At 46.4% G+C, this 71,102-nt stretch overlaps 1 protein-coding gene across 1 annotated transcript; it reads left to right on the top strand.

The window, feature by feature from the left end:
- The first annotated feature begins 12,209 nt into the window (after positions 1-12,209).
- Positions 12,210-56,816, top strand: GPR50 (G protein-coupled receptor 50). The gene is made up of 2 exons (XM_058032557.1): positions 12,210-12,384; positions 52,454-56,816. Exons 1-2 carry the CDS (start codon positions 12,210-12,212, stop codon positions 53,320-53,322), a joined length of 1,044 nt encoding a protein of 347 aa, XP_057888540.1. The 3' UTR covers positions 53,323-56,816.
- The last annotated feature ends 14,286 nt before the right edge of the window (positions 56,817-71,102 follow it).

Raw genomic sequence — 71,102 nt, 5'->3', positions numbered from 1 at the left:
ATATGGTGTGTAATGCGTTTATGAATTGGGTCTTTAATAATTTACATTACCAGTTTAATACTTTGAATACAAATTATCTTGCCCATATGCTGTGCTGACAAACATAAAAATGGAGTAATCAAAGCTGTAATAGCACTACAGCAAAAAGACATAAAATGCCACTAGAAGGCTTAGGATAAATTATTGCATGCACACACCAGCTCTATGGCTCCCTGGTGCCAAAGGATGCATTGCAATTTCTTCCTCAGACTTTGCATTTGGGCTTGAGGACTGATGCAGTACCAGGAGTTCTGCTCAGAATTCTGCAAGACGGGCAGCATTTAACAAAGGAGAGGGAAGAAAAAAAGGCTCAGACTTGTTTGATAAACATGGCAATTTAAATTCTGCTCTGGCATTCCATGGGCTGCCAAGAAAATATAGCCCTCTTATTTGTAGGGAGCCCCTTTCTCCCTCCAGCAGGGTTATTTGCATGTATTATAAACTGCAGTGCTGGCTTGCCATCTTCAGGCAGCTGCCACACACTGCACAGCATCCCTGTGCATCCCTGTCCATCCATGTGCTGCTTGGAGGGGCTGGGTGCAGCCTGGGCCCACGAGGGATGCCCAAGGGAAGAGGCACCAGGGGACCCAGGCAAAGGGCAGCATCAGTGAAACACAGCTTTCACATCATCCCACTTGAATGTGCTCCCCTCTAATGCCTGAGCTCTGAGGGGTTGGAGGAGGTGGAGAGGATGAAACAAGCGCTGGTGCTGCCTCTTGGCCCCTCCTGGGCTGCAGTTTGGGTACAAGGGAGCAGCTTGGGAGGCCCTGGGAGCTCACAGATGCTGCACTTAGGGTTTGTTTTTAGCAGTCTTTTGGTGCACGTGTGTGTGTGTGCTGGGCACAGGGTTCTGCAGCAAAAGGAGCAGGTTTGCAAAACAGAGATGCGAGTTGTGCTCACAGGGAGCAGCTGCATCTGTAAATGTCAGCAGAGCTTGTGTTGTACCTTGTGGCAGAGCCTCTGCTTTGAAATAAATACCAGCCTATTCAGTGGTGCCACATCTCCAACACATCCCAGCTACAGGCAGTCTTTCACAGAAAGAGCCATTTAAGGCTCCCATTTGCATACACTGAATTTCTCAGCTATCAGGGTTACTCCATGCTGTAATCCATTCTGGGCTTCTAATACGATCAGTGAAAAATGAGGCTTCTTCCCAAATAAATCATCACCAGTGAAGGAAATGGTGGCTTTTCCACAAGGCCTGAGGCTCCTGCAGCAGCAATGTCTTTTTCCAAAAGGCAGAGAACTCTGGGCAGGCTCATTCTGTGCTGCATGAGCTCACTGCCACTCTCCCCAAGATCTAAGCCCTTTGCATATGAATGAGTTTTTCCTGTCTTTGCCTCTCCCAGGATCTGCTGCTGTCTGTCTCCCTGGAATGTGGTGCCAGCAGCTCGGGAATAGTGCGCTCACAGACTGGGGCTGCCCCTCTTTGTCTCAGCCTTTATTCCATGCACTGGTGCACCTCCCTCTCACTGCTAAGGGAAGAGGAGTGAATGCCAGTGTTTGGCACCCTGGAAAGGTGGGTGCTCAGGGCTGCAAGAAGGCAGAGAGAGAAGAGGGCACCCTCCCCCTGCCTAGCTTGCCAGTTCCTGTGTTCCACCTTGCTCTGCTCCTTGTCTTCCTCCAAAGCCTGATTTGGCCTGTGAGCAGGGGGTTTTGGAGGAGCCCCACTGCATCCCCTGCCCCTGGGGAGCAACCACATGATAGAGCAGGCCTGTTACTGCAGCCAAAAAGCCTCAGTGCAAAGAGGCAACCACAGCTTTTCCTGCCAAAGCAGAGGGACCTGTGTGAGTCAGGATGGGGAGAAACAGGTGGGCATCCAGCCCCCACTGAAAGAACTTTTCCCATTGCCAGATCTTCTGCAGAATTAGGCCCTCACTGATCCTTTTGATCCACAAATAAATTGGATGGATCAAGACCACAATGAGAAATATCCCCATTCTCATCCAGAAGGGATTTTCAGCATAAAAAGGCTTTATGTGACTCATAAACTTTAACATTTATTTCTGCACGCGAGGTAAATATTTCCCCCTCTGAACGTCTAAGCAATGCAATTTTGTTTGAAGCCTCTATCTAAGTCTGAAGGTGACAATAATTCACATGTTTTCCCTTCCTGTATTTCCCCAAGCAGTGGCACGAGCCTAAATAGAGCAAACTCAGCTTTGGCTGTTTGTCACCTGTCAGCTCTGTCCCTCAAATGTGCTCAGACAAGCTTTGTCCTGGAGTTTACATCTGGGCACCTTCTGACCTCTAGCTGCTGGTAAATGGCCCCATGTTCTCCTGCTTAGAGGAAGAAATACAGCATACCTGCATGCTGCCACTGCCAGGGCAGGCAGGAGAGAGAGTCATAACTTAATCTAACTCCAGATAAATCACGATTTCACAGCAATCTGCCTGCCACAGGCAGTTGGGAGTCCCATCTCCTTGGCACTGTAGCAACACTTGTCATCCAATGTCCCAAAGAGACCCACTCATGGCCAGAGATCACAGATGACTGGGAAGATGCCTGGAGTTGTAAACACCATCAATCTGGAGAAATCAAACACTCCTGGGAGCTGGTGTCAGGTCGGGATGTTCGAAGTCAGCGCTTGTCTCTGCAGAGCACAGCATGTGCACACGGGCTGAATGGATCCATACCTCACACCTCCCCAGGTCTGGAGCTCCAGCAGATCCAGGGAGACAAAGTGCTGTCTGTCTTCTTCCCTGGGAGGGCTTGGGTCCCCAGATTTTGGAGGCTGCAGCCCCCCATGCAGCTCACAGAAGGGGACCAAGGTAGGAGTGAGCTGCTGTGGGGCACTGGGGGTGGCTTTGGGGCTGTGTACAGCTGCTGTGGGGCAGAGGGGGTGGAGGTGGCTTTGGGGCTGGCCTTGGGGCTGTGTGCAGCTGCTGTGGGGCAGAGGTGCTTTGGGGCTGGCCTTGGGGCTGTGTGCAGCTGCTGGGGGGCAGAGGTGCTTGGGGTGGCTTTGGGGCTGCCATGTGGCTGTGTACAGCTGCTGTGGGGCAGAGGGGGTGGAGGTGGCTTTGGGGCTGGCCTTGGGGCTGTGTGCAGCTGCTGGGGGGCAGAGGTGCTTGGGGTGGCTTTGGGGCTGCCATGTGGCTGTGTGCAGCTGCTGGGGGCAGCCCCATGCCTGCCAGGTGCCCTTTGCCACCCGCTCCTGCCAGAGAGGGAGGCTGGTTTGGGAGAGGTGTTAAAGTTTTGTTTTCAGTTCCCCACTTACAGGCAGAGCCCCCCATTGTGGGCAGAGAGCCCCTTGTCCCACGGCAGCTTTTGGAGAAGCTCCCCATCTCATCACAGGCAGTGTGTGTGCAGCACAGGTACCTCACTTGATTTTTATCCTTTTTGGTATCCCTTTGGTGCCTTTCCTGGCTTTGGTGGAGCCACTTTGATGTACAGCTGGTGTCACATGAAATCTGAAGCGGGTGCTCTCCTTCTGCCCTGCTCCCACCCAGGACTCCCCTGCTCCCCCTGCAGCTCCCAGTGTCCCCCTGGGTCTCTGCCTGTCCTCAAGGACATCTTCATGTCCAAGCCTAAATTCAATGCTAACATGCACAGGCTGTTTCTGTATCTGTCTGCCCTTTTTTTCCTTTTCCCTTTATTTTAAAGGAAACTGAATCCAAGGCTGCCATGTAATGATGACATTATTGTTAGCAGTTATTTCTATTTCCATAGTTCCAAGAGGTAGAGAACAGAGTCCCACTGGGTTAAATGCAGCACATGTTATAACAAAAAGACAGTCTGAGTGCCAAACAACTTGCAATCTTCTTTTTAACGCAAGGAATGTAAAATTAAGATTACTATAGCAACATCGTGCCCACGATGAACACAGATAGGATTTGTTGGTCTTTATAAATATATATGAGTGTGTGTATGTGTATATATATGTAATGTACACATACAAATCCTAAATATCTCTGGCAACCTTTTCTGTAGCTGAATTTATATTTAATTTCAAGCTCTCTGTATTACAGATCTAATTTGCATCCAGCTTTCTTTTTTCATAACTTCGGCAGCCCTGCCTTTTCCTTCAGGCTCTTATGTGCACACTGCATGGCAGGCTGGAGTGCCCACTGCCTGGGGAGAGTGCTTACTCCCTTCCTGGGAGCAGGGACAAACTGACTGGGGGAGCTAATCCATCTACTGGGGGTTCGTTTTAACTGTGTACAACCCTGTTAAACCTTGTAACTGACTTAACATCTCCAAATTTGCTTTCTTCAATCAGATTTTAGGAAAGTGGGGTGAACCTGAGACATGCACATCCTTCCTTTTTCTTCCCATTTCTCTTCTCTGAAGTTATTCCTTCAACTTTTAATGAATTTCCTATGAGGTATGAACTGAAGCTCTCATTTCTTCCCCATGACTGAATAAAACCTGGGCCTGGTTTTATTAAGAAATGCCTGTGGGAAGGGCAGAGCACAACCAGGAGTGAGGAGCTGAGGGAAAGGCAGCAGGAGGATGGATGCTCCTACAACTCAATGCCACTTAAATTCTCTAAGAAAGCAGCAGAAATTCAAGCACTGTTTTCACCTTGTTGCAGAGGTAAGTGGAGTTACTGATAAAGAAGAGCTTTAACATCACCAGATCTGAAGAGAACTGTCTGCTAATGAGCCTGCAATTGGGGAGGAGGGGAAAACCAGGCACCAAACTGTGCTAAGGAGAGCTGGAGGATACCACTCTCTGCCACAGACACATTGGAGGGATACCCTTCTCTTTGGAGGAGCAGGAGGAACTTGCAGCTCACTTGTAGCAGCTTTAAGGCTGTGGAGTTGAACGTGCACAGTTGGAGGGTTGGTGGATCCACTGTTTTGAGACCAGACTGTAATGGAGATCTGAGAACCAAAACTGAAAACGTCTGCTGGCAGGTCTGGATGGAGAAGCTGGAAAGCAGCCTGGAGTTGCCAGCTGCAGATTTCTGGTGCCTATGACTTAGCAGAATTAAATACAAGGAAATAAATCACAGGCAGCTCTGCCTGCAGGGTGTAGAAGGAAAGCAAAGGGGCTGGGGTGAGGAGGGTGAGCAACCCCAGTGGGTCTGTGGGGACGGCAGGAGTGGAAAGGTGAAGAATGGATCTGCAGGGCACAGAGAGGCCCACTTTCAAAGCCCACCTGGGCAAAACCAATAGCTTTCCTTCTGGCAGAACTGCTCTGTCAGCAGGAATCAATGCCCTCCTGCAGAGCCTGCAAAGGCACTGACAGGTGTAAGTGTGCAGGGCTGATGCCCAGGGGAGGTTTCTGGGTGCAGTTATTGCAGAGATGGGTGGGACAGACCAAACACGAGGGGCTCTTCACACGTGCATTGGGCGTTGGTGTGCACATTACAGTGGCAGGCTGAAGATCAAACCAGACAATGGGGAGTGGCTTGGAGACCAATGTAAGTTCATGAGCAGTGATGTATTATAGGGCAGAGCAAAGTGATTTTTGTAAGATGGGCACTCAGCTGTTTGCTGCAGGAAAGTTGTTCCTTTGCTTCAATGTCCCTGACCCTGAGCCAACCTGTAGGCAGAAGAGACATTGCCACCTCCTTGCCCAAAGGAAGGAGCAAAGGCAGGCTCCAGGGGTCCAGCAGGGCAGTGAAACAGGCCCAGAAGGAGTCAGCAAGGTCTGTAGGGCTGAATAAACCATCTTCAAGACCATTGGTTAAAATCCACACACACTTTCTCACCCTGTTCTCTGGAATGGGCACCCATCAGGACAAGAGTCTGTTTATGCTGGAAGTTAACCCTGGTCTCCCTCAGGTAAGAGCAGCTGCTGTGGGCAGTGTGAGCACCAGTGCTGTGCACGGGGTAAAGGCTTGTGTGCAGCCTCAGCCCAGAGACCTGGTGCTTGCCTCTTGGAAATGCTGCAGAGCTGTGCAGGTGTGCTGGATGGTCCGGTGGAATCAGAGCTTTTAGTGGGAATACAGCAAGAGAAGAGAGTAATTTCCCACCTATGGGCTGCACATTGCTGATCCGTACCAAAGTGATAGCCTGAGGAAAGGGAATCTCTTCACTGCAGAAAAAGCTTTGGTTGTGCAGTCAGCTGGCTGCAGCCCTCTGTGAGTTCCCAGCACACTGGCACTGTGGGAGGCTGCATTGTGCAGGGGCAGGTAGGTACCACATCCCCCTTGGCTCCACAGCACTGCTGTGCCAGCCACCACCACCTCTCTGCTTTTTATTGCTCGTGACCCTCCTGTTCCCATCAGGTGTTTTTAGCAGGCCTGCCACCAAGGCTGTAATCGGTTCTCATGTGCTCCTATTTATGCTCTCACCCAGCAATTTGCACAGGGCTGTCGAGCTCTCTGCTGGTAATTGACAGGGGAAGGCAATCTGCTTCATGAGAGGAAACATCTCCACGGCTGCTGGATCTGAGCAGGCCATTTCCCATAATGAGGGTGAGGTAAAACAGGATCTCACTAACAGCCGTGGATGTAGCTGAGCCCTCATTACTGCAGGCACGGAGGTGCTGCTTGGGACATAATTAAGCGCTCAAAAGTGTGGCACTGTCCTTCCTACACTGCTGCCCCATAGCAAGATGCTTAGTGGCAAGTGCTCCTGAAGTTTGCTCAAGTCACGCTCCAGGCTGCAGGAGGGGCTGCTCCAGCAAAGGGAAAGCTCCTTGTCTTCTTTCTTAAGGCAGCTCATGAAGAGGAATTTCAGCCTTAGCATTGGAAAGCAATGCCAGTGTCAATGGCTTGTGCAATCCCCAGCTGGAGCAGCAGCTTGGACGTGGTGTGGGCAGAATGTTTGCAGGTGGGTGTGCATCCAAACACAAATGGGGGCTGGGGAGGCAGGGAATGTGAAGGGGAGAGTCCCCAGAGCATCTCAGCAGGGATGCAGGGCTGGGTTCGAGGCACTGATGATGCTGCAGGAAGAAGCCTGAGTTTCTGAGTTTCTTCACACATATTTATTTGCCAGCAGAGACTGTACAAATCCCATGCATAATTCAGCCACTGCCATACAAATCATCCCACCAGCAAAAGCCTTTTCTGAAAGCACGATTTGATTGCAACAAACTTTGACCTAAATGTGCTGCAGCCCCGTATGACAGGTTTTAAACTTTTGCCGTCACTTCCTTCCGAGAGGCAGAGTGAATCTAGGTCAGCCCCCCTTGTTTGTTTGTAATGAGGGTAATTCTGATTTCATTCATGTTGCATCCTCGAGTTTGAGATGGGGGGAAAAATGGGATATTCGAAAAGGCAAGTCAGCCTCAAAGTCATTCTTAAATCTCATTGTGGAGCAAAGGAAGTGGCTTGATGTTGCATCGTAAGGCAACATTGATGGTGCCATTTACTATTCAGGGTGCAAAAGGCAGACAGGGTTTTCCTTCTTTCCCTTTTTATTTCGATTGCAGCGCTAAGCTGGGTGAATGAGCGGGCCTGTGTCGGGTTTCTGGCGGTGATCAGCAGCCAGGGCTGCTCTGGCCAGCGGGCTGTGTGCGCTGCTCGCTGCTGCTGCCGGGGACAAAGCGGGAGGCGGCTGAACACGAGGCTCCGTTTGTCTGGAGCTCCTGGGCAAGCTCCACAGCATAAACAGAGCCGCTGGTTTGCTGATCTGCTCCAGGATGGCAGCTCAGGGCAGGCTGCTGCATTCATCTGTTTGCTGCTGAAGCAGCCAGCGCTGCTTCTCCCAGGACTGGGATTCCCTTAGCCGTGCACAGAACAGCTGTGCTGCCTCTCTGTGCCACAGAGAAGTTTGGGAGAGAGAAACAGCTCCTGAATATGTTTGGCTAAAGAATTGCAGGTGGGGAATAGTGATTGCCCCTGCACAATAGTGATTCTGCCTCCTGGCCACGAGCTGGATTTAAGGGCAGAATTGAGATAAGGGGTAGGGGGTGGAAAGTGTTTGCCCTTATTTTTATGCTAATAGTCATGATGCATGACATAAAATGACTTATTTTAGCCGTGTTTGTGGGCTCAGCGAGTCTTAGACTGCACTGAGGAATGAACCTCCACTGTCTGGGAGGTCTAGATCAGAATCTTAAGCAAATAAACCAGACTACTGGAAAGACGTGCTGATGCTCTCCACTGCATCCTTGTGGCATTCAACACCTGCGGGCTGCTGCTATCAATATGGGAGGCAGCAGAGACCTCTACACTCTCACCCAGTCTGTTCAGGGGTGGAGGAAACCTGCTCTGCCCATCACCAGGAGCAGCCTAAAGAGTGCAGGGGCTGAAGAGTGTGGAAATAGTCCATGTGGCAAAGGATTTATCAGCCTTATTTCTGCTTCTGCTTAGTGTGTCTCCCAAAGGCCATTGCTTGAGTCAAAATGCCCATGTGTTGAGAAACTACAACTTTCATTGCCTGCTGTTTTTGTTAGAAATAAATACAGGTACTTGGCTAGGCTGGTGTGGTGGGAGAAGAGGGTTCAGCTTCATTCAGCATCTTTGCCCTGCGTGTGTGGGTCCGGGGAACAGAGCAGGTGTTTGGTGGGACACGGGCAAGGGAGACAACTGAGTGTTACTGCTTGGGGAGCCCAGTGTCAGGAGTGACTATAAAACTGCCCTTGCAGCTCACTGGGAGTTATTTTCAGTGAGGAAACCACTAACCTGCCCCATGGTCCTGGTGGTCCCTGGGGTCCTGGTACTGCTTTTGCAAGGAGGGAGTTCCACATCAAAGATGGCTTGCCTGCACCCTGTCTGCAACTGAGACAGGCAGTGTGGAAATTGAGACTCTGATTTTGTATCTCTCTCTTTTCTTTTCATGTCTTCTCCCTCCTTTGAAGTGGGACACCAAGATACCTTTGAATGAGCTCATGTTGGAATTCTGAAATTTCCAATCTGAAATTTCCTGATTCAGTGCTAACCTACCTGTTCCAGCCTGTGCTCAGGGGGCCACTAATCATCATGAGGTGTTCCCCAGTTCTGGCTAAAGGGAATGGGTATGTCACTGTCACTAAGCATGCTTAGTCAAAACAGCAAGAAAAATTGGCCTTAAATATGCCAAATTCAGTATAGTAGTATTTGTAGAGAACAGCTATTATCTTTGTATATTTGACAAAAGTTAATTGTCTCTGTGACAACCAGGGTAGTAGTCAGCCTGTCCCTGTAAAGGAGGGGAAAAAAATTCTTCATTTATAAGCGATTCATTAAGTAGCATTAAAGCTGTCTCTGAAGACAAAATAATCTTTTTAAAGAGGACTCAAGGTAGCGAGAAGGAAGATTAATGCCTCAGCTATTTTTCAATTATGTAAGCTTCCATTTATTGCAGTATACCTGGATTAACTCTTACTAAGCTGTGTGCCCTGGTAGGCAGGGGTGTGAAGTGGGGGTGTTTTGTGCCACTGGACATGCTCAGTGAGGGATGAGAGATGCTCTGCACAGGGCTGCTGTGATGGGCATGGCAGGAGGGTGCCAGGCACTGCCCCTCCCTGCCTCCCTGTCAGCAAAGCTCTGACAATTTTGCACAAGGAGTGTGCATTTATGGTGCTGGAATATTTTGCACTGATTACATTCTACGTGGTCTTCCTGTCTGCATGCATGTACCTACTCTCCCTGGTGTAGTTCAGGCACTGAAAGGTTCTGGTTTCTGGTCCTAATTCAGGTGTCTTCTCCTGTGATCATGTTCATGATCCTTTCAAATGAGCCTAAATTCTTCTAACACACTGGGGATCCTCTTATTTCAGCGTGATTTATGTCAGCAGTTCTGGTAAAGTGTAATTAAAAGGGTCTCATTGATACCTCTACCTTAATTTTTTTCCCTTGCCACTGCTTGCCTTGTCTTAATTGAAGCAGTGAAGAGTCCATTTAGCAGCAAGGTGGGAGGAAACAGCCTGAAGATCATTCATCTAAATCACTCCAGTGATGAAAACAGTTGCTCACTACATCTATCATAATTTCTTCTAAGTTTCTTATGGAAGATTAGTTGCTGCAGCTATGCAGATGCACACATGCCTGGTGGAGCTCTGCAGACCTGCCTGTCTAGGGCAGTCACCCCAGGCTGTGGAAAAAAAGCTGCTTTTTGCAGGTATAAATTACACACCAAAAAAAGTGTCCAGATTAAAAGCCCTTTAAATGTTTTTCCAGTTGCATTTGTTTAATGAAATGTTACACCCCCTTTGCCTTGCACTGCTCTGTGAACAGGTTTTTTTAAGTCTGAGGCCAAAATCTTTTTTGGGTAGCTTTGGTGCTCTTGCCAAGACACGTTTATGTAAAGTTCAGGTCCTTTGAAGTCACATCCTTGTTCTCCACAGCTGAAATACTCCTGAGAGCATCTTATACATGGTGCAAAACTGTCAGAGAAGAATGAAGGTGAAAGAGACTGAAAGGATGTGTCCATGAGACTTCACCTTACTCCTGTCTGCAAGTAAGACAGGAGAACAGAGCAGCTGAAAGTCCATGAACAAAATTATTTGATTTACACGGAGAAAATATTTTCAAAACTATGCAGAATTCAGTGCAGAATGTCAAAAGGAAGCCAAAAGAAGCTACATATCAAGGCAAAATGCTGTCTTTAACAACTCAAGGATTTTGATAGCTCTGACCCTGGGCCACCAGGCCAGGGCAGACCCTGTTTGCTGCTGGTCTCTGCTGGCAGGGAATGAGCCACCAAAGGCTTTGCTTTTTGCTCTGTTATTGACTCACTCGACCGGGCAGCAATAAAACCCCCACGGTGGGTTGTGACACAACCTTAATGTTTGCTTGGACACTTTGACCTGCACACAGAGGGGAGGCTTTGGGCAGGAGCAGGAGGTGGTGCTGGACAGCCTGAGCATGGTCCTGCCCTCTGTCCTGCCCATGGCTGGTGCTGAGCACCTCTGCTGTGAACACAGGCTGAGAGAGCGGGGCTGGGCTGTTCAACCTGGACAAGAGAAAGTTTCAGGGACACCTTATAGCACCTTCCAGTCCCTAAAGGGGCTACAAGAGAGCTGGAAGAAGGACTTTAGACAAGGGCAGGGAATGTCTTTAAACTGACAGAGGGCGGGTTTAGATTAGATATAGGAAAGAAATTTTTGACTGTTGGGGATGATGAGGCACAGGTTACCCAGAGCAGCTGTGAATGCCCCATCACTTGAAATGTTCCAGGCCAAGCTGGATGGAGCTCTGAGCATCCTGGTGCTCCTGAAGGTGCCCCTGCCCAGGGCATGGGGAATTGGAACTGAATGATTTGAAGGTCCTTTCCAACTCAAACCATTCCAATAGTATCCCTATTTTCTCTTTTCTGATTTTGTTTTCTAAACAAAGCTGAGAGCTCATGTGGTTGCGGTATTGTAGCCACAGCCTGACCACAATGGTTTGGTGTCCTCTTGCTCATGGTGGTGTGGAATAAAGCACAGAAAGTGCCTGGAAGCCCCAGCTATGGGGCTGGACTGTGGGAACTGGGAATTCTGGCTATGGGAGCTGGGCATCCCGATTGAGAGAGCTGGATATCCCGGCTAAGGGAGCTGGGTATCCCGGCTGAGAAGCCGCTGAGTGAGGGGGCTGCTGAGTTTAAATTACTGCTGGGGATTCTGCAGTGCACACGTTACAATCGGTTAAAAGTACTAAACCGAAAATGAATGGTCTTATTCTGGCGTAATTGGTTGAAAAATTCCCTGTGGGGATGGGTTTGCCCGAGGGGTGGCTGGCTGGGAGCGGAGCCGCGGGGCGATGGGAAGCAAAGGCACCGAGAAAGGCTTCAGCGACTCGAGGTGCGAAACTTCGCCGCGTAATCTCTCCCTGCCGGCACCTGTGCCCGAGGGCGGAGACGGGCGAGCGTCCCGGCGGCAGCGGAGGAGGGCGGGGTGCGGGCCCGGCGGGGCTGCGGGTCCGGCGGGGTGCGGGTCCCGCGGGGAGGCCGGGCGGGGCTGTGGTCCCGGCGGGGTGCGGGTCCCGGCGGCAGCGGAGGAGGGCGGGGTGCGGGTCCCGGGGGGGCTGCGGGTCCGGCGGGGCTGTGGGCCCGGCGGGGTGCGCGTCCCGGGGGGGCTGCGGGCCCGGCGGCTCCGAGCGGGGACCCCCGCCCGCCCCCGCGCCGCGCCGCCCGCCGCCGCCGCGCGGTGGCGCCATCGGCCCGGAGAGCGCCTCAGTGCCCCCGGCGCGCACCGGGCACCCCCGCCCGGCCCCCCCGCTCCGCCCCGGGCAGGGCGGCGGCACCGCCGGGGAGGGGGCGGCGGGCTCGCCCCGGGACGGGCCGGGCCGGGCCGGGCCCGGGGGTGAGAGCTGCCGTCGGGGCGGGAGGAGGAGGAGGAGGGGCCCCGGCGGCGGTGGGCAGAGGCGCGCATGGAGCGGCCGGGAAGCAACGGCAGCTGCCCAGGCTGCCGGCTGGAGGGGGGCCCGGCGGCGGGAGCCGCCACCGGCCTGGCGGCCGTGCTTATCTTCACCATCGTGGTGGACGTGCTGGGCAACGCGCTGGTCATCCTGTCTGTGCTGCGGAACAAGAAGCTCCGCAACGCCGGTGAGCGCGAGGCGGGCGCGGGGCGGGCGCGAGGGGCGGGCGGAGCGGAGCGGCCCCAGCGGAGCGGAGCGGAGCGGCCCCGCTCCTCACCTCACCTCACCGCTCCTCACCTCACCGCTCCTCACCGCACCGCACCGCACCGCGCCCCGGGCTCCGCCGGCCCGGCCCCGCACGGCCCCGCTGCTGGCGGGACAGGAGCCCGCGGGCGGCGGCGAGAGCAGAACGGCACCGGGGCGGTGAGGGCACCTCCGCTGGGGAGCCCCGGGCCGGTCTGCCCCGGCCGAGGGCTCCGAGCTGCCGCTGAGCCGCAGCAGTGCCCGCCCGTCGCTTCCCTCCGGTGGCCGGGCTGCCGCGGGGCTCCCGGCTCGCTCTCTGCCCGTCCCGTCCCGCTGCTGCTGCTGTCCTCCGACTTGTCGAAACTTTTGTCCCCCAGAGGCAGCTGCAGACGGAGGAGCCAGCTCAGGTAAAACCCACGTCCCTTCAGCGAGCCACGCTGGGAGAAGCGGGGCAGAGGTGCAGGTGAGGACGACTCCGAGAGCCGCGTCAGGTGCTGAGCAGGAGAGCTCGGGTTTTTAGACAAGTCCATTACAACGTTGAACACTTGCTTTGTGTTCCAGCCTTTCAGTGTTTTAGTATTTTTATTACAAACCTGCTGTGCTGAAAGCACAGTGAAGAATTTACGTCTTTTTTCCACGGGTAACTTGGAAGTCTGCCTTGTAGCCTTATGTATTGACTTCCCTAGTGAATTCATCTAGGAAAATTGTTAAACTGATACTATTCAGTATTTTCAAGAAGGCTGTATTATTTGAGAATGTAAATTACTTTCTTTCAAAGTCTTGTTATTTTAGCAAAGAAATACTGGATATCTGTATTAACAGAGAACTTATCCTGGATATAAGTTGCTCTGTAAGGAGTTTGAAGTAGTCTGTGTAGTGCTGCTTATATTGAACCATAGAGTATGTTTTACTGAGAACTATATCACTGTCTGCTTTTATAGAGAGAGACATAAAATGACCTTCAGTTTTATAGCTTGTAAAGTGGCTTTAATGAAATATCTGTGGTGTTTACGATGTGCAAGTTGCAAGTATTTTGAGATGCTGATGTCTCACTGTCCCTCTCAGTCTCCTGTAAATAAGCAGTAACTCAGCAAGGTTCAGTAAAAGTACCGGATAGATAAGGCTGAGAGGACAATTTCACTCCAGTGCCTCTAGCATTTGATTGATTTATTAATGAAAGAAAGCACAGAAATGGCCATTGGCTTGGGCAGGCACTGAATGCAGTGACCCTGAATAGTGAGTTGCTTTTTAACTGGTACATAAAATGCTGCCCATAGCTACACAGACAGGCTGTGCTGGGTTTATGAGAAACTGCAGTATAGCTGGAAAAGCTCTTCTCTTCAGCTTTGCTTTTGTGGGTGCTGCAAGCCAGTAATCGGTGGTTCTGGGGAAGAAAAGCACCCTGCCCTTCTCCCAAGATAACTAGCTGTTTATGTTATCTGGCTGCCAGCAGATTTGAAGCTATTAACAGCTTTTATTACCTTTCGATTCGTTTATCACTTGAATGCATTTCATGTTTTGAGACTTCCTCCACTGTGAGTGGAGTTAAAGCTCCCGTGAAAGTGAAAAAGAACAGCTTTGTGTTGAAGTGATCACGGAGATATTTTCCAGATCTTAGTCCTTGTCAGTAGCCTGTTGTCTGCTCTCTGTACGAGCTGTCGGCGTGTAGGAATAAAGTCAACACAAGTGCAAACAGTGCTAACCTTCCTGATCTGAGGGGACGTGGCTCTTGTTGCAGACAGAACGTGAGTGTGACTAGTGGGGAATTCAGTGTGACAGACTTTGAAGCTGTGGCAAGTCCCAAGACCCATCCTGTTTTGTTCACCTGAGCACTGCTCCTGCTTCTGTCACAGCCTAAACTGGGAATTCCTGTGCTAAATCGCAGAGGGGTTCAGCAGCAGGGGGCTGAGGTGGTCAGGCCAGTGGTGGTGGTGATTCAGTAAAGTAAAATGTCTAACCTGCATCTGAGTGTTGTCATCTTGTGTTGCTAAAAAGATCATATGTGCTTAGGGTATCCAGGCAGTCCTGCATATCTCTGTGTTGGGATGTAAGCAGTCTGCCAGCCTCCCTGGATGCAGGACAAAAAGTCAGGGATCTCAGCTCAGTTCATGCTCCTCCTGACATGTGAGCAGCCACGTGAATGAGAGGGGCTCATCTGGAGCCCAGCAGCCAGATTGAGGTCCTTTGGACAAAGAGTTTATCTGCTCATGTGCAAATACAGCCTAAGCCAGTTCAATAAATGGAAAGGGCACCTGTGATGGCTGTGTCAGCTCCTGCCAAATCCTGGAAGGACCAAGTCTTCCGTTTCTGGAGCAAGCTCACGCAAGGTCACCCAGCTGGAGCTAAAACTGTATTGTCAGGATAAGCTGGGTTCAGGCTGGGATGTGTAACTGGCGCTGCTTCAGGAGCTGTGGTGGGTGTCACTCTTGTGAGGTGGGGTTTTTGGTCTGTTACGCTGGATGCTTTTGAAGAACTTGTCCCTTGTCACTTCAGCACTGCCCACAGCTGCAATGGCACATAGCCACAGGAGTGTGACTGTTGGGCAGCACCTCACATCAGCATTTGCCTGGAACTGAACAAAGAGAAGGAGGTGAGTGGTGCCTGTGGGCAGAAGAATCTGGGATTCACTGAAACCCCCGGGTGTGCTCTGTGGTAGACAACTCACATCCACAGCTGGCTGTTCAGCCAGTCATGCTGGACAATGTCTGGTGTTGGGCTTTCCTACATCCAGGGTTACCTGGACACTTGGAGATATTTGTGTGGTCAGAGAGGTTCAAAAAAAGCTCCAGGCTTTGGTCTGTATGTCCACAGTGCAGGGCAGTGACATGATTGAGGGTGAAGGGTGTGAGGCGTAACCCTGCTCCTCTCACAGGAAAGATGTCTCTATGTTTCTATGGGAGGGGCAAAGTTTTTTGGCAGCTGAAAACTTTGACAAACCTGATCATCCTTCTATTGCTCTGGACACTGGGGGAGTTGGGAAGAGCAGAGAAATCACCCTGCTTCTCTTTCCATCTGGGAAGGTGTAAGGTAAGTTGGTGTGCCCAGTGTTGTTACTGGGAGGTGCCCAGAGTGCTGAGCACAGATTGGGACCCAAGTAACAAACAATGGTAGTGAGCTGTGTACAGTGGGGCACGTGCGGGATCAGGACCTGCCGAGGGCTGCTGGCATGGCTGAGTTTACAGCTTTCCATTCTGCCTCTGGCCAGCTTTACAAGTGTGAAAATCAGCTCTAAAACCAGCCAATATTTTTCAATGAGCTAGCCTGCTCCCTAGGCAGAGGCTCTGGCAATACCCTCCTCTAGTTCTTCTGAACTTGCTGCAAACTCAGGCACAAAGCCCAAACGTGCATTCCCCGGAAACCCATGTCTCCCAGCAGTGCTGCCTGGAGCTTTGTGTGCAGAGAGCAATTTCTGCTGCCTCACAGGCCCTTTTTGCTCTTGGGAATGTCATTTCTAGGGATCCAAACCCTCTCTAGGGGCAGGCAGAGCAGGTACAACTCTAATGAGGTCACTGGCTTTTATTCCTTTGGATATACACTATACAGGGCTGTTTGCATAGCGAGGGGATTTTGTTCTTGAACTGTCACCCCAGCCAAAGTCAGGCGTCACATACAAGTCTGGATGTATTATGTCAACAGTTACCTTTGTCAGCCAAATGCAAACTCTCAGAAGAAATCCTAGATCTGTTTGACAAGCCCTGCAGCCAGAAAACTGTGTTGACTAACAGGAGTTGTGTTTCCATCCCTGAGCACGGGCAGGGTGACCAGCCTGCACTGCCCGGGTCAGCCGTTTGCCCTCTGGAAACGCTGGCACTGGGCTAAGTTTTTGTTTGCTTGAGCAGGACTTTTTATTTATTATCCCAAGACCTCTGGAACTTCCTGGCTGGCCTGGGACAGGCTTCTGGTTTGTTTTTTTTTTTGAAGTCAATGTTAGGAATTTGGGTGAGCTCCTTCATAGGCTCTGAGTCCAGGTTTTCTCGTTACAGATGTGAGGATGGTTGGCAGATGGTGCTGGGGATCTTCCCAACTTGCTTCTCAGAGAATTTTGTTATAGCTGAGATTTCAGTCATCCTTATTTGCAAAGATAAAACGTAATACTTGTACTTTCTGTATCATCTATATCAGGATACTTTCACTGTACTTTTTTAGCATCAAGCCTAATGTATTGATAGATTGTTGCTGTTTTCCTGATAGAACTATTGCCTCTGTTTTTTTTAATATCCTTTAGCTTTCTTTATAAAATGTGTTGAATTGTATAAAATTGGCTCTAATTTTATAGTAGATTTAAATTTTTTACTTTTTTTTTTTTAATTTGGCTCTTGTCTTAATTTCTATTTTAAACCAAATATTTTCTAAAAAATATACTGTTGCTTTTCTTGGTGGGAAAGAGGGCTCTACTAAGGCATCTTTAAACATCCTCCAATAAGCATTGTCACACTTACTTATATTTAGATGTTTTCTCTCAGTTATTTTTGTGTCTGGTTCTTTCTAGTTTTGTGAAACTGACCTTTAGGAGATGTTGTTTTGGACCATGTTCTGTTTCCTTACCTCAAATGTAGTTGGGAACTGTGATTGGTTTTCTTCCAGCTACTGCAGGATTTCCTTGTCCTAGAAAGCTATCTATTATATGTAGGTGTTGAGATTTATTTTTTTTTAATTTTTTTTAGCACCACAAACCCTCCAGCATCTGCCATAAGCCTGAAATTCCATCTCTTCTTGCTGTACACTGTGGGTAGATGCTTCAGGAGCTGCTCATCTGTTGCACTGATTCACTTGTCTACAGCAAACTCCTACCAGTGCTGCTGGTGCCCCCAGCCCATGGCCCTGAAGTGAGGGGGGCCCTGCTGCAGGTGGCTGGGCTTTCTGGGGGCTCTGCTGAGGGGAGCAGCCTGTGTGCTGGTTAACCTGTCAGAAGGTTGCTGGCACCCCCTCTGCTGTGGAAGGGTGGCACCCAGCGCCCCTTGCCCTTCAGCAGGGATGGCACCTGTGGCATCGGAGGGGTGAGCTGCTGGCAGATGTCTCTGCTCCAGAGGGGGGCTGTCCATGCCAGGGGTTGTTCTTGGCTTTGTTGCTGTTGCACCAAGAGCTCGGTGGTGAGTTTGCCATCTCGAGCTGACTCCCCCTGTGCCCCAGCCATGGGAGTGGTACCTGCAGCACTGGGGCTGCAGAGGAGCCTGGCTGGGGCTGGGGCTCAGCACAGCGAGGGCCTGGGCTGCAGGGCTGCTGCAGAGAAGTGTTGAGAGGGGGTATGGTGGGCTCTGGGAGCAAGAGGGCAGGGGGGGATGGATCCGTCCCTCTGCTGCAGCCCTCTGCTCTGCAGTGGGTGCTGGAGTGGGGCTGCTGGCTGTGGCGGGGAGGTGGGAGAAGCAGGAGTGACAGTGGGATGAAACCTGTGGGAAAATCAATTAGGATTGAGGTGAAGTGTGAACTTTGAGTGTAATAGGTGTAATAAAGTGGAGAACAGTGTTGACCTGTCTTTTCCTGGAAGATGTCTTGCACAGTGAGACACAGAGACAGGGCATTTGTTTGGGCTGTGTTGGAGCCACAGGCACAGCCCCATGGCCAGACTGATTTGGAGAGGTCTCTGATGGCATCACCTTCACCTGCTCCTGCATTGGTGAGCGTTCAGGCTGCGTTCCCATCCAGGCCCTGGCACATCCCTCCTTCCAGCAGTGCTGCTCTGGGCTCCTCCTGGGCCGTGTCCAGAGTGCCAAGGAGGGGGCTCAGCCCCTGCCCTGTCTTGCTCCAAGTGGCATTTGTGGTCCTGTGCTGTGCTGCTCCCATGCTGTGCTCCCAGGGCTCCAGAGGAAGCAGCAGCTCACTCAGCCATGAGCAGCTCCTAAGTTGCTTTGTAGCACAGTAGCTTCAGAAATATTTCTAAATTGGTCCTTCATGTAGCTCCTTTGGGGTTCCCAAGGGGATTCCATCCCATCAACTCTGTGAGGTCAAAGCTTCCAATATTTGGGTTTGGTTTTTTTTTTTTTTTCTTTTCTATTTTTTTTTCCAGGGAAAAAAGTCTTTATGTAGATGTGAGTATTTTTAGGAATGCTGGATCTCAGGAGCCCCTTTGTGAAACTCTGTGTAACTCCCAGCAGAAATTTTTGGTCCTCCCACTCCAAACTCAGGGTTGGAGCAGGACTTGAACACAGCACTGTAAATCATGGATGTGTGGCTGGGGAGTGGAGCTGAAGCACTGTTAGTCATTCAGTAAGTCAGCAGTGCTCAGCATGCACTTCAGGTGTACCAGTGGTTTGGGAGCCAGATGGTATGTGGTCAAGTGATAAATACATGATTCGAGAGGAATTGTCATGGTTTGATGCTGGCCCAGTGCCAGGCACCCACGAGAGTCTTTTGCTCACCCTCCCCTGCTACAGCTGGGCAGTGGAGAGGGGGAAAAATAATTGACAAACATTTCGTGAGTGAGATAAGGACCAGGAAAAACACTTAAAGGACAAAACAGGCTCAATTTATGGTTGCAAAATGAATTTATTACTGACAAGATCAGAGGAGGATAATGAGAAGTAAAACAAACCCCTAAAACACTGCTTCCCCCAGCCCCTGGCTCCTTCTGACTGACAGGGCAGGGAGACAGGGCATGGGGGTTTGTTCAGCTCATCATTGAGATTTTCTGCTGCTGCTCAGGGAGAGGAGCCCTTCCCCTGTGAGACTGTGGGGTCACTCCCACGGGAGACAGTTCTCCTTGAACTTCTCCAGAGTGGGTCCACTTTCATGAGCAGCAGCCACGCCACACCTGCTGCAACATGAACTCCCCTACGGGCAGCAGCCCTCCCAAAACTGCTGTGATGTGGCTCTCTCTTCCCATGGGGTGCAGCCCTCCAAGGACAGACTGCTCCAGCCTGGAAGAAGGGTCCCTCTTTCTCCATCAGGTCTTCCACTGGATCACAGCCTCCTCCAGGCACCCACCTGCTCTGGTGTGGGCACCTTCCCCTATGGGCTGTGGGTGGGTCTCTGCATCCCCTGTGGATCCCCACAGGCTGTGGGTGGGTCTCTGCATCCCCCTGGATCCCCACAGGCTGTGGGGGAGTCTCTGCATCCCCCTGGATCCCCAGGGGCTGTGGGTGGGTCTCTGCATCCCCCTGGGATCCCCACAGGCTGTGGGTGGGTCTCTGCATCCTCCCTGGGATCCCCACAGGCTGTGGGTGGGTCTCTGCATCCCCCTGGATCCCCAGTGGCTGTGGGTGGGTCTCTGCGTCCCCCTGGATCCCCAGGGGCTGTGGGTGGGTCTCTGCATCCCCCTGGATCCCCAGGGGCTGTGGGTGGATCTATGCACCCCCCTGGATCCCCACAGGCTGTGGGTGGGTCTCTGCACCCCCTTGGATCCCCACAGGCTGTGGGTGGGTCTCTGCATCCCCCTGGATCCCCACAGGGTGTGGGTGGGTCTCTGCATCCCCCTGGATCCCCACAGGCTGTGGGTGGGTCTCTGCATCCCCCTGGGATCCCCACAGGCTGTGGGTGGGTCTCTGCACCCCCCTGGATCCCCACAGGCTGTGGGGGAGTCTCTGCATCCCCTGTGGATCCCCACAGGCTGTGGGGGAGTCTCTGCATCCCCCTGGATCCCCACAGGCTGTGGGTGGGTCTCTGCATCCGTCTCTGCATCCCCCTGGGATCCCCACAGGCTGTGGGGGAGTCTCTGCATCCCCTGTGGATCCCCACAGGCTGTGGGTGGGTCTCTGCATCCCCCTGGATCCCCACAGGCTGTGGGTGGGTCTCTGCATCCCCCTGGATCCCCACAGGCTGTGGGGGAGTCTCTGCATCCCCCTGGATCCTCACAGGCCGTGGGTGGGTCTCTGCATCCCCCTGGATCCCCACAGGCTGTGGGTGGGTCTCTGCATCCCCCTGGATCCCCACAGGGTGTGGGTGGATCTGTGCATCCCCTTTGAATCCCCACAGGCTGTGGGTGGGTCTCTGCATCCCCCTGGATCCCCACAGGGTGTGGGTGGGTCTCTGCATCCCCCTGGATCCCCACAGGCTGCAGGGGCTCAGCTGCTTCACACTGGTCTCAGCATGGCTGCAGAGCAATCTCATGCCTGGAGCGCCTCCTCCCCCTCCTTCTCCACTGACCTTGGTGTCTCCATCTTGTTTTCCCTCACATGTTCTCACCTCCTCCTCTGACTAGAAGCAAAACCTGTGACTTTGTTTTGATTTCATTCTTAAATGTGTCATCACAGAGGCATTACCAGCCTCTCTCACTGGCTCAGTTTTGGCCAGCAGCCTGTCCATCTTCGGAGCCGTCAGAGCTTGGCTCTGCTGGACATGGTGGAAGCTTCCAGGAGCTTTTCACAGGAGCCATCTTTGTGACTCCCCTGCTACCAAAAACCAGGCTGAGCAAAACCAATGCACCATGAATCAGGTTTCCACTAGAAACAGTAATTCTGGCATTTCTGAACTGAAGATTATTTGTCTTTGCAGTGTTTGACAAAAGTTCTGTTACACATGGGAAACAGGTTGAAATTAGTTGAAACAAAACTCCTGTTATTAGGCAGATCTGTGCAGGTTTGTGTCTTGTATCGTGTCAAATAACACCCTGCCTCCCCAGCTGGCCACCCTATGGACAAGAGATCAACCCGTGTTCAGCACACTGCTGAGCTCCTGTTCTCCCTTTCTTAATCCCTCCTAGCCCTGTGCCCTTCCCTGTCTCTACCAAAGGCTCTTCTTTTCTTTTCAGCCCCAAAGAGCATTGCTGCCCAAGGACTTGATGTTCCTAAAAAATCTCAAGAGCCAAGTACTGGCGTAGATAATGGTAAATAATTAATTACCTTGCAGACAGTCCTTCAATATGAGCTGGAACATCTTTCAGGAAAAGGGAAGGTGGGCATATGTGCTCAAAGTAACTGTTCCCTGTGATTAATTAAAAGGCTTAGAAGGACAACTGTCATGTCATGCCCTATAAATAAAATGGAAATTAATTCAGAGATGGGTTATGTATACTTTTATCTTTTTTTTTTTTTCATTTTGTTTGCATTTTGTTGTTTGCCTTTTGTTTACTTTTGTCTCTCTGTGCAGGATGTTTAATTCCTTCCAAGTCTGTCCCACAGCAGAGAGCAGGGGTGGAGGAGGACAGGGCAGTCCTTAGGAGAAGGCTGTGCCACAATCCCAGGACAGTCTTGTCTGATGGTACTGCTTTTTCTGGTACTGAGCAGGCTCACAGCCTGCAGTTCCCATGGGCTTTATGAGCTGTAACTTAAATGCAGTTTAACATATTTCATCTTACTCTTAGCCTGTTGTGTGGCCTTCAGATCTCAGCTGAGAGTTTTATTTCTGCAGGTACTGCAGTAGAAAATAGATCAAATTGAATCTGAATGGGATGGGTGAAATCCACAGCAGCGTGGCATTTGGATGCATTGGGAAATGGAGCCCTGGCTGTGCTGGCCAGGGAATGCTGCCTGACAGCCAGGTGGGAGGGAGCAGCATGAGCCAGGATGGGGCACAGGGCTCCTCTGGTGGCCTCAGCTCTGCCCTACTCGTGAGGAGATTCAGAAGGAGCAATTTAGGAAAGGGAGAGATGTTCTCCAGGTGGTCCAGGATTTTCCAGTGACTTGTGCAGAGTTACTAACTTTCTGTCCTGTGTCCCTAAGGGGAGGAGATGCTGTTCCTTTAGGTGACCACTGCAGCTTAGGCTGTCCCTGGACTTGCATACAAACATGGCATAGGAGGGTTTGTGGAGTGAACAGCACATAGAAGGTAAGAGAGAGTAGAAGTCTGGAGTCCTGGTGCCTGGGTATGGATTTGGGCTCTGCCTTTAGGGTAGAACTATGGGAGACTGGGAGATGCTGATCTCTGCCCAGGGGTGGTTCTTCTGCACGCACCCAATCCACCTGCTTCTCCTGCTTTCATCTGCTGGCCAGTCAATGGCAAGAGCCATCCAGATCTCACTGGGTCAGTTCTTTGGCCCTCGGTCCCACCTGCAGGTTGCTGAAATAGCCCTGCCCAGTCCTTTTTAGTGGCTTGCATTGGCAGCACTCAGCTTTGGGGCTTCATGGGCCAATGGAGGGTCCCTGGCTCATAGGGGAGCAGGGTCAGGATCAGCAGGAAGGATCCAGGCTTGATGGGAGCTGTGTTTTTAAGGCACGCTGATGGAGCAGGGAGTGTGTGAGGCTCCTGCTGGTGTCCCTGAGGGAGCAGTGAGACAGGGATGGCAGCATGGTGGCACTTCCCTTGTGCTGCTGTCAGTTTTTCTTGGCTGGTTTCTAGGAAAATGGATTATACCACATTCAAAATATTCACTACTGGATTTAATAATATTTCAAAAATAACTTAAATGTATTTCTTTCAGAAGTGGTATTCCATGGAAATCCTTTCTGTTTATCTGCTGGGATTGCCAAACACGTACTCCAAGGCCAGCATCTACACAAGTAATTGCTTTTTTAAACAGAATGGGAGAACAATAGCCTGTGTCATTAGCTGGCCCCGAGCTGTCTGAGGACAAGGGCTGTGCATTGTGTCATTCCCTACCTGCAGCTTTTCCCTGAAGCTGTCTGGGTCATATCTCTGTGTTGGCTCTGCCAGAGGTGCCTCAGGGAGCAGAGCCAGGGCTGAATGGCTGGGCAGTCTCCCTCTACCACTGCACCTTTTCCAGCTGAGTTTGTTCTTCAGCCTCAGTACCTCTAGAGACAATTCTTCAGTCTCTACATGTCAACGTCCTCCCTCCTCATCTTTGAGGTGCTCTGGAACTTTCTGAAGTGTTTCACTTGTGGAGTGCTGGGAAGGTGGTGATCTCTCAACACTGGCCTGATGGCTTCTTTGCAGAGCTGACATGAGCCAGCCCAAATAACAGCAAACTTCTGTGACTGATTGCCCAGCCAGGTGAAGTTTCCCAGCCTTACAGCACCCCAGGACACGCCTGTGGCTTCTCTGTGTGTTAAGGGAGGAGGTGAGAGCTTAAACTCAGAGTTTGGCCAGTGGTGCTATGAAGATGTGGGCGTGAAGTGCATTAGCTTTCCCTCAAGGGTAGCAAACACCCTTTCCAATTCCTGGTACAGAGATTGAAAGCAAGTCATGACAACACAGAATATTCCTGGAAGAGGTTTCCAGTAGCATTTGGAGTAGTCTGGAGTTGCCAAGGTTAGTATTCCTGCTGTTATCTCAAGCTCCTCTCTCACCTCCACTCTTCTGACTCCGGTGGAAGGCAGATTGTGCTCACACTGGCAGTATCTGTTAATATCTGACTGAAAATATCTGTCTCTACTCAGTGTGGCACCATTAGCTTATTTACAAATGGTCAGTATGATCTCAGCACCTCAATAAAGAGCAGTAGCAAAGATCATGGAATTCACAGATTGGTTTAGATTGAAAGGGATGTTTAAGGGTCATCTGGTCCAGGCCTCCTTCATGGAGCAAGGACATCTTCAACCAGATCAGGTCACTCAGAGCTCTGTCCAACCTGGCCTTGAATGTTGCAGGAATGGGGCACCTACCACCTCTCTGGGCAGCCCCTACCAGTGGCTCACTATCCTCATTATAAAAAGCTTTTTCCTAATATTTAATCCAAATCTACCTTCTTTTAATTTAAACCCATTATCACTTGGTCCTAGTGCAACAACCCTTGGTAAAATGTCTGTCCCTATCTCTCTTACAGACCTCTTTAGGTACAAGGAAATGCTGTAAAGTCTCTCTGGAGCCTTCTCCGGACTGAACACCCCCAAGAATTTGAATGAACATCCAACCTTTCCTTCATAGGAGAGGTGTTCCAAAATGAGGATGAGTTGAAGAGTTAGGCATCCTCTGCTTTCCACCACTAGTTCTGCCTGTTTTCTTTCTGGCCTTTCCAAAAATATTGGCAGCATCTCTGGAGTTTTCAGTGCTCTGCTTTGCAGGGAGAAATTAAGCTAGAATGAAGTATACTGGTGCCTTTATGCAGAAGTACATGTTGTCAAGGCAGAGATTATATCTTGGTTATTTCAAGGGAAGACTAGAAATGAAAAGAAAATATTTTTCTGCTGTACCTAAGATGTGAGCATTAAGTCAGTGGTGAGCTCTACCATTATGGCTCGTGTCTTAAACAGTCTTTCTACTAACCAAAAGTGATTAGTCAAAATTAATTGGACTGAGTGGAAAGCTTGCTGACAAAACACTTCAAGAGTAGGTGGAGCTGACAGGCACCAAAACGGTCAGACATGACAATGTGGATTGCAAACTCTGCCTCTGCCGTGCTCATCGTGGGAGTTTCTGTAGGGAAGAGAGAAGTGTGGTGTGAGGATTGCAGAAAAACTCAGGTGTGATGGGAGAAGGAGGGGCACGTGGATGGGAACAGGAGGGATACTTGTGGTGGGAGGCTGTGGGTGAATCCCTGCCTTGGCAGAGGCAGTCCTGTCTGCTGAGAGTTAATGCCATGGCCAGCAGTCAGAGCAAGGAGCAGCAGCAGCAGAGCTCTGCTGGCTCTGGCCAGGCACAGGTTTGCAGCTCCTGCACAGGATCCACCTGCACTCCTTGCTGAGATACATTTGGGCCCAGAGCAGACCAGCAAACCCAGCCTGCTGGAAGGTGCCTGACCTCAGGTCGCTCCTCACCCAGGTTAGGAGCATTGAGCATCTCAGCACATGTACTGGCCTTCAGGCCCTTCAGGGATAGAATTAGACAATGCTTTGTTTTGGAAGGGATTTCAAAGGTCATCTCATTCCAACCCCACTGGCACTGCTGTTACCCTCTTAGGAAAACAGAGAATTTGTAAGACAATGCACTCTTGTTCCTGACAGATGCTGATGAGCCAGTTCCTAATGACCCAAGACCTTGCTGGGGACTCAAGGGGGCCCTGTTTTCAGAACAGCTGCAGTGAACAAAACATTCCCTGCCTGCTCTGGGCTCTCATGGAAAGGTGAGGCAATGCTGTCTGCCTGCACCTTGCTCTAAGTCCTTCTAAAAAGCAAGTGAGCACAGAGAAGCCAGGAATTAACTTGAGGGAAAACCTAGGTGAGAAAACCAGGGTTTCCCATGCAAGGCAATGAGGAAATAAAACTGACTTGCCTAATTAAGACAATAGACTAATTAGCTAATGAGAGAAGTCTTTCCAGTGTGGATGTACCATTCGAAGCCATTAATTAAAAGTCTTGCAAAATCCCAGACTAGGCAAAGCCTTTGATAATAGAGAAGAGGAAGAAGTAGTTAGCACTGTGTCCCTTAGCACACACAAAGCCTTCTCCATGGAGTCTTTAAAATAATAAATTTGCTTTGGAATAAATTATACAGATATGGAAACAGAGGAGTGGGGAAGCAACAAACAGGGCTTACAAGGAGCTAGACTCTTTCAGTCTTGCTGTGGCAGCAGCTGTTCTTCCTTACTGGTATTTTGACTCCAGTTCTCTCATTTGTTATTTCCTTTTTGAGACAAATTTTTCCCAGGAGAGGTTGGATTTCTCCTGATTGATCGTTGCATTACAAAACCAGTTGCTGCTGCTGGGCTGTTTCCATTGCTTTGGCAGACCAGTCTTTTACAGTTTCCTCTTACCTTTAAAAGTGATTCTTTTAATTATTTCTAACAAATCTGTAAAGATACCAGTTTTTCCTCCCATGTGGAATGAAGACAAATGATCAAACTCTGACACCTTTTTCGTGGAATATGATCCTAGTTTGTAATCAACTCTTCTATTTTTCTCTTCCCTGTTTTTAAATGAGTTTCAGTTCCTGGTAGTCAACAAAACTGTCCATGGCCTGGCCTGCAAGAGAACTCGAGAGGGACTTTTAGAGGGGGGCTGTAGGGACAGGAGAAGGCAGAAGGGCTTCGTGCTGACAGAAGGCTGGTTTGGATGAGATACTAAGACAAAATTCTTCAGTATGAGGATGTAGGGGGATAGAATATAAGAAAATAAAGATAGTGTAGAAAGTAATCTCACCCCTAAGGAGTTGCAGCTGGGCCAATTATCAAAGATTAGGAGCAGGCCTGACTTTAACAGGCCACAGCTGTACCCAATGAGAAGAAGAGTGCTATAAAAGAGTGGGGTGGCTGGGTGAGAAGGGACCTGGAGTCAGTGGCTGCTTTGTGAAGAGGAATGAGTCAGTGCTCTGAGGAGCTGCCCATGAGAAACACCAAGAAGGTATGGAACTTTTGTGATAGGAGACAACAGTATGGGACCCCTGTGATAAGATGGCAATGAGGATGGTGAGACACTGGCACAGGTTGCCCAGAGAAGCTGTGGATGCCCCATCCCTGGAACTGTTCAAGGCCAGTTTGGACTTGGCTTGGAGCAAATGGGTCTAGTGGAAGATGTCCCTGCCTGGGGAGTTGTTGTGTCAAGCCCTTGGCCACAAGTTTTCCTTACCTGGGCTAAAATTGTCCCCAAACTGGAATGGGAGGATACAGCATGTCAATGAAGAGGAAGTGCTGAGCAGCCCTCTGTTGAGTTTAACTTTCTGCCATGGACATGTAAGACAATTCATTCTAAAATAGAAAGCTGAACAGTTATTCTGCACTGTGTTATTCTAGAAAAGCATTTCTTTTTTTAAAGAACAGACAGAGAAGCCAATTCCTGCTAAGCATTCATTTTGTATTTGTCCTTTCACTCACCCTTGCTTCTCTAATTCTGCTGAGACTGATCTCTCACCAGGAAATGAGGAAGGCTGGGGAAAGGTGCTGTGTGGGGGGCATCTAAATGCACTTGGTTGCTGACTGCAGGTGGATGAGGATGCCAGCACAGATGAGCATGTGGCAGTGGCTTGCACCTCTTCAGAAACCAGTGGCCCTTTTTGTTCTGAGGGATCTGTTTTAACACCTGGACTTTCTTGAAAGCAGGGTTCTCAGTGTGTGCTGAATCCTTTTTAAAGTAACTGGGTTGGATTTGAATTAGGAGCCCTCTAAATACTGTGAGGAGCTGGTGATACAGCTATATTTGTAGTGGCATCCTGGCTGCAATGCCATAGCTCCGAGCTGCCACACCAGCAGGGACTGCAGGGCTTGGGAACAAAGGCATTGGGCACAGTGGGTGTTGTGTCTCTGTAGGGTGATGAGTGTCTGTCCTGTTCTCCCACTGTGCTGAGAGGTCCTTGGGGGCAGGAGAGAGGGGAAAACAGAGTGGAACCAGGAGAGAGAATGACTCTAGTCATCCTAGAGCTCAAAGTAGAATTGGAAAATCTCCAGGATCACTGAGTCCTACCATTGACCTAACACTGCCAGGTCCATCATTAATCCTGTCCCTAAGTGTCACATCTACACATTTTTTGAACATTTCCACCAGCCTCCTTATCCTTCTTTGGACACAAATCACTTGAACATTACTTGAACAGCTCTGCTCTAATAGGAAGATAGATATTTTGCAATCATGCTAAAACAAGACTCTATACAAGTCTTCTGATTCTGGACCTTTTGGCCTGGCTGGTGCTGACTTTAAAGGTGAGGTCTCTGCTGAAGTGGCCCAGGAATAGAACAGGGGAAGCTGTTGTGGAAGTTCCCTGCAGTGTTGGTAAAAGGACAGTCTGAGCTGAAGTGTCCTTCAGTGGCAGAAGAGATGAAAGTAGCTTTGGCTTGTGTACAGCCCCTTTCATATGCCTCTGCCTGTGATCTCTGTGCCTGTGTGCTTGTCAAAAACAGTGTTCAGTTTCCATTTGTGGAGGGTGTGAGTGGTTAGAAAGCTCTTGTCCTGGCTTTCTGGGCAGCTGTGAACAAACCCCGGTGCTGTTGATATCCCTTCCACAAAACTGGGCCTGGTAATGTTTATCTTTCACCCTTGTGAAAGGGAGACAGAAGATGGGATTTCTTTAGCATGGTGGTGAGCTGTGGACTGTAAAAAGAGCCTCCTTTCCAGGGACTGCTGCCAGACCAATACACTTCAGACAGACTATGTGCTGCTTTCTCTGTCCTAGACAAGGAGATTTTTAGTGCTGTGGTACCTGAAAGATGCTAAGGTGTGTTTGTGTCCATCTGTCCTGGTTTCAGCTGGGATGGGGTTAATTGGAGCCCAGTGCTGAGCATTGGATTTAGGATGAGAATAGTGTTGATAACACACTGATGTTTCAGTTGCTGCTAAGTGTTAGTGTTTACACTACCTCAATGACTTTTCAGCTTCTCATGCAGCCCTGCCAGCAAAGGGGGCATAAGGAGCCAGAAGGGGCATGGCCAGGGCAGCTGACCACAGGGATATTCCAGACTGTGTGCTGTCATGCTCAGCCTATACATTATGGGCAGAGCTGCCCAGGGGCTGCTGCTCAGGGACTGGCTGGGCATCAGTTGTCAGGTGGTGAGCAATTGCATTGTGTATCATTTGTTTTGCATATTCTAATTCTATTATTTTTATTACTTCCCTTCCATTTCTGTGCTATGCAACTGTCTTTTTCTCAACACACAAATTCTATCTTCCCTCCCATTCACTCTCCCATTCCACTGGAAGGACATGAGTGAGCAGCTCTGTGGTGTTTAATTACTTGCTGAGGTAAAGCATGACACTGTCCCATCATCTGGTTTACTTTATTTCTGTCAGAAGTGCCCAGTTTTCACTTTAGGAGCTGCATCAGGGACAATGCTTCTTCCTTGTGAGAAGTGCTGGTGGTGGGATGTGAGACCTGTGGAGCTGTATTTTCCCCTCACATTGTATTAGTTTCTTTGTCTCATTCTTTCTCCCTTCATCTAAAATTAATTTAGCTTTTAAGTGCATTTCCAAGCTGTGGAAAGCTACTGACATTCAGAAGCTTTCAATCTTCACCACCAAGAGCACAATTCTTCTGCATTTTCTATCAAAAAGTGTATTATAACTCATCAGTCCAGTAACACCTAAGTTTGCAAAGGTTTATGGGTTGTTTAAATATGTTAAGTCTATGAATCCAAAAAGTAGGTATCTGCTAACGCATCAGATCTGTTCCTTATGCCTCTTGTACTTCCCTGCCTTCCTCACAATCCTGCTGTAGTAATTTTTTCAGGGACGAACAGTGTCTGCCTGTAATTGTGTTGTGAGCATCTTGAGAAGTAAGAAGCCAGATAAAATTCAAAGCAGGACAAGGCAATCTTCCTACAGATTTTGAAAGTGCTGCAAGATTGTGCATTAAAGAGATTAAGCACCTCTGCTTTTGCCCTTTCCCTTCTGCCTGGGTGGTGAATGACCTGCATTAAAACAGTTTAGCAGAGCAACAAAACACAGCTAGTTTTAAGCACAAAAAGGCAGAAATAGAGCAAAAAGAGTCCAAAATTAATTTGTGAAGCAGCTTGTTGCCTTCTGACTTAAGATCTGTGTTGTGAATCATTGTTGAGAAAGAGAAGCCAGTGTCCATGTGAGTGGATTTACATTGGGTTTAAAAGGAAACGGTGAGACTGAGTCTGGTGTTTAGGTTTGCCTGCCATGAGTCTTCATCTCAGTTTCCCTCTCCTGTGACACTCCCATGGAAGTAGGCCAAGAGAGTTTCACTCTGGAAAGCAATGTAAAGCCAATGAGCTGAGTTTCACAGCATGGAAAATATTTGCTCTCTTCTGCCAGTCTTCTTCCTCCCTAATCTCTGAATATCTCCATGCACAATCTCATCTGTAATTACAGCTGCACTGGAACCTGAGAGTATGACACCTATAAGTTACTTACTTTATATTTATTTATTCATATAACTTTTATTGTCTTTTATCTGTGTTGAAAACCAGATTTTTATTTTCAATTGTTCAAAGTCAAGTGTTTAAAAAACACACAAACCCAATCCTGTTGGCCCAGGCACTCATACAAGTGTATGAGTACAAGTGTATCATGTGCCTTGTCATCTTACCAAAAGCTGCGACTTCTAAAAAAAGTAAATTGTTTTATCAGTGATTCTGGCAGCTCAGGCAGGGGTTTGTATGAACAGATGCTTTAAAGGCTAAAGGGACCAAACAAGGGTGCATGTTTCAGTGTTGTTCTGAGACAATGGAGATATGGCCAGCCAAGCTGTTTGAGCTAAACATCGGACTTTGTGCATACTAATTGATAGCCTGATGTTTTCTTGAAATGTGCTGGTTAACAAAAATAATGACTGCATCACTAGGATACAATACATCAGAGAATCATAGAGTTATCTAGTTGGAAAGACCTCCAAGATTCAGCCATTAACCCAGCACTGCCATGTTCATCACTAAACCATGTCCTAAATGCCACATCTACACGTCTTTTAAATCCCTGACAGGATAATGACTTTACTGTGTCCCTGGGCAGTGTGTTCCAAAGGTTAGCCACCCTTTTGGTGAAGAAATTTTTCATGATATTCAATGCAAACCTACCCTGGAGAACTTGAGGCCATTTCCTCTTGTCCCTTGCTACTCACCTGGGAGAAGAGCCTGACTCCTACCTGGGTACAACCTCTTTTCAGGCACTTGTGCAGAGTGATAAGGTCCCTCCTGAGCCTCTTTTTCTCTGGGATGAACATCCCCAGCTCCCTCAGCTGCTCCTCATCAGCCTTGTGCTCCAGACCCTTCCCCAGCTCCATTGTCCTTCTCTGGACACACTGCAGCCCCTCAATGCCCTTCTTGTGAGGGGCCCAAAACTGAGCTCAGCATTCCAGGTGTGCCCTCAGCAGTGCCCCATCATTGCAGCTTATGGCTTTATCTAATTCATGTTTGATTTAGATTCTAATTTTTCACATCATTCAGAAAAAAAAGGTTTTAAACAAGCAGTGCCTCTCAACATACATGTAATTTAATCTTCTGCTCTGAGTAAAGGAGTATAACAGGGAGCAGGTGTTGCTTCTCCCAGCTTTATACATACTTGACTGTGATGCTTCTTTTAGAAATGTTTCCTTCTCCAAAGAGCCAAGTAAACACTGTCATCTTGATAACGATGACCGGTTAAGAAAAGGCAACATGGAAATTTCAGGAGAGGGAACAGCATATGACCCTTATAAAGTGCTGTAAGCACTGTGGAGAGCAAACAACTGTACTTGGTTCCTGGCAATATCTTTAAAAATTAAAATATGAGGTAGCCCAAGAGGAGCTGGTTGTAGAGCTCTGTACACCATCAGTGGTGTAGTCTGGTTTTTTCTCCAACACCTTCAAGCCAGAACTTTGGAAGAATTTCATTAACAAAACTATATTTTAATTTCACAGTGGTTAAAAAGGTATCATTTCTTGACAAAAGTGTATCTGGCAAATTTTAAATACTCTTTTCTCTTCTTCCATGGCCAATTTTGATTAAGACCTGCTTTGCAACAATGCCAGTAAAGCCAAAGCTTTTTTACTTCAGAACATGGAGAAAGGTTCAGCAGATTTATTGGCAAGGCTGGATGTATTTTATTAACACCACGATGGGGAAGTCTGATTCTGATTTATTTGCAGAAATTTCACAGTTTGGCAGTGCTGTCTGGCAGACTTTCTCTTGATCGTTAATTATCTGAATATTAGGATTGGCCTGAGTAGAAAGTTTTGTTTGAATGGGAACTTCAGTGTGTGCTGAATCCTTTTTAGAACCTGTGAACATTTTTGAGAACCTAAGGCACAAAGGTAAATGTTAGAGAGTTTAGAAGGAACCAGTAGCTCCTGATCACAATGCAGTTCTAATTCACATATCTGTTAGAAATAGAACTTTTCCAAAAGCTTCTGTCTAAATTTAAATGGACTGTTTATAGCAACCAGCCAGTAATACAATATACTGAGCAAAATGTGCTGAGCATGTGGAGCAAACAGGATTATTAAGGCATGAATAAATCATTGGTTCAAATCAACTTGCACTAACGATGGTGCCCATTTAAAGAAAATGTACCTTGCAATTCAAAGTGTTTCAGAATTTATAATAATAATTAACAGTCTTAATCACCAGGAGGCAATGTTTCTTTCCCTTGGTGGCAGAGGAAACCTTACTAATGTAGGGCTTCTCCTTCTCTAGTTATAAGACTCTAATTTCCCCATGAAAATCATATCAGACATGTGCCATTGTATGGGATTATTCCCCTCTGCCAAATGGGGAAAGAGAGAGAAAGATGACAAATTTGGCCTTGTATATTGTTTTAGGGAGTGAATGTCTTTGACTCTTAATTTCTGTACTATGGGGAATTGTCATGTCCAGATTTGGGTTTTGGTGTTTAAAATTGGAACAAAAAGTCAAAATTCACTGAGGACTGGAGGTCGATTGCAGCTTGTCAAAACACTCTTATTAGTGCTGAAAAATGTAAATGTGCATATAAGGTAAAATGGAACTTTTCCATGAGGCAGCTCCTTCTGGCAGTGGTGGTGCAGGGCATGGCACCAGATGACCCTCAGGTCTGCTTTGATGTGGCTGTTCTCAGGCTCGGAGCATTCCTCAACCCTTTGGTCTCCATGAGGTATGAGAGAACGCTGCCTTAACAGACCTCTGTGCATTAACTCCATGTGGCAAATACTGACCTTATTTACCTGGCTTTCTGAAAACTTCCTGCTTCTAGTGGCGCTCAGAAAGTCCAAGGCATTTTTTTTAGAGAGACCTGAAAATGCAGGGTACTGAAGCAAAAGGAAAACAGTCAAAATGTAAGCTTTCTACAGCTCCATGTATTGCAACCCCTTGCATTAGTAAACCTTTTATTTATTATATCAAACATAGCTCTGTGAATTCATACACTTCAGATGTATACAAGTATATTCCCAATGAACAGGAAGAATTTTAAGTTACTTTATGAGTGGGTACTTTCTGCGGTTTTTATTTTTTTTTTATGGTGCTTGATGCTCTTTATCCTCCTAAAACTTGAAACCAGGACAGTTAATGCTGTGGGATGGGATGAGAGGGAGTTTGAAGAATGGAAAAGCACCAGAAACAGTTTCTTATAAGGTTACCTATAATCCTCTGCTAAATCCATCCTTCAGAAGCTTCTTGAAAGGGATGGTGCCACAGAAGCAGTGTGAGTGTTCCAGTACACCAGGATCAGCCCTGTTGGGAATGTCCCTTCCCATAAAGAGAAAGGAGGGAATTTACCCTTGAGACTTGTCTGTAGTGGGAAGGGAAGTACCAGGAGGGTTTGTTTTCCTACCACATGAGGTTTCCCACTGCACTCATTTTCCTATATTCTGCTGAAAAATAGAAGAAAAGCACCAAGGGAGTGGGGTAGAAATGAGAAAGAGAGGAATGGTAAGGATTCCCTTGTCTGTGGGATGTGGATTTATGAGTCTCATAAAATGCTTTTCTGCTTTTCCTAGTGAGAAATAATCATGCAATTCTGTTATCTTTAAGAGCATGATGATTTATGCTTTTAGAATGAGTGTTCTTTCCAGTTTTCCACATCTTTTCAGTGCTTCAACAATGTCTTGGGGAGATTTCTTTTTCCCAAGAAAGGGTGGACCAGATGATCCTTGGGGCCCCTTTCCAGCCTGGTTTTCTATGATTCTATGAAAAAGTATGTTTGATTTTTCATTATTTTTTCCATATGTAGTTGTGTGGTGTTCTCCATTAAGGGCTCTGTGATTGTGTCTCTGGGAAATGTGTTTAGATAGATAATCATTCACATGACTTTGCCAGAGTCAAAATCTGTGTAATTATCTAAACAACTGCATACCCTGCAGAGTTGGGTTGAAATTCATGGCTTCCAACCTGGGCTTTATGAACTATCTAGTTTTGTCTTTGATATTATGTGAGTAATTCACATTATGTCATTCAAGTTTGCAAAATACATCTCCAGAGTATTGGTTCTGGGATCATTAGTAATGAACATTAATCATAATTAAAGGAATGTCATTATTTGAACTTTTGAATTTTTGTCCTTTCAATGTTTATATGACTGTTGCAGCAGCTGCAAATATTGTTGTAAACATCTGACCACATCCATGGAAAGAAATCTGTAAATGATCAGAAGACTACTAAAGTTAGGGCTTTCTTTTCCTGGACTTTAAATGGTGTCAGCAGCATAGTTACCTTCCCAATGTGTTTTCCCTTTTCTTCCTAATACAGAGAGGAACCAGCTTTGCCTTCCTTTACAACCCCTGTCCATGGATAACAATCCAAATTAATCCTGATACCATCTTTCTACACCATTTGCACATTGCAGGAGAATGTGTAAGTGAGGGAGGGTAAATATTTAGAGCAGGTACTGTCACAGCGTGCAGCCAGTGGGTGTGGGCTGGGGACACGTCACCCCAGAACGTGTTGTGGGATGCACTGTGGTGAGGTAAGGCACAAAGCATCTTTCTCATCATGTGCCCAAAGAGGCTGGACCCAGCACATCCAGGAAACAGCAAGGTTGGGTTTGTTTCCAGAGGGCTTGTTCCCATGCAGTCTCCAGCACGCTCACCCTGGCTCGGGCTGCGTGCACTGGACAGAGCATTTCAATTTCCAGCTCTGCCTGTAGGGAAATGAAGGAGCATTCTAAGACCTACTGCTTCTCCTTGCAGAGGTCACACTAGTTCAGTGAGAACTGGGTTTGTCTTCCCATGACACAGCAGTCTGAGGGGAAAAAATATGTGAATCCTGGCTTAAATGGATAATGTGAAATGCAGATGTGTCATTATGCCTTGCCCTGCTGTCTGCAGGGGCAGGGCTGAGCCTTGTGCTTCTGCTGACAGGGGTCTTGCATGGTTCCCAAAGTGTCAAAAGTTGAAGACAACTGTACTTTTTGGGTCTCTAGAGAGAGTGTGCAGTGCCCACACCCCAACTTCCCCAGCATTCCATCCATCCTGGTCCCCTTCCTCCCTCTCAGCTGCCTCCTGGGCTTTGTCTGCCTTCAGCCCAATCCTGTATGAAAACAACAGAGGGAGTTGGCAGTGGCTGTCATTTTCCTTCTGCTGTCACATCCACCCCAGAAAGAATCTGAGGGTGGCTTATGGGTTTAAAGTGAACTAGCAGCAGTTTTGAGCACTGTCCTGCACGTTCTGCTCTTATTCCTGATTTTTCTCTACCCATTGAATGCTGCCTCTTGTCAGAGAGGGAGCTGTCCTGCTGGCTGCAGCAAGCAGGCACTACAGAAGGAGGGGACACTGCCCATGAGCTCCCACTGCTTTCAAGGGTGATGCCAAGCCTTGCAGTCACATCTCTGAGTCTGGCAGGAGGGTGGGAATTCCACTGAGTTGTATTGATGTAGGCAAACAGTGCAACCTATGTGTTTTCATCAGCCTTTTTCTCACTTAAAACCCTTTTAATTGAACCCTTTTTTAAATTCTTGAGCATGTTTCCTCCTGCCCTACTTCATGTCCCAAGTTAAAAATTGCCATTAAAGGTTTTACAGGTAATTGTATCTTTATTGCATCCTGCAGGCAGAGCTCAAAGGTTGAGAGGAATGATGTGCCAAGCTTGGCTTTCCCTGAGGGGATTTCCTTTGTGATGGAGCATTCTGGCTCCAGCAGATTCTTCAGCCAACTTTTCTTTGTCAGCCTTCATTTTAGAATGTGACCAGGTAATACTAGAAGAAAATATGGTCTTTAATTCTTACTCTTAGGTTTTTCCCTGTTGGCTTTCAAACCAATGATGTTTCTGAAATGCTGAGATGCAGATTTGTTTCCATGTTTCCTTCCAGGGAGTGAGCAATGGCAGCCCTGCAGGTCCTCAAATGAGGGATAATGTTTTACAGAAGAAACCTTTGTTGGTGAAAAATTATGTAATCAATTTCCTAGATTCTTTTTTGCAGAAAACATTTTTTGTGTTGAGAGGAAGAACAAAATAGTGGTTTTGACATCTTCAGAAATTAAGGTTTTCATGTAAAACTTTCTTGAAAAAAGCCCCAACCCAACACTTTAGTTTTATAATGATAATAAAAGAACTTGAAGTCACAGTGAAATATTCTGCTCCCAAATTTCTTCTTGTTTGATGCACTGGAAATTAAATTTTCTGAGGTAATGAAGAACAAATTGTGTTGAAGCAGGAGCCAAACACTCTTGTTCCAAACAGAAGGTTATTTGTACAACCTGTGTGCTGGAGTGTGCCAGGAAGTGTGTGAGGAAAGAGCAGTGGCACTCCAGATGCCACACTTTACCAATCCTTCCATTTTTAGGTTTTTCTGAATTGCAAAGTTTATCTTGTGTTTTGGATGGAAAATACAGATCCAGATCCAACAAGCAGTCTGTCTTCAGTGACTTGATAAATTGTTCTTAATTTTCTGGAATAGGTTAATTTCATTTAGGTAAGGAAAGGCAAAAAAGCAGGCTTTTCAGGGCACTGCCAAAAAGGAGATTAAGTCAGCATCAAATCCATTAGTCAACCAATTTATCTGTGTTGGCTAATACCATTTCAGCCTCTTTGTCTGTCTTTTTTTTTCTCCTTAGGTGATAGTTTAGGTAACTTTTCACTGCTGTATTGCAGCATTGCCTGGTGGTTGCTCTGCATAAAACTAGGTTTACTGCCCTCTTAAAATTTTTTAAAGCAGATTTTGTTCAGTTTTATTTTTTTATGGCAACTTTTTCTTCTTCTGTGAATGTACCAGTTCTTTGAAAACTAATTTCTGGGACTGTGCAATCCTAATCATTGTGTAGACTGCTGCAGAACATGCCTGTAGTAGAAGTTGCCTCTATTAATTGTGCACTTTTATGTGCCCATCATTATTCAGTGCCAGCTCTGGGTTTCCTTTCAGGATACCTGTTCCAGGCTCCATGGTGTGCTTGCTTGGGGTTGTCTTGGCAGCTTTTGTTTTCCTCATTTGAGTTTCCTGTGACAGAGGATTGGAGATTCCTCATAGACAGAGGTTCTGGTGTCAGTTGAAGTCCAACCAGTGATGGAGACTTTTTTCACCTTTGGAATATTTCTAACATGTCCATCTTTTGAGGATTCTTTTCTAATTCCCTGGTATTAAATTTTTCAAATTCTTCCAAGAAACATGTATGCCAGCTATTATCCCTGCCTTTGCTGGTGTTGCTGAAGCAATTAGGGATTTAGGGGAAAATACTGGTTTAGAGGAGATTTCTGCTAATAACTTCTTCCCAAAATGAGTTTTCATCTTCTAACCTGATACACTGAAGGTGAGTTAGTTTCACTTGAAGTCAGCATCATCCTCTCAGCAGGAAATGTTCCTCTGGTGCCATGGTGGGGGAATGACCCCATGGAGTTGTGGGAAGAGCGTTGCCTATGGAATTTAGAGTTGCATGTGCTGCATTCAGCATTTCTCATATAAGCTCCTCCCAGTGTGGGGGATTGTGGGGAGCTCCAGGACTGGTGAACAGGGATGTGCTTCTGCCAGTTATCTCCCATTTCTTTGTTTGTTGTTGCTGTCACAGCCCCTGACCCGCTGTACAAAGTGCTCAGTGAGGGAGGACTCCCCAGAGCCAGGAGGTGAGCGTGCTGGAAATGTTTCAATTTCTGTTCTGCCTTCCAGTCAATGACATCCTCGTGCTCACAGACAGCAGTGAATCCACTGGAGGCAAATCTTTGCTGGCAGAGCAGGAAGCTGGAACATGCAGAGGCAGCGGTTTGCTCGCACTGTGTGGCGATTAACTGGAAAAGTCCTTGCTTGGACAAGGATGTGTCTCTCATTTGTCCTTATATTCAGTTCTTCAGTATAAGACTAGCTCTTACTAATTAAATGCAGAATTACACAGTGCAGTCACCTTCTGTCCTCTGAAGAAATAGAGAACAAAACATGTCAGCACTGCACTCTCCTGCTGTGGGGTAATCTGGAACTGGCTCTTGGTTATGTACTTAATTTGTTTGGTTTGTCAGTGTTTATTAGGAGCCTGATTAAAGCAAAATCATCCCATCCCCTCTGGAAATCAGCATCCTTCTAGCAAAATGTACAGCTTGGCTTGCAGGATACTTTTTAGTCCCAAGTATTTCTCTGTGGTTTCTGTGGTACCTCTACAAAATCAACTCCAGGTGTGACTTAATACAGTCCTGTTCCCCCAGCAATCCCAGCTGCTTTCATGGTGTAGTCACTAGTGCCTGGTGGCATAGAGAATTTGGGAGTGCTGAAAGGTGGTGACAGGAGTGGCCTTGACCTCTCTGGGAAGAAGGAAATGTGTGGTTTGTTCTACAGGCCATCAGCATCCTCCATGTTGAATGGAATATTGTAACACCAAGTGAACAGCAGTAAAATTCAGTCTGGTAAGATTTATTACTTTAATATTGGAGGGCTTAAGCTGATACCAGATTAACATATTCATAGGGTTTTAGGAACTGCTTGGGTATTAGCTGCTTCCTTTTAAACTGAAAACTTTGCAAGGGTGTTGCATCTCCTCTGCGCTAATGACTCAGTCTGTCTTTGTAAGAGGTTGAATTTCTTTACATGATGTTTTGAGACTAAATATGAAAGAGGGGAAATGGCCCTTAATTTTAACAAGTTCCCATTTGGTTTAACAGCTGCTGTGAGATCTCTCTTGTCTTTTTGGCTGTGTTTGCCACTTAGGCAGTGTGTTTCTGGTTGTCAGAGTCATACAGAGTTCTAATGAAGTGCAACACTTTTTTCTTTTCCCTACAGCTGTTATTTGTCATTTGATATAACTCTGCCTTGTGAGAGTTTTATTCCTGAATAGATGATAAAAGGACAGCTAGTATCAGAAGGCAGTGCTGGCATAAGAGTTCCTGCTTTGTTGCTAACATAGAAGAAGCCATTGCTCTCCTTTTAAAGGATGTGTTATGTGGCTGAATTAGGGAAAGCCTTTCAACTCCTGAGGGAGCCAAAGCCAGCCTCTTCCCCTGTTCTCCCCACCGCTGCTGTCCTGTCCTAATTAGCAGTTAAACTCCACGCCCTGTGCTCCCAGTGCCAAGACACTGACTTCTGGCAGTCATGGGAGGTTTGTTTTTCACTGCAGTGCAGTAAACACTCTGTGTTTGTGCTCTGTGCTCCCAGATGAGGGCTGTGAGATCTGCTGAGTCAGCAGACACGGCCCACGCTCCTTGGGGCTCATCCTCCTCTGCCCCAGAGGGGGGAGATGTGACAGTAGGGCTGGGTGATGTGATGGCCTGGGCACGGTGTGGCCCTGGGGAGGCTCTTGGCTGGTCCAGAATGGAGAGTTTGCTGCAAGAGCTGGGCTCTGCTATTTTGTGTAAATCTGTTATTGAAGCTGCAGATCCTGGTTCTCCTAGCTCTGATGTTACAGATAACCCCCTGATTCCTTAGAGTACGCACAGAGCTCAGCTGAGCTATTTCAGTGTTGGACATTTCGTGTGACTGTTGTACCTTCTGCTGGGCTGAAGGTGACTCCCATACTCTCAAGATGTTTCTTGAGCTCCCTAAATGCATGTGCAACCAACATGGTGTGCTCCCATGCCTGCCAGGGAAATACACACCATATCCTTGCATGCTGCCAGCTCTGCTTGGGAAGCAGAGACTGTTTGCTGGACTCCACTCGTTCGTGTGCAAAGCTCTCCTCCATTGCCAGCAACGTGCCAAGCAAATTTTTGGATGGAATTTCTGTGAAGCTCTTTGGAATGCACACTAACCTTGCCTTATGTCTCCCTGTCGTCTCTGTGTGCTTTTGGGGTTCCCTTTGGAGGAGGAGGTGGGAAACATGCTCTGAGTTTCCATTCCCTACCTGGATATGTCTGTGTTACACTGCTGCTGAGGACTAGAACCCCTCATCCTTTCTAACCCTGCCAAATCAACCCCCACTTTAAAAAGTATCTTTAATGATGTGTGATAGTCCCACTGCCCTGAAGATTTAATGTTGAATGTATGACATCGGTATTTGTTACAAATACTTCTCCCTAGAAGACTCTGTATTAAGCCCACGCCTCATTTAATCCTTAAAACTTCTCTTACTTCGGAGTTAGTTCATAAACAAAATTACTGTATTGGGGACAGATAACAACATGGGGTTTCAGCAATTAAATGAAAAGTAGCAGGGAATCCTAAGGAGAGGAAATGGAGGGTCATAAATGGCTCTGAAGAGACTTGAAGGCAGGAATTAATATCTATGCTTAATGAATGACAGCCCTTCAAAAAATGCTGTTACATAAAGCAATATAAAGAGGACTTTTCAGAAATTGCACAGACTGATAGATGGTTTTTCTTTTAGAAATTTTACAAACTTGACCATTTCTCTTGTCTTTGGAGAGGGTGGCAAATGAAAGCATGACCTCTAAAACTGATAGAAATTCCAACACTTCAGGAGCAAAAGGCAGTGTGAAAAGCTATAGCTTTTTCCTCTATTTTGCCCCTGTGAGAGGAGAAATCTCACACTGACTGAAGGTGCTGAGTTATTTTTTTGTTTCTGAGTTTACTCAACAAGCACATGCCTAAAGCATTTTTTATGGTAGCAAGTAGGGTGGAAGGTGTAGCTTGGATTTGAATAATGGCAATGTAGTTATAGAAACCATAGAATCATAGATTCATTAAGATTGGGAAAGAACTCTAAGGTCATCAAGTCTAACCATTAGCCCAGCACTGCCATGTTCTCCACTGAGCTATATCCCCCCAGTGCCACATCCTCACACTTTTGGAACACTTGAAGGGATGGTGATTCCACCATTTACCTAGGCAGCCTGTCCCAAGTGAAGAAAGGCTCCTCCTTTTAGCAGTTTTTAAGAACTGTGGCTGAGGGGGATGTTCAGTTGACCTCCCAGGGTCCCTCCAGCTCTGTTGTTGCTGATGGATTTTATAGTCACACCCTTGGCTGCACAAACATGGAGGTGGAGAGCAGAGTCTCCTTTACCAACCTCCAACTAGCTTGAAAGGTCACTCAGGGTTAGCATTAAAGGGCTGCATCCTCCTGGCTTCCTAGTGGGAATCGTGAGGCTCAAGTGAACACATTACCACTTTGAAGTATGGAGGTGTGGATGTGGATGCTAAGTAGTTTCAGAGAGAAGAAATGTCTGTGATTCATTTCTTGCTGAGAAATTTCATTAGGGAGAAAAAGTGAAAGGAGGGGAAAATTTTTAAGGGGACTGAAAGCGTAATCAATTGATGGTGGTTATACAACTCTAAAAGTAGGCCTACCCTTATCACTACAGATTAGAGAGTAGGACTCAGGGGTATTCCAGGATTAGGCAATTTACTAAATACGTCAGAGTTTCTTTGCCTTATGTGGATGGTCTTTTTTACAGCACCTTTTATTCTTTGTGGAGCTTTTTTTTTTCTTTTTTGCTGAGGGCAAAACATAGTTTGTTAGAGCAGAATCCAGCAGTGCTCTTCTACTGGAAGCTGTTGATAGCAAAGTGTCTGCCAGCCTCTTCAAGTATCATCCACAGGTGTGAGATCTGCCCTTGAATGTGTGTATTGCTGCCTCTAAGTCTGACTCCTTACTGCCTTCAGTAATTTAGGTGTCACTGTCCCATGGAGTCTTATTTGCCTTCAAGCCACTCGGACATTATCCACCACTAGACTCCCGTTGAGATCGGTGTTGGAGCACACCCACTTGAGCCACTGTTCGCACAGGCTCATGCTGGAACTCATTTACTCTGGACTTTACTGCAAAAACATCTTCTCTCCTTTTATAGACCCACACATGGCACCTCAGTGTTTTGTAAGTCATGAGGAAAAGAACAGTAGCAGATGACATCCAGCAATACATTTGGGACTCCCTAGTCCAAGTTTCTCATATCATTGATCGTTTCTTCTTGTTCATCCTGTACCCAGGCTTGACATGAGCTCTGTAAACCCTGTGGAATATCTGGAGTGAAACTTTTGCTGATGTTCTGGGAAACAATGTTTTTGGACTCCTTTCTGGGAAAATGAGGGCATGAGAGTTTTTTTATTTTCCAGTATCATTATATTCTTACTGAACCAACTTTAACTGTTTGCATTGGACTTTTGCCTGTGTAATTGTATCAGAGTCCCTAAAGTGTTTCCAGGTGAAAGTAACTCTCCATTTCCTGTGGGATTAGTAAATAGTTATGACTGATCCAGGAGGTCCAGAACAGATTTTCTTTTACTTTCTTTTCTCCTACTTGCATTCACTGTGTCTCTCACAGTTCACACAGTCTTGATGAAGCCATGACATCTTGGGATTCTTTCTTTGCCTGTCCATTTTGTCAGGCCTCTTCTAGCAGATTGTGAAAGCTGGATGAGCAGTTCTTCAGGTATCTCAGCCCTTTCCATTGTCCCTGGTCATGCTGCTTTCCTGTCCCTCATGGCATCATTTCTCTTCCATCCTCACCTCCACTGCTTGTGTGTACTGTGGCTGTACCTGCTTCATGCCAGCTTCAGCGTGAGGCCACAGGAGAAAAAATGGGCTCTAGGGAATTCTATGATCTAAATCTAGCCCAGGGGGTATTGTTGGTTTTTTTTGTTTGTTTGTTTGTTTTTTAAATATGTTAAGGTCTTCTGAAGAAAGCCAATCATTTGGGGCACAGCACTGTGTGGCATACCAGGACTGTGCTGTAGCCTACAACTGTGCTATCACCTTGGAGATAATTTGGATCCAAATTATGTTTCTTTTTCCTAAGTCTTGTGGCAAATGCTGTGCAGAAGCACAGGTGATCATTACCCTGCTACTGCCCTAACACCCAAGCCTTCATTCAGGAAACCTAGAATTGGTTCAGAATGTGTTAAACACTAAATGATCTTCATTTTTGTGTGGTGACTGTTTCTTTAGTAACTTCATTATTTCCATATGCAATTCAAAAGATTTATAGGGGGGAAAAAACCACCTCCCATTCTCCCCAGCTAAGAAGGAAGAGCTGGGACTGGAGAGAGAATCATCCCTGCTATGTCAAGACAAGTTATTAATTGTGGCATCTGCTCCTTTGCAGTGCATGTCCATGGTTGTAGTGACTGGTGCTGGCACTAAGGTTTAGTCAACAAACTGCTGGTGAGGCACAAGGAGGAGAAGCAGCAACTCCCAGGCTCAGCTGTGGTGGTTCAGCAGGGCTCTCCAGGGCAGTCAGGCAAGGTTTTTATCACTAAAATGAGCTCTGTGTTCATATCTGACTGTATGCTCTGCCTGACAGCTGCCTAGGAGTTGGTTGCTTGCACACAGCTCCTTTCTGGGAGCACACTTTGACCAACACCAATAGCAAAAGAGCATTATTAAGTCTACTAAGCCTGAGTTGGCAGATTTTTTTTCTAGAATAGTAACAGATGGCAAATGCTGGTGGTACAGCTGCTAGGACTGGGAGAGGATGGATGTTGGTTTGTCATTTCAGTGGATGCTGGCAATAATTCATATTTGTGTTTATACAGGGTCTTTCCTCTTTGAGAGCACTTTACAAACCAGGTGATAAATAATGGCCTGGAGTTAACGTGGGCTGGTAGAGCTCATCCCTGAGCCCGTGTGGCCAGTGTGGGAGGGTAAACATAAGGGCAGTGGCTTGTGCTTCCTGCACAGCCTGGATGTGGATGGGGCAGCTGCTCTACATAACAGAGTGCCACTCAGCAGGGGTTTCAGGCAGAAAAGGAGGGCAAACAGCTGGAATTCAGGGGGTGACACTGGTACCCAGGGTGCCAGCTGCTACTGTGGGTACCTGGACTGACCTCTGGCTGTGTGGAGTTTTGTGTAGACTCTTCCCAGAGACACCTGTGTCCCACAAGAAGCTGCCTTAGGGTTAGGTGGCCACCAGCCTGCTGTCCTTGCAGAGTCAGACACGCTCTGCAGATCACCTGGCACTGACAGAGGTGCTCAGGCTCCCTCTCCCTCCGTGCAAGTTGGAACATGGCCCCAAGGCCCTCTTGGCTCTGACACTTGCTCTCCATCAGCCTTGCTGGGATATGCTGGGAAGGCAGGCAGGATTTCCAGGCCCGTCTTTAGTCCAGGCATTTGGAATTGGTAGGAGAAGGAATCAGGATTTTGTGTGGATTGGCTCACTGTCTCACAGTGTTACTGCAGGTGATGAGTTTGGTGGATATAACAGTGAAAGGACAGAAATCTGGGGCTCATAAGCAGAAAGGGCACTTTTTAGCACTTCTTTTGTATTTATTAGGAGCTGGATCAAGACCACCACTTACTCCTTCTCCATTACTAGCAGATTCAGTTGCCATAATTGCATTCAGGAAAAATATCCCACTAGCAAGAGCTAAGTATAAAAATCCGTAAGAATTACAGCACTCTGGTTTTCCCTAATGCGAAGGGTCAGAACTTACAGGAAAACACAGGAAGAAATCATTAAAAGACACTTAAATAAACATTAAATGGTATTTTAGAAATTTGAAAAATGTTGAAGGTAGGTAAAATGTCATCTTTATATTGTTTTTCCTTTCTTTATATTCTATTCAGATCACATTTTCAGGAGGGAGTGCCTGAGGTGAGCAGGATGTGTGAGGATTAATGGGTAACAACATTTGGAAACTTGCCAAATACAGTTTCCCTAGGATGGTGTAAAAACTTCCTTTTATTTATAAAGTATTTGAAATTCTGAAGATGGGGAAGTTGCTCTGCATTGGTACCAAAAGAGGGTTGACCACTTTTTAGGTGTTCAGAAGAAGATAGAATTTAATAATTTTTATTCATATGAGAGTGAATGTGCTACCATTTGTGTAGCAGCAAAAGAAAAATCCTCCCCTTTACATTCCTTCCAGTGCAATGGTAAGTGATATAAGGAAGGATATGAAATCATGTTAACAGGGTATTCTCTAATTTCTAGCTCATTTCCACAGACTTCTGAGCTCAGCTAAGGCTGTGAATCTGGCTGATCTTAGCCAAATGAAACTTATGAATCTCTGGGATGTGAACACTGCCAACTGTTGCCCTTTTCTGCATTCAGTTAGAGTGGCTGAAGGCATGGCTCAAATATGGTTTTGGCAGCAAGACAATTAGAAAGTCATGACTTAAAAGTTTAAAATCCAGTAAATCCAGTCCTTCACCTGGCAATGTAAACAATTCTTGAGCCACCAGCCATGATAATATATGGTGCATAACAAATGTAATTGAAGCCCTACAGGGCTGGTCCTTTCTTCTCCAGTAAATCTCTGAGGTTTTTCTCCTCCTTTCTCAGAGGTCCAGAGGGAAGGGCAGCTTTCAGATCTGGAGGGATGTACTGATGAGAGGGCTCGTGGAGTCAGGGATGCCAAAGCTATGCCAAAGTGCCTGGTCACAGCAAGGCAGAGGAGGAGAGTTTGCTTTGTGGACTGCCTTGGCCTTGCTCTGTGCATCTGCAGGGCTGGCACAAGGCAGGAGCAGCTCTAAGTGCCCCCAGTTTTCCCACAGGGAATGATGCCAGCAAACCAGCTAATAGTTGGTAGCCCATTACATACTGCTGTTTTCTGGCTTTGTGGTTGTGCTGAGGGATCTCAAAGGACTGTTTTCAGGAGTGAAATTATTCTGGAGTTTAATGCATTTTTAGGACTTTTGTAATGTCCTTAAATTGGATATTTCCACATTGTCTAATCTTATATGCTAAGAATGCTGTGGGTTGGCAATACCTCCTGCCCTTTTTGTTATTATCCTGTGTATCATTTTGTGCAGCACAGTCAGGATTTGAGAGCAGCTGACAGCCCAACTGCACTGTCTGTTTAACTGCAGGAAACCACACTTTATCCCTGTCTGAATGCTAATGGAGTAATGATAGCAGATAATTAATTGAATGCCTTTCCCTTTCTTTTGTTTATTCCTCTCTTTGAACATACTCCCTCAATACACAAATAAAATCCTCAATTAAAATTTATGGATTAATGAATTGAACAACAAATCTTTTTTTTTTTTTTTTCTGTTTGCCTGGATCTCAGTGAGAATTTTGCTGATTTTCACTTGTGCTCCCCTGTCAAACATTTTCAGTTGTCATAATGGGTAAGTACACACTGGGCTGTCATGTGGGTACATCAGTGTATCAGTGCTTATCAGAATGGTGGAAAGAGATGACAACAGTCTGGGATTCCTCCCGTGTCATTGTGTGTAGTGTGGAAGCCAGGAGCTTGTAAGGATCAGTGCAATGGTCCCACTCCCCTACAGAAGGATTGTTCTTAATGCACTTTGATGGGGTAAATATTGTGTACCCAGGAATGACCCTTCAGAGTTTGTGGTGTAAGAAATGCTTCTCAGAGTGAGGGCTGCAGGCTCAGCATCCCCCAACACCACAGCATCCACTTAATTACAGCAGTGCATGATCAGTATGATTGCACATGCTCAGTGGTATCTTTATGTCATAAAAGAAGAAAATTGATCTGGAAGTGTTTCCTATGAACTGCCACTTAGCAGAACTGAGCACACACTTTACATCTGCAGGCTGGGTGTTAGTGACACACAAGCAATCACACAGCAAGTGGCAGGTAAAAACAAACAGGAAAAAGAGGCCATCACAACTAATAAAGAGTCTTCTTGCTTGCTGAATAAAGCTTTTTATGACTTTATTTTTTTGCTTGAAGCAAATAGTCCATTTTGTTTCTGTTTTGCAGTGAGCATAAGCTTTGGAAGGTTAAACAGAGAGTATTAGATTATGGTAAGTGGTCATCAGAGGCTTGCTTTACAGTCATGGCCTGTTAAATTGTTTACTGAACCTCATTTTATATATGTCTCTGAGGCTGATGTGTGTCTTAAATCCCATCTATCTGGAAGACCCGAGTCTGTTGATTTTTTTATAAAGCCTGAATGAACAAACATAAAATTTAAGATCCTCTTTATTATATGCTGTGGTTTATAGTATAATTACAGTAGTAAGAAGTCACTGCAAACATACCAGTTGCATCAATAAACTTTCAGCGTTTTGTTTAATATCTTCATTGACGAAACGGATGAGGGGATTGAGTCCACCATCAGTAAATTTGCAGATGGCACCAAGCTGGGAGCATGTGTCAATCTGCTGGAGGGTAGGAGGGCTCTGCAATGGGCCCTGGACAGGCTGGATGGATGGGCCAAGTCCAACAACATGAAGTTTAATAAGTCCAAGTGCCAAGTCCTGCACTTTGGCCACAACAACCCCTGCAGTGCTCCAGGCTGGGGACAGGGTGGCTGGACAATGCCCAGGTAAAAGGGACCTGGGTGTGCTGGACAGCAGACTGAACATGAGCCAGCAGAGTGCCCAGGTGGCCAGAAAGACCAATGGTCCTGGCCTGTGTCAGGAAAGGTGTGGCCAGCAGGAGCAGGGAGGTCACTGTGCCCCTGTACCTGCCACTGGTGAGGGCACACCTGGAGTGCTGTGTCCAGCTCTGGGCCCTCAGCTTGGGGAGGACCTTGGGACACTGAGCACATCCAGAGGAGGCAACGAGGCTGGGAACACAAACCCTGAGAAGAACCACTGAGGGAGCTGGGGGTGCTCAGCCTGGAGAAAAGGAGACTCAGGGTGACCTTATCACTCTCTACAACTCCCTGAAAGATGGTTGTAGTCAGGTTGGGGTCGGTCTCTTTCTCCAGGCAGCAACTGACAGAACAAGAGGACACAGTCTTAAGCTGTGCCAAGGGAGGTTTAGGTTAAATGTCAGAAAGAAATTCTCCACTGAAAGAGTGATTGTGTGCTGGAACCATCTGCCCAGGGAGGTGGTGGAGTCACTGTCCCTGGAGGTGTTTAAAAAAAGACTGGACATGGCACTCAGTGCCTCCTAGCACCAGGAGGTGTCAGGTCATAGGTTGGAATAGATGATCTTAAAGGTCTTTTCCAACCTAGCTCATTCTGTGATTCTGTAATTCTGTTATTGTGTATCTTAGCACATTTTTATAATACAGGTTTTTAGACCTGCTTTTCTACAGCTGTCAGTTAATGTGGCAGAAGCTGGACAGACACCAGGGTCTGATCTCACTGCTGGGAAGAGGCTGGAACAGCAAGGTGACCAGTCATGCAGTGAGCCCCATGGCACTCATCCATTGTGCCCATGGGTCAGCTTCTCACTTGCTGCCTCTGAAGCTGTTGTGTGTGGTTTTGTTTGCCTCAAAATGCTGTGCTGGGCACTGTCTATTTGGGAACAACTCAAATCCCTGAACAGAGTGGGGAGGAAGCAGTAGCTGGGACAGCAGGCTCACTTTTGGAGTTAGACTGTTCCAGGTGAGCAGAAGTTGGTCCACAGCTGTGTTTCTGCTTTGGTGCCAATCCTGTCACTCAGGACAGTTCAGTTTCAGCACTGGGTGTACAGGTAGCAGTGCTGACTTCAGGTTCCATTGAGCATCTCTGTCTTGTTCACCTGAAGGAAACAGTTTTGTAGTTCTGTAATACTTCTGTAAAAGAACTTCATATGAATAACAAAGAGGTTTGGACATTTTGAGATGTACAAAAAGTGACAACTTTCAGAAAAGTAATTTATCTCCTTCTCCACCCTCAACTTTTAATTCTGGTTCTCAATTCAGGATGTGCTAAACCACAGCCTGTAAAGGACAGCCTACAGCTGCTGTGTGGGAAAACCAGGGAGAGGCTGGATCTGTGCAACAGGAGCTTGGGCACCAGGGGATTTCCAACAGCCTCTCGAGGCAGGCAGTGCCAGTGACCCTGCTGTTTGTACAGTGATGCTCAGTCAGGCTCTGTAGAATGATACCTGTTTGGATGAGTCAGGTGCTGCTGGGGCAGCCTGCCAGTAAAGACTTTTGCGTATGTGGTTTATTGATTTGCAGAATTCATTGAGGTATTTCCACATTTCCTAGAACCAAGGCTTGGTATGTCCTCAGATAACCTGTGTTGTTGGATAATCCATGCAGAATGAGAGGTAAGGCCAGGCAACTGCTGGAGTACAGGAGCAGACTGCTGGAGTGGGCAGAAATAGGTTTATGGGAGCAGAGGGAGAACTCAAAGAAGTGCTAAGGCATGAGATGTTCTGGAATAAATTCCCTTTTGCATCACTTGCACATGCCTGTAATCTGCTCTGCAGCTGGGCTTCAGGTTGCTTGGAGTTGGGTTTTTTTTTCCCTAAGCAATTGTGGAGTACACTGTGTTGTACCTCTGTAATTTGTAGCTTTGTGTTGGACTTCTGTAATGTAAAAGAATTTGTAATTTCTCTGAAAATGTGGAGAAGTCTGTATTACCAGTGTTACATTTGCCTTTCTCCTCCATTCCTGCCTCTTCATGTATGACTGTAACTGGGGGATGGAGCACAGTGGCACATGGGCCAGTTTATAATAAGTAGAAATTAAAAAAGGGATGGAAAATACGAAAGCTAATGAGGAAATATAGTCACATGCCAACAAAGAGAAAAAGATACATCTGAAAATATTGTTGCAGAAGCAGATAAATTTAAATTGGAGATAAAGCCCTACTGGTATTATTTATGGGCCAGGCTCCTTTGTTTTATAGTGGGAAAATGTAAAAAAAGCAGTACTGGGGATCATTGGCAGGAGATTGCTCTTCACCTTTTCTAAAAGCCACATATATTAGATGGCTTCCCATTCTGCAGTGTCTCTGGGAAGGGGGTCCAACCTCATGCTACAGAGGGAAGGACACAAGCTGTTGGTGCAGGGCTCAGCACACGGTGGTCTCACAGCAAACCAGGGACTGCAAGGCTAAGGCAATGTTTAACTCAGATTACTTCTATTTTAATAATTAGCCAACAGCCAGTTCCCATGCTTTGAAGGGCATGTTCTGCTTTGGTGGCACGCAGTGTGCCCCCTCTTTTCAGTACTCACCATTAAAAATGCACTGGTTTCCAGGACTGACCTGCAAGTGGCTGTTTTATGGGTCTGCCTTGCCCCTTCTCCTCACCAGAAGAAAGGGATGAAGTTGAGCACATTGCCACATAAACTGGGAGATGATCTTGATCTTCTGATTCACTCAGCAGCAGTGCTGAGTGAATCTTTCTGGCTGTATTGCAGGCACCCAGCACCCTCCTGGGCCATAGGCCTGGTGGGTAGGAGAGGTGAGACTGCACCACTGAAGGTACAGAGCAGGGCAGATTTGCCCCCTGAGTGGAGGAGGAGATGATTATTTTTTTGATAAAACCATCTCATTTTCTCCTTGCAATGAAGTTGTGTCAAAATAATACACACAATACTATGCTCTTGGATTGAATCCAAACTATGAAGTTCATCCTGTGAATATTATTTCTATAGATTTTTTTTTCCTTTTATTTTTACTTTCAAATATTCAAGTTGGTTAAGAAAGACCAACAGAAGCTGCTTTTTTCTTCCAGCAGCTGGCAGTGAAGTAAGAATAGCAATTTTCCCTATGATTTTTCTAAGCTCTGGATTAAATCCATGGATGTGGTGTTTTAAGTAGGGAACATTCAGCTTTGTTCTGCTCTGCCTGGTTCGGAACTGGACATTGAATGTGTCTCTTTCATGCCCAGCAAAAGCAGAGACTTGCTTTCTAGCTGCTAGTGTATAAATGTGTATCCAGGTTGGACAGGTCTAGTGAACAGGGACAGTTGTGGGCCAGTTAGTGGAGTCTGTCTCCAGTATCCTCTGGAAGTCTCTAGACTGGATTGCTGATACCTCTCTGTCTCTGTTTCACTCTCTTGAAAATTGTTTTAGAAAAGGAAATTCTGGTGCTGGGGTCACATTTTCTTTTTGTTGAAGTGCATGTTTTTGATCGAGTGAATAAAAGTTTTGCTGCAGAAGAGCATTCCCTCTCTGGGGTGCCTGCAGCCTCACTAAACTGGCCACAGTTGGTTCTGCCCTTGAAAATGGGCATAAATGGAATTAATTATATGGGGGACCAGGTTCAGTAACTGCATTTTAAAAGGCTCTCAGTAAGTTATTAAATCAGCAAGAAAGCAGCACTGAGGCCCAGCAGATGCAGAAGCTGTGTGCTGTGGTAAACCTGTGTATATAAAATTTCTCTCTAAAAAGATTTTAGCACTTCACATGACCTCTGCTAATCCTTATTTTGAAGTGACAGTCTGTGTCAGCTGCCTCAGCTGCACACTGCCAGGTGCTGTTCTCCAGTCTGGACTGCTTTCTGGTCAGCATGAAGTGCCCTGATATGAGCTGTTGACTTGTCCTGATAGTTTTTGTTGGCACAAACACTGCTGTGACCCAACTGCAATGGCAATGCAGCCATGCTTTCCAACAGCCCTTGCATGTTTTTTCCAAATGCTAAAGCCTGTGATCTGGTTGAATCGAGGTGTAAGAGAGTCTTTTCAGGGGTACTGCATAAAAATACCTCTTTTTAGTAATTTTAAAATATATATCTACTCCACTAGACAGCAGGATACGAGGGTTTGAGGAGGAGGTGTAGGTGTGATCAGTTGGATGGGATGTTGCCTGCATCACATAGGGGCACAGGTCTTCACACCTCAAATGTGTTACATACAACTGTATTCTCTATATATGCTCTCTCTATGTGTATATATATCTGCTGTCTAGTAATATTTTCCTTCCCACTGCTGCAGATACACCTGAAAGTTGCAGAGTTAGGAAAACCAACTGTTTTCTCTAGTGTGCTGTCCTCTAACTGAAGTATTGAGCTCCTGCTGACATGACACTCTCTGTGGTCATCGAAATGCTGAGTATTGACAGATGTCCTTTTCCACATTGTAGCTAGTGCTGTAGTTACACCGGTTCCCACAAGACCTTGGGGTCCTTTTCTTAATGCAGTCCTCCATGCCGACTGGCAGACTGAACAGAAAGGCTTTTTGCATCCCTGAAAATACACCAGACTCATGAAATGAGCAGCAAGCGCTGTTAGAAGGTCACTGGTCACCCGGGTCATTGGAGGCTGCTCCTCACAGTGGAGCTGTCAGGTGTTGTCCCACACAATAGAGACTTTTCAGTCCAATAAGGCTTAAATTATTTTATACTTTCTGAGACTCTCAACTCTCTGTTGTAGAGCCTAAATGAACAAGCTGCAGCACATACTCTGCAGAGATGACTGACTGCAGCTTATTAATCACATTCTCTGCCCAGGACCAGACAGCGAAGAAGTGACTGACCTTCCATATTGAACTGGACAACCTTAATGTTAAAAAGACAGGAAAATACACCAAATAAGATAAGCACATCAAGGCTGCCTGCACCAATGTTTCCTTGAAGAACACACAATCATTAACATGAACAGTGCAGAAATTCTGGTGAATGCATACCTACGTACGTGCAAGAGAACAAAAGAGACTTTTCCTGTGCAATTGCTATCAATGAAATTAATAAACCACTGAAAACATAACTTGCCTACCACACTCCTTTGGCCCATGATGGTCAGAGAGAGTCAAGCTGGCTGGTTAACAAGGAGAACAAAATCCTTCTCTCCTACACAGCTTAGAGGACCACAGGTACCTGACTCCCAGCTGTAGCCAAGTTACAGGTAACGCTTCTAGTGCAGACTGTTCCTAACAAGGAGCATGCAGGTCAATCATGCCTAGTTACTCTCCCTTGCTGTCACTAGTAGACCAAAGTCTTCTTTTCTAGGGTTTCAAATTCCAAATGGGCTGTAGAGTGAAGCCCATCAGAGGACTTAGGCCTAAAGAGGAGTTTTGAATTGCAAGTTGTCCATCTGGACCTACACTAACCTCTCGTGGTCTGTTCTTTTTTGTAGGCAACATCTTTGTTGTCAGCTTGTCCGTTGCAGACCTCGTGGTTGCAGTTTATCCTTACCCCCTGATCTTAAGTGCCATCTTCCACAATGGATGGACCATGGGAAATGTCCACTGCCAGATAAGTGGGTTCCTGATGGGTTTGAGCGTCATTGGGTCCATTTTCAACATCACAGCGATCGCCATCAACCGCTACTGCTACATCTGCCACAGCCTTCGCTACGACAAGCTCTTCAACCTGAAGAACACCTGCTGCTATCTCTGCCTCACCTGGACGCTCACGGTGGTGGCAATTGTGCCAAACTTCTTTGTTGGCTCCCTGCAGTATGACCCCCGGATTTACTCGTGCACCTTTGCCCAGACGGTGAGCACGTCGTACACCATCACGGTGGTGGTGGTTCACTTCATTGTCCCGCTCTCCGTCGTGACCTTCTGCTACCTGCGCATCTGGATCCTGGTGATTCAAGTCAAACACCGCGTGAGACAAGACTGCAAGCAGAAACTCAGGGCGGCTGACATCCGAAACTTCTTGACTATGTTTGTGGTTTTTGTCCTTTTTGCTGTGTGCTGGGGACCATTAAACTTTATTGGCCTTGCTGTTTCAATTAATCCTTCAAAAGTGCAGCCACACATTCCGGAATGGCTTTTTGTCCTGAGCTATTTTATGGCCTATTTTAACAGCTGCCTCAATGCTGTGATCTATGGACTTCTTAACCAGAATTTTCGGAAGGAATACAAAAGGATATTGCTGACACTGTGGACTCCCAGGCTGCTGTTCATTGATGTGTCCAAGGGCGGGACAGAAGGGATGAAAAGCAAGCATTCTCCAGCCATAACAACCAACAACAACCACGCTGAAATACACCTATGAGTCAGGACTACTATTTATTCTGGATTACAGTTGTGTATATAATACATAAGAGCCTTTCTAGCTGTGTGCGTTGCACAGCTGGCGTTGCCCTTATGCAAGGAAGGAGTCTGCAACCTTTCATGCTTAGCTTATTGCTGTGACATCAAGGCTTTGAATAAGGATTTCCAGAAGGGAAATAACTGATTTTTTTTTTTTTTTAATATGTCATCTTTCACTGTGTGCCTAATTAATCGGTTTGGTTGCTTTTGCCACGAGCATGCCAATACCCGAAAAGGGAAGCGTTCAGAGTGCATGGAGAAATGCAGTTATGCTTGAAATGCAACCTTCGAGAGGCAGCAAAATTGCCATTTATTACACACAAACTATTCTCCCCTCCCTCTGAATTCTATTTTTCTAGCATTAACTTAACCTGAACTGTATCAAACAAAGTGTAAACTGCATGGCTTTTTATATTATAGATAAGTAACCGTATTAGCCAGCAGGTGTATGTATGGGCATGGTGTGTGTTTTCCTTTTTCTTTTCTCTTAAGGTTTAGGAGCTAGCCTGGGCTAGATGTGAGGCAGGCAGAAGCCAGACCAGTGTGTGTCTGATGCACTCATTTTAATTGAGTATCTACAGACATTAAGTACCCCTGCACTCTCCTTCCCAGGCCATGAGTAAGTTTATGACATATGACATAATCTAATTGCAGTAAGATACTTGGAGCCTGATTCTAATTTAGGCAGTATCCTATCATGGCCAGCAGTCATTCCAAACATCTTTCACTAGTCACTGCTACATGAACATCACAGTAAAAAAGATGAACATAGCACAGTCCCATCTGTGTAACACAGATTGTGACTTTTAAGTTCCAGTAACATTTACACTTGCAGACAAAGGCAGAAGGGGAAGGCAGTGTTGTTACAAAAATCCTTTTTTTTGCACATCACAGCACATGAATTTGCTGATGGGAGAAAAAGTAGAGGTTGTTTTCCCATTTTATTCACGTACAGAACTGTAATTAACTCACAGAGTGGGGAGACGAAAGCTGCTTAAGCATAATTATGCATCAGTTCTGTTTAAGCCTGGACTGTGCTATCTGTATCACTGGAAACCATGTCATGAAGTTCTGGGGAAGCCAGTATCACATTAGACATAAGCACATGGGCAAAGATAAGGCTGTTTCTTTAATGGAGTATGAAAGGGGTGTGTGTGTGTGATGGCAGCTGTCTGTAGATAGGACTTCTTTGTTTCCTTAGCTTCATTGTGAATTCATCTCTGTATGGCTTTAAATGTGGATCCTGCTTTGAAGCAATCCCATAAAATGAACAGGTAAGACTCCCCTGGTGCAACTCTACCTTCAGGTGAGCACCCCTGCCTTGATGCTGGTGTGCTGAGGGGCACAGCAGGGAGAGGGGCAGGTCTGAGCCCTGGGGGTCTAACGAGGACAGCAGGCAGCCCTGCCCCTGCTCAAGGACTGCACTCTTCTCTCTTTGGTTCTAGTCAGGACTAGTTCCCAGCACTGAGCCTGAAAGACTGAGACCAGACTTCGCAGGCTCCTGGAGATGTATGTAGGATTTCCCCAAAGCCTGAGCAGGCAGTGTGCCTAATCCTTAGTGAAAATAATAAGCCATTTGTGCACTGCTTTCTGAAACCAACTTGCTGCTGAATGTCCCTTCTGCTGATTTTTTTTGGGGAAGAGGAATTGAGAGAAATTAAGGCTCTTTCTGAAGTGGGCCAAGGAACTTTGCACGCTGCGTTGCCTCCATGAGCACTGAGTGTCTCTGCTGCCATGTGGTGAAGGTCACTGCAGTAACGGGGGGGCCCTGCATTAATAGGGTGCCCTGGCACTTAGGAAGTTTCAAACTTGAACATCTCAGCCACTTCAGATGAATGTTGTTTTAAAATGCACTGCAGCCAGCCTCCCATAATAGGAATCAAACTGAGTTCTGTTTTGGCCTCTTAATCTGTCTCAGCATGGCCAAATAAAGGTATTTTGACCCTCAGAAATAACTGTTGTCTGTTCGCCTTCCAGAAAAACCACCCTGGATGAATTCACACCATTCCATGCAAGCAAAATCATTTTGAATTAAACTTGGATAAGAAAAGCACTGAGGGCACATAGCTGCAGGGAGTGTTTGTCCCACCACGCCTGGGAGATGTCCCGTGTTCCATGACTTGCCTTCAAAGCCATTTGCAATTAGCCACAACAGTGTTAGTTAGAATCACATTAGCAAATTATTTGAAGCATCTAGTGCCAAGTGAAATATTCTGCTTTAAGACAATTGTGAAGAATCTTGTGCAAGTTTGCCAAATATCTCAAATATCCCAAAGCTGGGGTTTCATTTTAGGATTCTTGTCTTTTTAACTGAATGTTCAGTGGAGGAAATGTGTGGGGGGGTTATTATTATTTTATTCCTTAAGCTTGTATTTGCACTATTTCCTATTCAGGCTCCAAAGTTAAGAGCCAGCAAGTGTTTGAACCAAACCAAGTCCAAAGAGGTCCTGAACAGGCAAGCTGTGAGAGTCCCTTCTCCAGCTGGCAGGAATGGGAGCAGCAGGAGCACGATAGGGCATCTCCCCAGGACTCACAGAGTCACCACTCAACCAAACTATGCAAAATGATCTGCTCCTCTTGTGCCACAGGCTCTGAGCCCAGCTGCTGCCCAGATCTCTGCAGGGGCCGGGTGAAGGACCTGCAGAGCTGGGGTGGCTCTGGCAGCACGGGGAGCACAGCCCTGCCCAGGACCTGCTCAGAAGGCTCCGGGTGTCCCAGGGAGGTGCCAGGGCTGGGCTGGTTCAGCCCCCATGGCTGGAGGCTTGAGCTCAGTCTGCTGGAGCTGAGGTTTGCCACATGAACCATGGGAAGCAGGGAATGTAGCCTCAAAGAGGAAACACTGTGCAGTTTGTTAGCACTTTGAGAGAGGCAGCGCTTAGGATAGCATGGAGTTTTATATTGACTTATTTTAAAACTACCCAAGCAGCTCCTTATTTTTATGTTAGGAAATGGTTAACAGGGTACAGAGAGTTTATTTTTGTTAGCATTTGTTTACAGAAAAAGGGAAGTGTGTTTTAGCTGAGAATTCTGAGCAGTGTCACAGTTTCCCTATGGGAATCTAGCTTTAGTCCAAATTTGAGATTTCAGTGAGATCCTACAATCTTAATTGCATTCTGCCAGTTCCACCTGTTGCATATCTGGCCTTAAGTCTCATTGAGATCTCATATAAACTAGTTTCAAATCACTTGCTCTGGGTTTGATATGGTGTGTTGAATATCTATTCTAGTCCCAAGCTCTAAAATTGTTGTGGTGGAAACTTACAGAGAGGCAGTATTGCTGTGAAGAAAGATTAATCTCTTGCAACAAAGAAATATTTTTGGATGTTGCTAATGAATGTTGTTTCATCAATTTAAGAAGAATGTAACCGATATATTTATAGATAAATGTATATTGTATATACTGTTTCCATTTTAATGTTTAATTGAGAATCCTTCAGTATACTTTCCTCTTGCCATTTTTGTTCATAAAATAGATTAATTCCCTTTACCTGTTAAAAATGTAATAAATCTGCCATTGGACTATTTACTGATTTTTTTTTTCTCCAGTAGCAGTTACTTTTTAATAAATATTTGGAACATCAGCTTGAGTTTTGTTGACTCCTAGAAAGCAGACTGAATTGACAAACGTGTTTGAGTTCACACACATCTCAGCAGCCCAGCTTGGACCTGGAGGTGAATGACCAAGGCATCTGAGACATCTCCTTGGATCCACATGTTTTCTTCCACTTGCCTGTGGGCCAGCTGCCTGATGCACTCTGGCCTTCCTCATCAGGGAGGAAACTTTCTCCACACAGCCATTGCTCTTCTCACTGCGTGCCCCTGCAGTGTCCTTATCCTGCCGACCCTCGTGTCTGTCCAGGGGTGCTGTGGGAGCAGTTTGTCAAATCCCTTCCCTTGCTCTGTCCTGGGAAGGACAGCACAGCTGAGCTGTCAGCAGGAGGGTGTGGGAGCCGGGGGGGCTGTGAGTCAGGGCACAAGGTGGTGTTGGCTTGTAGGGAAGGGATGGGACAGAGAGGGTCACCCCGGGCTGGGGGCACAGGGAGGGCTGGCACACACAGAGCTTTGTGAGGATGCTGTATCCAAGATGTTCTGTTTGTGCTCTTCCCCCCACCTCTGTTTTGGGGCAGGTTTTGCTGTACTCATTGAGTTCTTCAGCCAATAGGTTCTATCCACAGCTTGCACTGATTATATTCCTGTGCTGACTTCACTGGAGCTGTTCTGGGGCAGTCCCCGAGCTGGTTGTGAAGCAGGGAATGTGGGAGTATGGAGGGGCCCAATGGTAACTGCAACTTGAGCTCCTGTTTCCTAACCAGATGTCACGTAGAGCCATGGTGTTAAGGTACTAGAGGCTGAGATTATCCAAGAAAACAAAGAACATCTGTTAAACCAAAGAACTGCTGAAAAGCCATGGAGCAGACATGTTGAATGAACCAGGAATATTCATTCAATTACATCCCCAAGCAGTTTGGTTACTTTTTTTCCCTAATCTTGTCCAACGGCACTGGACTTCACCTGCTGCTTCTACAATGAAGCCTGAAATGCTTGGTATTGTGCCATGCTAAAAGCAGTGTTTATGACAGTGGCAAATCTCAAAATGTTTCTCTGCGCAGAGCTGCCAGAAAAGCCTTTCATGGACTTGTACCTGCTGTTTCTACCATGTGGAACAGAATGAATTGAACTGTCAGAAGTAAGGCAGTGTTATTTATTTACTTACTTGTCACAAAGTATAGTAACTGGGAGATAAGACAGAGATATAAAACACAAGAGGTGTAGAAATTTAATACCAGGATAAAATCTCACTCATAGTGACTATTTAGAAACCAATATTTGTCCTAATGTATTTACCTCCAAGCTTATAATTTATAACATGAAACCAGTCAGTAAAGAGCTACTGCATATGGATTTAGAAATTTATTGAAAAAATGTAAATCACCGGACTTAATGTAATACTTCTTACCATAAAAACCCTGAGATGAGAAATGCAGAATAGGTTCTTGTAAGAACTCTGTGATGGAATATGCAAATTTTTTTCATTGGTGATAAGAACCATAAAATTCATATCACTCAGGAACTACACTTGTGAATGGAAGCTCCATAATATTGTTAACTGAATTTTCATTTTCAAGTGCTTGTTTATAATATCCATTATTCATGGGCTATAAGTACTGTACAGCAGAGATAGAATTTACAGTACAGGGTCGATTTCCAGAGCAAACAAGGTGGGTCTGAACCATTAACTGAAATATGTTTCTATATTTTCTGCCAAGCATGGTCTCCTGATAAGGTTTTTAACTCAAATGATTGCTTCTAAGAGTTCAGGGAAACTTTAATGTCTTTTAGATTAGGTGCAATGTCTGCACAGTCACGGCTTGCTTGGATTACCTTTTAAATAGACTTGAGCCATCAAACATTTTATGTCTGTCCAGTTGAAGCACATAATTTATTTTGTATGTGGAGTATTTTATACATAGCACATTTAATAAACTGTTATGTCCTTCCTTCATCATTGTGCTTCTCCTGCAAGCAAAATTTCTGAATTTCCCTGGAAATAGGATGCAAAATTGTTTTCTCAACTGTAAGCAGGTTGCTTTGCCTCGAGGTAGGTTTCCACTGGTTTTGATAAGTGTAGGATAGAGGTTTAATGTGGCATCAAAATACAACCATCTTCTGGCTGAAAAGTGACAGCTGTTAGCAATTTTTTAAAAAAAGGTGTAGAAAAAGCTCCAGAACAATTTGTAGGAAGTAATTGTAATAGACATTTCTGGTTGAAATAAGAGAGAAATATTTGAAGGGATTGTATTAAAGTGGGACCTGGCCAGGACAATGAAGTTAAGAAACCCTGTAATATAAAAAATGACCCAAGGATTTTTATGGCACAGGGACATGCAGGTGGCAGGGAATGGGTGTCTGGCTGCAGAGAAACAGTCAATACAGTAAGGAAAATGAAAGAAACCTAGAGTAAACCAGAGCACACTTTGGAAACTATTCAATGAACACATGTATTGGTAGTTTAGTAAGATTTTGCTTTTGGTCTTTCTTCTCTTTCCCTCCCCAGCTACGATTTCATTGTAAATAAAATTAAGTAGTCACTGTCAAGTGCTCCCAAAAGACAATTTGCCTTTGGTTTGCGTCTGTCTCTAGGGAGCCCCAAGCTGTAGGAATGGCAGCCTGGGCACAGCTTGGCCAGCAGGGACAGGATGGGGCTAATGAGCTGGCCCTGGGCAGAGTGGAGCCCTCAAGGGCTGGAATCCCCCTGGGGAGAGGCTCTGCTTTCCAGGAGTGAATGGCTGGGGGAGGAGGAGGCTGTTGTGCTGTGGGAAGATGGGTTGGAGAATGAGAGATTGAAGATTGAAGATTGAAGAATAAGAGCTAGTGCAGCAGGCAATCTCACCCCTGAGGAGTTGTAGCTGTGCTAATTACCATGGATTGGGAACAGGCCTGCCCTTGATGGGCACAGGTGTGTCCAATGAGGCTGAGTGTTATAAAGGTGGGCTGGGGAGCTCAGAGAGAGTTGGAGTCACTTGGCAGTGCTGTGGTGAGGAGGAAGGAGCCAGCTGGCTGTGAGGAGCTGCCCATGAGAGCTCACAGAGAAGGTATGGAAGCTTTACAGTCAGGCAACAATGGCAGGTTGCTGTGCCAGCCCCAGGGGCACTGCAGGGCTCCAGCACCTTGAGGTGGTGCAAAACTGGGGCCACATCCAGTTCCAGTGGGGTCTGGTGGGACTAAACCAGGAGACAGCCACACTGAGGCAGGATGGGGCAGTTCTGCTGGGGGTGGCAGGGAGGATTGCTTCCTTGGCACAATGCTCTCTGTGGGAAAGTCAGAAGGTGTTCCAGCAAGCAGATATCTCCTGTGGGGAACAGAGCTGCTCGGTGCTCATAGCCTGTGGCTGTCTCTGCCCTGCTGGTGGTGGTGGAGGAATTACAGTGGTGACAAGGGGTGTTTTTCACACCCAGGACCTGTCCTTGTTGCCCTGCCCTGGCTGTGCCCTCCCAGAGCTGCTGTGCTCCTGACTGAGCTGGTGACACCCAGCACACCTAGCCCTGCCTGGGGACGTGAGAAGCGTTAAATATTTAGGCAATGACACAGGTTAAACCCTGCCTGGGTTAGTCATAACCAAGCCCTGCATGAGAGTGGTAGCAGGGCCTTTGTCTGCAAACCTTGAGTGCAAATGATTCCACTTGAGACTCTCCTAATGTCTCCTAGGCCAGAAATTCCCCTCCTTCCCGGGCTCATCCCTTCCCTGTCGGTCACCACTGAAAGAGAATAATAGATAGATGAAGGAAAAAGAACTGTGCTTTGACTGGAAGCCCTTTGGAATCTAGAGTAGACCTTATACTGCTTTCCTCATTGTATAGAAGTGTGTATATGTATGATTATTTATTTATTGACACAGCCTGGGTTTTCCTAGAGGAATCAAGACCAGTCATACATTTAAAATAATTTGCTACACAAAAGTTCTGGGTTTTTTTCCTCCTGGGTACTTCAGAACAGATGGAAAATGCAGCAGGTGCTGCTAATGTTTTTCTACCCTTGGGAAAACGTGTCACAGTTACCTGTTTATCTTGTTTATTTTGACATTTTGCTGCCTGAAACTGCTCTGTAACATAAAGGCACATGCAGGGTGGTTAGAGGTGAACTCTTACAGATTCACATATTCTTGAACAATTGAAAACCATTAACTTACAAGCAACAAAGAAAAATGTGGGGTTTGGTGCATGTGGAAGACAGCTGGTATTTTTATTTTTACTGAGGAAATGCCATGGAGTTATTTGGGTTGGAAGGGGCTCTAAAGCTCATTCAATCCCAGCTCCCCTGCCATGGGCAGGGACACTTTCCACTGGACCAGGTTGCTCAAAGCCCCATCCTGTCCTTGAACACTTCCAGGGATGGGGCAGCCACAGCCTCTCTGGATAACCTGTGCCAGGGCCTCACCACCCTCACAGGGAAGAATTTCTTCCTTATGTCTAATCTAAGCCTGTCCTCTATCAGTTTGGAGCTATTATTCCTTGTCCTGTCATTCCATGCCCTTGTACAAATCCCTCTCCAGCCTCTTGTGGCTCCTGTAGATGCTGGAAATGCTGTAAGGTCACCCTGCAGCCCCTGTATTTCCATCAGGGAATGCAAGGGTTTGCACTTTGTGTATCCCTGACTGAAAAGTGTAAAATGAGCTTTGCTTTAGTTGCCATGCACAAGCTTTTCCTTTGCTTTTCAACAGGAAGCTGAAGGCTCAGTTTATTTTTGCCATGTTCTTAGGACTGTGCAGAAAAAGAATGAGGAGGTTGGTAATACAGACACTGGAGGGTTTCCTGTGCTCAGCATGTTTAAAAAGTGGCGTTTGTAGATGAAAGCAAGGCCAGTTGTGCTGTCTATCTGTTCTGCAGTGGGACTGGTGCTGCTCAGAGCTTTGTAAGGGTTCAGGAGTGGGGATGCTTCTCCCCTGCTGATCCCTCTGAGGCCTGGAGAGATTTGGCCAGGCTTTACTCCCAGGAGGAAATAAAGACTTTGTTTTCAATTGTGGGTCCTTGGGCTGACAGAATGTGTCATTTCAGATGGCAGGCCTTTCCCTCGCTCTGTTTTCTGATGCTGAAATTTTGGAAAAAAAATGAATAGTCTTTACTGCTCCCACCCCAAGAGGCAGCATCTTGCGAATGCCTGGAGCTGGTTGCTTGCCTTGGGGTGTGTTTGTGGGTGTTGCTGTTTGAGGAATTGCTGTTACCCCTTTGAAGGGGCATGGGGCTGGGCTGGAGCAGCACAGCTGGTGATAACAGCTGGGATGGCAATGGCACAGTGTCTCCATCTCCATGCCCTGTGGAGTCTGGTAATCAGACTTTTGACTAATTGCACCTCTCTAACTTCACTGTCCCCTGGGGCTGCAGCAGACAATACCCATTACAGCCTGAGATGGAGGTGGGATGGCCACTTTGGAGCAATCTCTGTAGAATTTCTCAATTCTGAGTGTTGATCTCTTAGCTCAGACTTCTTAGTTGTGCAGTTTCATCTGAAATTTACCTTTGAGCCTTTGAAGTGAAATGAATCCTGAACAACTGTCTGAATTCAGAGCTTTCAGCTGAGTTATGTCTCAGTGTTTAACATAAATTAATACTGGCCATTAAACATCTCAGCTGCTAATTAAATGGAGTATTTCTATGTTATATGTAAATCCATCCATATCTTGACTTTGCAGCCAAATAGAATTTCATTAAGGCACTTCAGTAACTGTAAAGGGACAGAAACAGCATTTTGGGGTATTTTGTGTTTAGTGAATTATGTAACTGACTTGTAGTGATTACTAAATACCTTAATGATATGTCTGGTGGAATTTATTCTAGTTTTGGCAGGGCCATTAGGATGATAAAGAGCTCAGCAAGGAAGAGTAAATTACAGCTGAGTTCAGAAATGGTGCTTGAATCTTTAAAGTCCATAGTTGCTGTAAGTTTTTACAAGGATGTGTAAAAAGAGCTAGCTAGCTTTGTACACAAGTCTATTTGTCAGACACACTGCACATCAAACACTGCCTTAATCTGCAGTTCCTTTATGTGACCAATGTGGAAAGGCTCCTTTTCCCAGCCTCTGTTCTCATATTTTTAGTTAGCAGCTAGCACTGGCTTTGGTGTCCTGGGTTTTGTGTCAGCTTGAGGAGGGGATGCTACCTAGTGGCTGAAGCAGGGGACTGAGTGGAGGTGACAAGTCAGGACGTTTGCCTCTGTTCTTGCCTCTCTCTATTTGTTTTGTGACCTTGAACTGAAGTGTGATTTACCTTTGGTTCTGAGATGTAGTTAATTACACTGCAAAACACTGAGGATGAGACAATTAAGTTATCTAAGGGAATTGCACAATGATTAATCCTTAATTTGCTTTGTGGTTTCTTTGTTTCTCATTAAGCCTGCTGAAGCAGGACCTCTGAAGTGAAAAATCAAAGGTGAGTATTGGTTTTAGAAGTGTAGAGGACTGGATAAGTCAGCTGTGGCATAGTTCTGCAGAGCCCATGGTTTTATATTGGCCTGGGGCAAACCCCAGGGCTGGGTGTGTGTAACAGGGTGGCACCTGCTGCAGTCCCTGATTTTTTAATTATTTTTTTTCCTGTAACAGAACAACTGTTGTGAGAACAGTTAAAAGTGGGGGAAAGATCAGATCTGCAGCCATGCTTGATTTGCTTGGATGTGCAATTATCTGTAACACATTAGAGTCCAGTCAAGCTCATTTATCATTCCCCTCTTGGGATTTGTGGAGTTGTTTCAATGCAGATGTAGGACTGATTTTATTTTGGTTTATTTGGTGTTCATACTAAAGTATACTGTCTAATTCTAGTGTCTGCAAGGTGGTGTGATAACTGAAATGAGTCGGTTTTCTTGGTGAAAACACTTAGTGACAATGAAACCTCAGATTTGCTGCAATATTCTTTGGCCACGCTGATTAATTCTCCCTCCAGCATTGGGTCATGCATATGTGTTTGTGGCCTAAACTCCTCCTCTAAGAGTATTAGGGAGGAAACAGTAGGACTGATTCTTTCTTTGTTTCCCAGCAAAGTGAACAAGACTAATTTCACTGAAAGCTGTAGTTATGCTAATGTAACATTGGTGTAGGAGGAGAACTGTGCCCAATCCAGAATGATTTGGTTTTATCAGTTGAAAATTGGGACTGTTGGTGGTAAAAGTAGCAATAAAAAATGAAAGTGAGAAGTGATTTAATGATAGAAATATAAATAGATCTTTTTAAAAAATTGGACGTTGCTCCAGCAGTTCACGTGCAGGCAAAATTAACAATATCCATGATGTCTCACTATACCATTAAAAAATGGTGTGTATATGTATAAAAAAGGTAATAAAATTATTTATATGCTCTACAAAACTACATAATGTCTGTATTGAATATTCTTAAATGCAGTGAAAGACTGTATTTGGAGAGAGAAATTAGAGATATTACATTAATATATATACACATATAAACTCACACAGGTAATATTGTTACTGCTAGAGTCTCTTAATTTGAGGGAAAATAGCAGTGACTGTGTGCACTAGTGAGAGATAGATATATTCATGTAGAAAATGTGTATTTTAAGCTACAGTGAAAACCTGTCAAAACTGAGGCATAGTAGCTTGTGTTCTCAACAAGAATATCTCATCACTTAGATTAGAACCATGGAAGAATCATGGAAACCATTAGAACTTGGAAAAGACCAAGTCCAACCAAGCTCTGCCAAATCCTGCACTAATCCATATCCCCAGGTGCCACATCTGTGTGTCCTTTAAATCCCTCCAGGAATGGCTGTGTTGGAGATTTTCACAAACTGGGATACATTCTTTGAGTTTTATTGTGTATCAGTCTCATTACATGGTTGAGACAGCTGAAAGATGGCAACAGCTCATGCCTTGCTGAAGATTTCTTTGTTATAGAGTATTTTACAAACTTTCTAGCCAACAGCACATTGTTAAAGCCTACAGAGGATTGTTCTAGCTAATCACTAAAAGCTCATGTACACTTGCTTCACACAATGCTTGCTTGTCTGCTTTTCCATTAACAATACACAATACTCTATTATTAAGTTTAAAACCTTCTACTGTATTGTTAGGCATATTTTTCTACAGTCTTAAGGTCTATCTTAGCTGAACCTAAAACTCAAACTATTGTTTCATGTCCTTGCTTGCTACACTGTTGTAACTTTTCCATTTCAGACTTTGCAGCTCTAAGTTCTCTGCTCTTTCTGAGGCCTACTTTTACAGCTTTCTGAAAATCTTCTTACATTTACTGTTTGCCAAAATGGTGACTCCACCACTTCCCTGTTCCAGTGCTTGACAACCCTTCCACTAAAGGAATTTCTCCTAATATCCAATCTAAACATCCCCTGGAGCATCTTGAGGCCATTTCCTCTTCTGTTGTTTGTCACCTGGGAAAAGAGACTGTACACCTGCCTGAAAGGAGCTTGTAGCCAGGTGACAGTCAGAGTGACAAGGTCCCCCTTGAGCTGCTTTTCCTCCAGGCCAAACACCCTCAGCTGCTCCTTATCAGCTCCAGACCCTTCCCCAGCTCCATTCCCTTCTCTGGATGGTTCCAGCCCCTTCCCCAGCTCCATTCCCTTCTCGGGATGGCTCCAGCCCCTTCCCCAGCTCCATTCCCTTCTCTGGTTGGTTCCAGCCCCTTTCCCAGCTCCATTCCCTTCTCTGGACAGCTCCAGCCCCTTTCCCAGCTCCATTCCCTTCTCTGGGTGGTTCCAGCCCCTTTCCCAGCTCCATTCCCTTCTCTGGACATTCTCCCTGTCCTGAGGGGCCCAGAGCTGAGCACAGGATCCCAGGTGTGCCCTGCCCAGTGCCCAGCACAGGGGATGGTCCCTGCCCTGCTGCTGCCACAGGCCAGGTGCCCCTGCCCTTCCTGGCCACCTGTGCACACCTGGCTCTGTTCAGCTGCTCTCTACCAGCACCCCCAGGTCCTTCAGCCCTCTGGGCACCTTCCAGCCCCTCTGCCCTGACCCTGGAGCACTGCAGGGGTTGTTGGGTGTGTAGGATCCTGCCCTTTGCCTTGTTGAGCCTTCCACAATGGCTCTGGACTCACCAGCCCAGCCTGCCCAGAGCCTTCGTGCCCTCCCAGCCAGCTGGGTGTCATAGGCAAACTGAGTGTGCTCTTGATCCCCCCACCCAGATAACTGATAAAGAACATAAACAGGACTGGCCCAAACAGAATTTGTCACAATTAGCTGTAAAGTTGCATCCACTGCTTTGGTTTGTCATCTAGACTGAGTTTCTGCTGCTTCTAAGTCACTTGGGGTTGATTTTATGTAGTTGGGATGAGACACACAAGGGGTAAATGTTTTGCAGATGATTTCACAGCTGCTGTGAAATTAGCTATTCAATTATATTATCTGTTGTGTTTCATTATTCAGAAAGATATCCAGAGCTTTTGTATTCATCCTTTTCTAAATAATTTAACTGATTTTAGGGCTGTTGTTGGCTGTGTGAAATTCCACCTAAATGCTCATCCCTGGGCCAGCTTCAGGTGAGCAGCTTGTGCAGTGACATCTTGACTCTTTGCCCTTAGATATCTGTTTCCTGCCCTGTCACTGGGGCATGGGTGACTTCAGTGCTCAAATACAGCCCTAAAGTGACATATGGAGTTAGGCAGGAATCCTGAGAAATATAAGCCTGAATTAAGAGCACCTCAGCTCTGGACTAGGCTGGGCATGGGCATCTTTGAGCACCTGCCTGGCTCCCACTGCACTGCCTTTGGCCTTAGGTGAGATATCAGAATATTCTTTTGTCAGTAAAGAATAATTACTGTGGTGCTATTTCTTTTTGTAAAGGGAAATGCAATCACTTCTTCTTTGGACTTATTTCTAATTAGCTGGTTAAATCAGGTGAAATGAAGATGTTGTGTTTTAGGCCTGTTTTAAATTCTGTTAACAGTGTGGAAGGCATGATCAAAAGGGAAGGGTAACACCATAAAGTCTGCACGGAGGATGGTTCACAGTGATTGCTCTGAGGGCTCCCTGGCCATGGGATCCATGTGCTCAGCCAGGCTCAGCTCTGCAGCCCTTGTGCCAGGAGCACCATCCCCACTGGCCTGGCCTGTGGATGCAGTTCTGCACGGGGTCCTTTGCAGGGCCCAGCAGTTCTTGGGAAAGTCTGGAAGAGGCTTTGGTAGCCAGCCAAGCCCTGGCCAGCCCCCTTCTGTTATTCATTTTTAGGTATTTTTTTGTTGGAATAAAATGTGCTTGGGGGTCTAGTGATAGGAAATGGGGCTGAGGAGTCTGACAGACAGAAACATAGCAGGATTACTGCTCCTGCCTTTCCTGGTTTCTCCATCTGTCCCAGGCCATTTGCAGATTGAGGGGGTGCCTAGAGCATCCACAACCAGCTGGGTCACTGTTGTAGGACTCCAGCAAAGCTGAGTGAAGGAAAAGCTAAAAAATACCAAGCAACTGTGTGCAGTGATAAAGTGAAAAAATGTATTTATTGATTACTTTTTAGAGGTGAATCAATTCTAAAAAGAAGAGACATAAAAACTCTTTTTATTATAACATTAAGCTTTAATGTGGGCATGCTGCCATTATAGCAATTACTGTACTTTGGTACAATTAAGGCTGCCTATGAGACTGGTTTAAGAGGTGAAACCATTTGTTATTTCTTCCTCTACCCAAATATAAATTATGTGTCCTGTAACATTTGGTAAGGCTAGATTTCCAGAGAAATCAGGAGCTCAATTATTCATGTCCTATATTAACATCAGTATTTCATGGTTAAGAAGAGGCATTTATGTGAGCCTGGTGAGATTTTTAAGCCTCCTTCATTTTGTGTTGTGTTTAGAGAAAGACTTTAACTCTGGAAGCAGACCAGTAGGCTGATGCATGGGCTTAATTCGTGTGAGGTTGCTCTGCTCAGCTGGAGCTTTAACAAAAGATGATGTGGCCATGCTGTGCTTGCTCCTCACCCTGCTGCAGATCCCTTTGTGGCTGTGGCATGGGACATGGAGCCCTTGGGAGATGATGGGGAATCTTGCTGTGAACCTGTTGGGATGCTGGAGCAGGTCCCACCCTGGGTGATGTCAGCTCAGGTCCTCAGCTTTGAGGATTTTGTGCACACAGCTACAGACGGTGAAGGTGCTCAGAGGGACAGGTCACAGAGCCCAGCAGTGTCACTCAGCCTTGCCCTGTTCATCTCTGGGCTCTAACCCTGGAGGGTCACAGGCTGTCACCTTGGTTCCCATCTGACAAATGAGATGGAGTTTGTTGCTCTGCCCATGTACAAAGATGCTCAGGCCCATCTTGGGTCTCCTGTGTTTAAATTTATAGCCCTGAACTTGAATTTGAGTACCTCCTGTGAGGAGAGATTTAAATACCTGGAGTAGCTTGAATTTGTCTGTGGGTGAGCACCATAATCAGGTTTAGATAAGACCAAAGAGCATTTCAGAAAACCCAGGGGGAATAAGACCTGGTGATTTCTACAGGGGCAAGGTTCATGGGGGTAGTCAGAGAGCTCTCACTGCAGGACTTGTTTTGGTGTCTTGTCCCTGCCATGAGCATGTCTGCCCTCTGGCAAGCCTTGGTCCTACCACAGTGACAGGTTGAGGGGACAGCTTGTGACACAAGAGGAGATGAACCAAAGCTCTTGGTCTCTTCTACTGAAACACTCCAGCATTTCTATTAATGGGAATATTTCCCTTTTTTGAGTTACCTTTCTTGTCTGCACTCTTCTCTCTATTTTCTAAGGAAAACACGCACCAAACTGCTTTTTGGGTCATTTGATTATGGTCAGGTCACAGCCATTCAAAAAACAAAACAACAAAAACCAAAACAAATAATCTTCTTGAAATCTTCCCTTTGTGACATGGTTCAGCTTTGATTTTGATGTTTTATTAGAGCAGCAGAGCTCACACTGCTGTAATCAGAGGTCAATTGCTACTTCAGTACAAAGCTTGATTCCCAACTTGCCTGTACAACAAGTAAACAGCTGCTGTCCTACAAAACTGAGGTATTGTCTTAAAAGTATTCATGCCTTCTCCTCCCTTCTCCTTTCTGTTCAGCCCACCCCTTCTACCACCACGGCTTCCCCAATACTCTTGCTCAAATTCAAGCACACTTCAAGCCATCAGTTGATGCTGGCACAAGGAATGTACAAGAGGTCACCCTGGCCATGGGTCCTGCCTGTGTCCCTAGCACTCACCACTGCATCCAGCTGTGTCACACAAACTGCCACAGGCAGAACAAAACTCCATCTTAAACCCAGAAAGGCAACTCCAGCCCTTTCTAGCTCCTAGAAGGCTGTTCTAGTGACTCTGAGTTCCCAGTGAAACTCACCTGCATGCCACAGTTTGGGGTGTTTTGCACTGTTCATCTTACCTAGCTTTTCCCCCTTCAGTGAGGTTGTCTTTGTGCTGAATTCCAATAAAGTTACTGTTTCTATCCTTACTCAAGCCTTGGTAAATGCTGGCAGGTTCTGCTTCCAGCTCAGGTGATGCCAGAAGTACAAAACAGGAGAGTGAAGCTCTTGCGCTGTCCCTGTGCTGTGGGAAGCCTTGCTGGGAGCAGGTGAGGGAGCAAAGGGGAATACACACAGCTGGAAATGTTTCTGCTGTTTCTGTTCAGTAGAGCTGTCCTGTGCACATTTCACTTTGTTTAAAAGCATCAGTGGCATCTAAACAATTTATGGCAAGCGGAAAAACGATTCAAACTTGAATATTGCTCTAGGACTGATAATGGCTTCTATCTTTTGGGTCCTCTTCCTGCTGTAAGAGCTGAAGGCTCCTCAAAGGGTTGGAGAACAACCTCCCAGTGTGCTTTCACTGACTTCTCAGTGATACTCCTCAATGCTCTACATCATTTATGCATCTAACACTCTGCAGTGTCAGAAATGGCACTAAACATTAAACAGAATCTTTGGAATGTGCATACAAGTTTGCCCTGACTGTACACTTCACCTGTAAGTTTGGTTAGGTTAGATGCTTCAAAAAAAGAAAAAAAATTGTTCTGTCAGTCTGCTTCAGAGTCAACTGAAATGTCTAATGAGTCAAATAACTTTTTAAAAATTATCCTTATTTCTGCTGGTGTCCCTGGGGTTATATCTGTATGCAATACTGACTGACTACAGCAGTGCAGTCTAGAGAATCTGCACTTTTTTGTCAGTTTTCTATTCATTAGCTGTTGCTGCTAACAACACTTTCTTCACATCCTTGTCTTGAGTCACTACACTCTATTATTTGAAATAGGGATTGATTCTTGATGTGTTTTTGCAGCAATATCCAGTGTCATTAGGCTTGAACTTAGCTACAAGTCTTGGTCTGTGTTCCATTGCTGGCACTAATTGATGTCAGTTTTAATTCTGTGAATCCCTGACTATTTGGCTGTGTCTGTACATACACAAATACAAATAATGCCTGTCTAAAACATCATGTACTGGTGTATGTGGGAAGCGCTGGGATCTCCTGTGAAGCATCTTAATTAGTTTTGCCTTTCATGTTGACATCCTAAATTCTAGGCTTGATTTATGGATCAGATTTTTTTCTCCCTTGTTTGTCAAAACAGAACAACTTCTTTAGAGCAGAACATAATGCAAATACTAATTAAAACTGACAAGTCAAATTGATGTCACCTATTTTTAAGCGGAAGAAAAAACCAACTAAGAAAAATCTCTTCTGCCCTTGTTGAAGTTGGCTGAAACGCTACTGAGATCTGTGAGCACAGAATGAATGTTCAGCTTTTGCTGTTCCTTGAGGCAGGATCAGCCATCCAAGGGCTGAGAGAGCAGAGCTGTTGCCCGTGGGGCAGGACAGCAATCCCAGGTTCTCTCCAAGCTGCTGTGCTGCTCTCTGCTCTGGCCAGATGTGATCCCAGATGTGATCTCTGCAGATGGCAGCTGTGGGCACTGAGGCTGGCACTCTTCAGCCCTGTGTCTGGAGGTTGCTGGGATGAGCTCCTCAGTGTGAGCCTGGCAGCTTTGCTGTGCAGGAGGGTGGCCCATGCCAGGGTGCTGAAGCAGCCTCGCTCAGCTGCTGTTTGGCAGGGATAGGACAGGTGCTGCCCACAGAGAACTGGCTCTTGTCACACATGACAGCAGCGTGGGAGCCCTCTTTGTGTAGCAGGGAGTTTGGATGGCTGGTAATTACTTCTTTCCCTCCCTCCCTGGGAGGCAGGAGATGTTACAGGCACCTAATTATCATGAAAACTTCAGAAGTTTTTTGGTTTAGATCTGGTTTTCTTCCAACAGAGAGCACTGCATCATTTCCAGAGCATCCTGGTGATGTGCTGGTGGTGTTC

This window comes from Melospiza georgiana, chromosome 12 (assembly GCF_028018845.1).
Source record: "Melospiza georgiana isolate bMelGeo1 chromosome 12, bMelGeo1.pri, whole genome shotgun sequence".
Classification (NCBI taxonomy): Eukaryota; Metazoa; Chordata; class Aves; order Passeriformes; family Passerellidae; genus Melospiza; species Melospiza georgiana.
The sequence above is the reverse complement of the archived record's forward strand: the minus strand, read 5'-3'. Positions and strand labels throughout refer to the sequence as shown.

Bases quoted from the DNA above. Each gene is read 5' to 3' on its own strand.
- GPR50 (XM_058032557.1), top strand. From the start codon at position 12,210: ATGGAGCGGCCGGGAAGCAACGGCAGCTGCCCAGGCTGCCGGCTGGAG. The intron at 12,385-52,453 runs GTGAGCGCGAGG...TCTTTTTTGTAG, and splicing joins CAAGAAGCTCCGCAACGCCG to GCAACATCTTTGTTGTCAGC.